At 43.7% G+C, this 72,089-nt stretch overlaps 4 protein-coding genes across 4 annotated transcripts in view; 2 read left to right on the forward strand and 2 right to left on the reverse strand.

Moving 5' to 3' along the window:
- Nucleotides 1-13,405: 13,405 nt before the first annotated feature.
- smc1b (structural maintenance of chromosomes 1B) lies at nucleotides 13,406-35,098 on the reverse strand (the record flags this gene model as incomplete). The annotated part of the gene is made up of 25 exons (XM_084168633.1): nucleotides 13,406-13,501; nucleotides 13,717-13,827; nucleotides 13,921-13,990; nucleotides 14,176-14,327; nucleotides 15,725-15,879; nucleotides 17,410-17,563; nucleotides 17,736-17,840; nucleotides 18,346-18,499; nucleotides 21,404-21,549; nucleotides 21,731-21,872; nucleotides 23,621-23,727; nucleotides 24,263-24,379; nucleotides 24,607-24,744; nucleotides 24,961-25,107; nucleotides 25,376-25,561; nucleotides 25,752-25,937; nucleotides 29,540-29,747; nucleotides 30,325-30,407; nucleotides 30,504-30,644; nucleotides 31,414-31,672; nucleotides 31,774-32,012; nucleotides 32,492-32,695; nucleotides 32,835-32,947; nucleotides 34,588-34,776; nucleotides 34,990-35,098. The coding sequence occupies 25 exons, from the start codon at nucleotides 35,096-35,098 to the stop codon at nucleotides 13,406-13,408; spliced, it is 3,711 nt and encodes a 1,236-aa protein (XP_084024759.1).
- Nucleotides 18,900-21,071, forward strand: LOC311134446 (E3 SUMO-protein ligase ZBED1-like). The gene is made up of 2 exons (XM_084168127.1): nucleotides 18,900-20,152; nucleotides 20,307-21,071. The coding sequence occupies exons 1-2, from the start codon at nucleotides 18,972-18,974 to the stop codon at nucleotides 20,971-20,973; spliced, it is 1,848 nt and encodes a 615-aa protein (XP_084024253.1). The 5' UTR covers nucleotides 18,900-18,971; the 3' UTR covers nucleotides 20,974-21,071.
- Nucleotides 35,099-35,869: 771 nt separating the features above from the next.
- On the forward strand, nucleotides 35,870-45,740 carry LOC311134496 (carboxypeptidase A2-like; the record flags this gene model as incomplete). The annotated part of the gene is made up of 11 exons (XM_084168195.1): nucleotides 35,870-36,000; nucleotides 36,530-36,611; nucleotides 36,744-36,878; nucleotides 42,586-42,684; nucleotides 43,289-43,390; nucleotides 43,563-43,664; nucleotides 43,801-43,911; nucleotides 44,569-44,659; nucleotides 44,926-45,125; nucleotides 45,214-45,298; nucleotides 45,484-45,740. 11 exons carry the CDS (start codon nucleotides 35,870-35,872, stop codon nucleotides 45,669-45,671), a joined length of 1,326 nt encoding a protein of 441 aa, XP_084024321.1. The 3' UTR covers nucleotides 45,672-45,740.
- A 17,107-nt stretch (nucleotides 45,741-62,847) lies between these two features.
- Nucleotides 62,848-72,089, reverse strand: part of LOC311134929 (copine-8-like) — a gene marked incomplete at both ends in the record, with an annotated part of 54,605 nt that continues 45,363 nt past the window's right edge. The window contains 8 exons of the mRNA XM_084168694.1: nucleotides 62,848-63,054; nucleotides 63,413-63,486; nucleotides 65,937-65,994; nucleotides 66,971-67,073; nucleotides 69,605-69,732; nucleotides 70,203-70,384; nucleotides 70,621-70,667; nucleotides 71,685-71,746. Coding sequence (XP_084024820.1) covers nucleotides 62,848-63,054; nucleotides 63,413-63,486; nucleotides 65,937-65,994; nucleotides 66,971-67,073; nucleotides 69,605-69,732; nucleotides 70,203-70,384; nucleotides 70,621-70,667; nucleotides 71,685-71,746 — 861 coding nt within the window. The remainder of the gene's footprint in view (nucleotides 63,055-63,412; nucleotides 63,487-65,936; nucleotides 65,995-66,970; nucleotides 67,074-69,604; nucleotides 69,733-70,202; nucleotides 70,385-70,620; nucleotides 70,668-71,684; nucleotides 71,747-72,089) is intronic.

Here is a 72,089-nt window from a genome sequence, read left to right on the forward strand (position 1 = left end):
CACAGAAATGTAATGATGTATTTCGTGAGTGTGTGTGCGTTGTTAACATCTGCCTAAGTTACTGCCCAGATCTACCCGCCTGGACGACCGGACGACGGGACCGCAACGATGACCCCCAACCCGGACATCTCCTTGCCTTTCTTGTGGTGGTCTGCAGCTTGCAGAATTCCTACCAGGGTAAACCACCAGAGAGGGGGGACTGTCATCACTCGAATGGGTGAGGGTCAAAGGCCTCAGATCAGCTTGGCAAATGGCTGACAACAACCAGACCCTCTCACCCACAGAAGAGGGGAAGGGGGGCTGGACCGGTTTTGACACCTCGTAAATCTAAGAGGAGGAGAATCTGTCTCTAGCCCTCTAGTATGGTGATTGGAATGTGCTTTGTCCCCCAGAATACTTTTGTGGCCAAAACTATAACATCCAAAAAGTAAACACTGGAACAATATCCTGTCACGCCCTGACCTAGAGAACTCTTGTTGGTTGGGTCAGGGTGTGAGTTCAGTTTGAGATCTATGTTATTGTATTTCTATATTGGATTCTAGTATTGGTATTTCTATGTTTGGCCGGGTGTGATTCCCAATCAGAGGCAGCTGTCGCTCGTTGTCTCTGATTGGGGATAATACTTAGGTAGCCAAGTTGCCTACCTTAGTTGTGGGATCTTGACTCGTGTTTGGCTTGTTGTGTGTAGCCACTGGTTTGAGCTTCACGTTTCGTTGTTTTGTTATTTTGTCTAGTGTTTATTCGTATTAATAAACATGTACGCATACCACGCTGCGCCTTGGTCTGACCCATCTCTCAACGATCGTGACAGAAGATCCCACCAAACAAGGACCAAGCAGCGTGCCAAGGAGCAGCAGACACCCTGGACACAGGTGGGAAAGACATTTTGGACTTGGGAGGAGATATTGGCTGGTAGAGGACCCTGGGCGAAGGAGGAAGCACAGGCAGGAGAGGAGAAACGGCGACTCAAAAGGACTCGTCACGAAGAAAGCCCGAGAAGCAGCCCCAAGAAAAAAAAATTGGGGGGCACACTGGGTGGGCGACGAGGCAGCAGGAGGCCGTGAAAGGGCTGACTGTAGAGGAGGAGGCCGCTATTTTAGAGGTCCTCCAAGACCTGCGGATCGACAGTTTAAGAGAGGAGGCCACCACATTACGGGGGCTGATAGGGAGAATAGAGCAGGAGAGCTCCCTTAAAGAGGAGGCGCTGCAGGAGGCCCGTAGGGAGAAGGAAGTAGTGGAGGCACGGAGAGAGGAGCTGGTCAGGCAACACAAGGAGCGTGTGTTCATTGAGGAACCTAGGTATGCGGCGATACGCACTGTGTCGCCAGCGCGCATTCACAGCCCAGTGCGTCCTGTGCCAGCGCCCCGCACATGTCGTGCAAAAGTGGGCATCAAGCCAGGACGGGTTGTGCGTGTTGCCAGCCCGGTACGCCCCGTACCTGCTCCCCGCACCAAACCAGTGGTGCGTGTATCCAGCCCGGTACGGCCTGTACCTGCTCCCTGCACCAAACCAGTGGTGCGTGTATCCAGTCCAGTGCGGCCCATACCTACTCCCCGCACCAAACCAGTGGTGCGTGTATCCAGTCCAGTACAGCCCATACCTGCTCCCCGCACCAAACCAGTGGTGCGTGTTGCCAGCCCGGTAGGCCCCGTACCTGCTCCCCACACCAAACCAGTGGTGCGTGTATCCAGTCCAGCACTGCCCGTACCTGCTCCCCGAACCAAACCAGTGGTGCGTGTCGCCAGCCCGGTACACCCCATACCTGCACCCCGCACCAAACCAGTGGTGCGTGTCTCCAATCCGGCACGACCCGTGCCTGCTCCTCGCACCAGACCAGTGGTGCGTGTTCCCAGTCCAGCTCCGGTCAGCGGCTCCATTCCAGTGCCAGGGAAGTCCGCTCCACCGGTGCCTAGTCCAGCTCCGGTCAGCAGCTCCTCTCCGGAGCCAGAGCAGTCCGCTCCACCGGTGCTCAGTTCAGCTCCGGTGTCACGAACCGGCTCAAAGTTCGTAACAAAAAAGGGAGACACCGTGGAGACAAGGAATACCAAAATATATATTTATTAACTAAAGTAAACAAGGACCCCGGAACAACGTACCAGCCTCTGCGTCCCAAACTGACAAATTGTTACATGTTCACACCTCCACTTGCCCCAGCCAACATCCTCCTGCCCAGACCTCAGCAACCTTTACACACAGGAAGCAACGTTTAAGAGGAAAGAAGAACACAAGACTAGGAGGGAACAGACAGGAAAGATAGAACATGACAAAACCAAACAATGGTCAGTCACATAAACATTCAGGTACAGGGCGCACGAGAGAGCGCATCAGCAATCACGTTATCAGTCCCCCGGATGTGCCGCACATCTAGATGGAAGGATTGTAAAAATAAACACCATCTCATTATCCTCTCATTAGGACACATCATGGACCTCAAAAAGGTGAGAGGGTTATGGTCGGTGTAGACCACAATAGGTACTACTCCCGACCCGACATACACTTCAAAGTGTTGCAGCGCCCATATGAGTGCTAACGCTTCTTTTTCAATGACCGAATAGTTCAACTGATAATGGTTAAACTTTTTGGAAAAGAAACTAACAGGCCTCTCAACCCCAGCCACATCTGCTTGCAGCAAAACTGCACCTGCCCCCACATGACTAGCATCCACCTGCAAGGTAAATTACAAATCCACACGAGGAGCAGCCAGTACTGGAGTAGAGGTAAGTCCTTTCGTGGTCCTTTGGATAAAAGTGTCTGCTAAATGGCATATTATATTATATTATTATAGGTAAGCAACCTCTTTGCATCTTCAAAAGCCTGTTGACAACGAGAAGACCATACGTACACAGCCTTAGCTTTCAGCAAATCTGTCAAGGGAGCGACCACAGTAGAGAAGTTCCTACAAAAACCACGATAATACCCAATCATTCCCAAGAAACGCATCAGTTCCTTTTTAGTAGTTGGTAGTGGAAAAGCATCAATAGCTACCACTTTAGCCCGAACAGGACACACTTCACCCTGCCCAACCACCTTTCCAAGGTATGTAACAGTCGCCTGAGCAAACTCACATTTAGCCAAATTTATCGTGAGGCGACCCGCAGCCAGACGTTCGAACAAAGCTTGAATACGGGACAGATGTTCCTCCCAAGTATCTGCATATATCACTACATCGTCCAGATAAACAGCGCACCCGGCCAGACCAGAGACAACCCTGTTCATAAGTCGCTGAAAAGTGGCAGGTGCATTACGCAGGCCGAAACTCATTACTGAATACAGACCAAAAGGTGTAATAAAGGCAGAGATTTCACGTGCCCTACTCGTCAGTGGCACCTGCCGAGTAGGGCACGTTAACAGGTCCTTTAACAGGTCAAATTTGCACGTTAACGCAGCCCTTTAACAGGTCAAATTTGCTCACAAACTTAGCTGCGCCGACTTGATCAACGCAGTCCTCCATCCGAGGAAGAGGAAATGAATCCGGCTTAGTGACATTGTTTACCTTATGATAGTCCGTACAAAATCTGTTTGTTCCATCCGATTTACTGACCAAGATACAGGGAGAAGCCCAACTGGAGAAAGAAGGCTCTGCTATTTTACTCTCCTGCATGTACCTGACCTCAGCATCCAGACAACGCAGTTTCTCTAAAGAAACTCTATAGATCCGTTGACGAATGGGGTCAGCATCTCCAATGTCAATATCATGTTCTATTAAGTTTGTACGTGTAGGTGTATCAGAAAACAAACCTGGAAATCTCTGAATCAAACCAACCATCTCTTTCCGCCCATCAACAGGTAGATGAGTAAGAAGGCTATCTAAAATCTCCAGTGTCTCTGAATTTTTCAATCTACCCTGCAGTATGCAATCGTCGGGACCAGAAACATCTTCCTCCTCCTGCACAGACCTAGCATGACCAGAACCCAGGGAAATAACAGTATCAGCCAAAAGAACAGCCTTACCGTCCTCTGTAGACTCCCACTGTTCAGTCTCAGAGGAACGTGCATAATAGGGTTTTAACAAATGTACATGGCACAGTTGGTATGCCTTCCTCCGTTCTGGAGTGGCAACTAGATAATTTTGCTCAGTGTACTGGCGCACCACTGTATATGGACCTTGAAACTTGGCTTGAAAAGGAGAACCAACAATTGGCAGCAGAGCCAGAACCTGATCACCTGGACTAAAGTGACGAGGCTCAGCTCGGCGATCATATATGCCCTTCATCCTGTCCTGTGAAGATGATAGCTTCTCTTTAGCCATTTCACCAGCGGCATACAAGCGTCGCCGAAAATCACACACATATGATAACAGGGACTGAGGAGGCTCGGGAGACTTCCAGTCATCCTGGAGAACAGATAAAAGCCCACGCACCCTATGTCCAAACACAAGGTCATTTGGGCTAAAACCCATGCTCTCCTGTGAAACCTCCCTAGCGGCTAACAGTAACCAAGGCAACCCCTCCTCCCAATCCTTATCCATCTCAGTACAATAAGCTCTCAACAAAGACTTAAGTGTTTGATGGAAACGTTCCAGTGCTCCTTGACTTTGCGCATGATAGGCGCTAGACAAGTGGTGTTTAATATGGAGCTGTTGGAGAACCTGACCAAAGAGATTAGAGGTGAAATTAGATCCTTGATCACTTTGAATGACCTTAGGGATTCCAAACAGTAAGAGAAACTGAGGCAAAGCTTTTAACAAAGACTTAGTCGTGATAGACCGGAGAGGATAGGCAGCAGGAAACCTAGTGGTCTGACACATCACTGTCAACAAATAATTACTACCCTTTTTAGAACGAGGAAGAGGACCAACACAGTCAATAATCAGATACTCAAAAGGTTTACTGAGTACAGGAATAGGAAACAGTGGTACCGCTTTAATAGCTTGATTAGGTTTACCAGTTAATTGACATCTGTGACAAGTTTTGATGAAATCAGAAACATCCCTCTTTAATCTTGGCCAAAATAAATTTCTTAATATGCGATTGTAGGTTTTCCTCACACCCATATGTCCAGCAACGTTGTTGTGAGAAGTTGTCAACACCAACTCACGAAGCTTAACTGGTACCACAACCTGACTAATCGCCTCCCCCAGAAAACAACTACCATGAGACATCCACTTTCTCATCAGGACCTCCTCTTGGAGAAAATAACCCTGTGCGACATCTCCCAACTGTTCCACAGGCACAATTTGGTCCCGCAACTCTTCTAATGTAGGGTCAGTCCGTTGCGCCTCGATTAAATCGGAGCGGGATACAGATAACGGGATAACAGGGAAAACAGTAACAGACTTCTTTGTGGTATTCTCGTTAGCCAGTTCCGTGACCAGGTCATCATGGATCATAGAACGCGTCACTGCACATGCAGAGAACACCTCTGGGAAATTCTGCGCACTCTCATCAGGAATCCCTACAATTGACGGCTTAGTGGAAACCACTAAAGATGGAAACACGATAGGCCACACACGCTCCCCAGCCAAGTTATTTCCAAGGATCACGTCAATACCCTCAATAGGCAATGAAGGACGCACCCCCACAACAACCTCACCTTTCACCAGTCCACAATCCAACATCAGTTTATGCAATGGAACTGACAGAGTGTTCAAACCTATTCCCCTAATTAGAACACTATTCCCCGAATCAGTCTCCGCAGAGAAGGGTAACAAAGATTCCAACACAAATGATTCAGAGGCACCTGTGTCTCTTAGGATCTTTACTGGCACTAGGTTCTTACTTCCTAACATACAGTGAGGGAAAACAGTATTTGATCCCCTGCTGATTTTGTACGTTTGCCCACTGACAAAGAAATGATCAGTCTATAATTTTAATGGTAGGTTTATTTGAACAGTGAGAGACAGAATAACAACAAAAAAATCCAGAAAAACGCATGTTATAAATGTATTTGCATTTTATTGACGAAATAAGTATTTGACCCCTCTGCAAAACATGACTTAGTACTTGGTGGCAAAACCCTTGTTGGCAATCAGAGAGGTCAGATGTTTATTGTAGTTGGCCACCAGGTTTGCACACATCTCAGGAAGGATTTTGTCCCACTCCTCTTTGCAGATCTTCTCCAAGTCATTAAGGTTGAGGCTGACGTTTGGCAACTCAAACCTTCAGCTCCCTCCACAGATTTTCTATGGGATTAAGGTCTGTAGATTGGCTAGGCCACTCCAGGACCTTAATGTGCTTCTTCTTGAGCCACTCCTTTGTTGCCTTGGTCGTGTGTTTTGGGTCATTGTCATGCTGGAATACCCATCCATGACCCATTTTCAATGCCCTGGCTGAGGGAAAGAGGTTCTCACCCAAGATTTGACGGTACATGGCCCCGTCCATCGTCCCTTTGATGCGGTGAAGTTGTCCTGTCCCCTTAGCAGAAAAACACCCCCAAAGCATAATGTTTCCACCTCCATGTTTGACGATGGGGATGGTGTTCTTGGGGTCATAGACAGCATTCCTCCTCCTCCAAACATGGCGAGTTGAGTTGATGCCAAAGAGCTCCATTTTGGTCTCATCTGACCACAACACTTTCACCCAGTTCTCCTCTGAATCAATAAGATGTTCATTGGCAAAACTTTGACAGGCATGTATATGTGCTTTCTTGAGCAAGGGGACCTTGTGGGCTCTGCAGGATTTCAGTCCTTCACGGCGTAGTGTGTTACCAATTGTTTTCTTGGTGACTATGGTCCCAGCTGCCTTGAGATCATTGACAAGATCCTCCCGTGTAGTTCTGGGCTGATTCCTCTCCGTTCTCATGATCATTGCAACTCCACGAGGTGAGATCTTGCATGGAGCCCCAGGCCGAGGGAGATTGACAGTTATTTTGTGTTTCTTCCATTTGCGAATAATCTCACCAACTGTTGTCACCTTTTCACCAAGCTGCTTGGTGATGGACCAATTTGTAACTCTGTAACACAGCCGTTTTAACCTTATCATAACTAACACTGTCGGCTACACTAAGAGCTGAATATGCTTATTGCGCTTTACCAGTCAGCACACACTGCAACATCAAAGTGCGGTCAGATCAGGCCAACTCCTAGCGTCAGCAACACGCTCAAACAACAAAAATAATGTCTCAGGGTCCTTTTCATTAAACTGAGGCAACAACCTTAAGTTCCCAACAATATCAAATGTGTCTGGGTTACGACCAAAAGAGGAACGACCCCTAGGTAACTCTGGATCACCTTCCCAGAGCAAACTCTCCCCTGAGAGCTTTCCTTCCCTAACCAACTCTAGTCGCTCTTGTTGCAGCTTGATTTTAGCACGCTCCATATCCTGTTTAAATTCCAATTCCTTTTCATATTTTACACGATCATGCTCCATTTTAGCTTTTTGTCCATGCTCTAGCTGTAACAGAAGCAGTTCTTTCTGCTGTTCAAAAAGAAGACTACTATGACTAACCGATGGAGCGGCCACTGTAACATATCGGGGAGACAACGTGTCCTCAGCAGAGGCTGCCCCAGTGGTAACTTCAAGAATACCACTCTCCATCAAATTGGCCTTCAATTTTAACCTAATAGAATTTTAGACGTTTCTCACTAATTTCAACCTTGTAGTGTTCAGCAACCTTCAACAGCTGTTCTTTAGTACATAATTCTAACGGTTCCTCTGATGGAAAGCGAATAAACTCGTCTACATTAGACGCCATAATCAGGAAAAAATATATGTATATATAATAATAATCTCGCTCAACCTCTCTGCTGATCACACCAGACACAACAAGAGAAATGACAATCACACCGAGCACCACAGAAGAGAGATGGGATATGGAGCTTCCCCAAAATCTACAATAACTCAACCCTAGTCTTCGTGCGGATTCGCGGTGGGTAATTACGCACTGTAGCCCGCTGGCAAGGAATTAAACCCCCCAGCACGCTGGTAGATTCCACCAAGCCACGGATGTGCCCCCGAGACAACTGCCCAGTCCACAGACACCACACAAAAATAACAAACATTTAACCATGCCCAACGTATTCCAAAACATAACACGTCACTAAGCCTATCAGGGGAAAAGGCTATAGCTCCGGGTAGCAAATGTCACTACCCTATCCAAATCTCCCACTGAGGTACACAGCCGATTGTACTCACCTCCTCAGACCGATGTCCCAACAGCGAGTAGAGCAAGAGTTTCCAGGCTGGGCAGGGCCTGGAAACTAACCAATGTCTCTCTCCAACGCAGTACACAACCCAAAAAAACAACATTAACTCCACGTTTTCTCCCAAACACAACACGTTCAAGATCCCAGACGAGCCCCCACTTGTCACGAACCGGCTCAAAGTTCGTAACAAAAAGGGAGACACCGTGGAGACAAGGAATACCAAAATATATATTTATTAACTAAAGTAAACTAAATATACTTATCAATGGTGTGTGTAATCAGTAATCAGTAGTGTAAGTGAGTGTTTTGCATGCATAAATGTAATAATGCAAGGTGTTGAAAGGTGCCAAAGCAAACAACCAAAAGCCACAAAAATACCACAACAAAAATCAATCAAGGTGACTGCATGGAGAGAGTCTCCCCAATGAATGTAGAAGAGGTCCATTTATCCTGGGACACACCCGGGCCCAGGTGTTTCTCATGTAGCTGACGACCCTCCCAACTCCTTCCCAATCAGAGGCAGCTGTCGCTCGTTGTCTCTGATTGGGGATCATACTTAGGTAGCCTGGTTGCCTACCTTAGTTGTGGGATCTTGACTCGTGTTTGGCTTGTTGTGTGTAGCCACTGTTTTGAGCTTCACGTTTCGTTGTTTTGTTATTTTGTCTAGTGTTTATTCGTATTAATAAACATGTACGCATACCACGCTGCGCCTTGGTCTGACCCGTCTCTCAACGATCGTGACATATTCCTAACATCCAAATGTTTGGAATGGTCAGTGGGGATCTAAAGACTAATCATGTCATATTGTTTATTATTTTGTGATGTCATTAAAAATGTTATAATGAAAATACTGTAATTTGGAAAGTATACACACTTTATCTGTCAAGTTTACATCCAATATGTTGTGTATATAATATGGAGAATTACGAGAGTATTTTTGTTAAGATAGGAATGTGATTTTAGTTTTCTAACGAGATCATAGGTTTTCATATAAGCTATGCACGGTGACTAGACATGCCCCGAGTGAGCTCAGAGACCGTGTCAGCAAGTAGGAACGCCCCTTTTACCAGAGTGCATAACCATTTTAAGCCTTGGTAACAACATTTATATTAGACCAGAAAGCGTGGAGCTGTACATGGCTTAAAATGGTTAGACCAGAAAGCGTGGAGACGGTAGTCCACACGTTTGAAATGGTTAGAACTTTGAATCTCAACCCGGGGTGAAGAAGATAAACTCACCAGACCAGAACGTTGCCAGTCTGCAGCTGTCCGTGTAAAGGGATCTAGAACTTTGACTAACCACAGGAGGTGGGAAGGAGAAAATCCCATCTCAGACAATCATTGGTGCATCTGAGTATCCGTTCTATTTGAACACTCCACTCCAAGCGAGGACAACTAAGAAGGACATTGTGACCTCTGGTGGACAAGCAGAGCCTTACACCGAAACGGGACACTAAAACCTACCCCTTCCCATAGAAGGATTGATTGGTTTCAACGGAGAGACGACGAACAAAGACATCTACACGTAAATACATTAATGACTTCTTACCCAAACGGGCGGTGGTTCGTGAGCAAAGTATTATGATTACTTTGAGGGTAGCTTCCAAATGTATCAACAATAAGTTTGACTCTCTCTTTGTCTCTCCCTATCTACTCCTCCCTCTTTTGATATCCAAGCAGTCATGCTGTTGTTAGTCCGCTAGGGACTTTTTCTCATGTTTTAAGTATGTATGTATTCTGTGTTATTATTTAGTTAGCTAGTAAATAAATAATTAAGCTAATTTGTGTAGTGCTGAATCATAAGTAAAGTTGGGGTTCTTGTGGATCCAAGAATTATGTGACCGTTCAGAATGAGACTGATAAGAGGTAATGATTGATACGTTGACTGTTTTATACATATTGATAGGTAAAGACCTTTTAGAGTTTAATTCGGGAGATGGTAACTCTATAAACAACTTATTCCGTGGTGCCCCAAATCCTAATGAGATAATTGTTACATGATTAATTTAAACCGAGTAACAATTAAACATAGTTGATTCAATAAATAACAGTCATCATATTAATGAAAGTCACGTCACGACATTTCCTACCTTGGCCCTCTTTATGCTTTCTTTACTAGACGCTCCACTGCTTTCTGTATCATGATCTCACTTCTTCCTATGTCTTTCCACTACCGACCATTGCAGTCCTTGACCCTCATCCTCCTTGGCCATCAGAACTGACACCCATATTGTTCGCATTCCAGCACAGCTGTTGCTTCACCAACTTTTTCTCCATTTCGTCCCCACTACTCGCCACCATTTCCGACTCACTCCTTCGCGCCCTCCCCTCCCACGTGCACTGTGCTGTTCATGCGTCTGTAAAATCAGTCTATCAAATCACATTTTATTTGTCACATGCGCCGAATAAAACTGGTGTAGACATGACCATGAAATGCTTGCTTAAGAGCCCTTCCCAATGATGCAGAGTTGAAAGAAAATGGTAACACAAGAGGAATAAAATACACAAGAATGAAGCTATATACAGCAGTGGTGGCTGGTGGCACTTTAAATGGGGAGGACAGGCTTATAATAATGGCTGGAACGGAATTAATGGAATGGTCTCAAACACAAACATCTGGTTTCCATGTGTTTAATACCATTCCATTTACTCCATTCCATTCATTATTATGAGCTGTCCTCCCTTCACCAGTCTCCTCTGATATACAGGGAGTACCAGTACAATCAATGTGCAGAGGTATGAGGTGCTGCAACCTGGTCTCAGAGCATTTCCTATTATTCTGTATTTAAATCCGGGACACGTTTAGTATGATATGTTACGTTTTGTATGGTATGGTATGTATTAATTTGTGGATGTTCATCACCCATTTCGTATGATATGTAAGAATTCTAGCTAGGTGGCTAACGTTAGCTAGGCTAGGGGTTAGGGGTTAAGGTTACATTTAGGAGTTAAGTTAAAGGGTTAAGGATAGGGGAAGGGTTAGCTAACATGCTAAGTAGTTACAAAGCAGCTAAAAAGTAGTAAGTAGTTGAAAAGTTGCTAATCAGCTAAACTTGTCCGTGATGAGATTCGAACTCGCAACCTTTGGGTTGCTAGACGTTCGTGTTATACATCCACCCCAACCAACCAGCCTATTTTCGTATTTGCCTTAAGTAACCATCTGTCTTATGTAACCATACCAAACGTAACATATCATACTGGTCCTCTGTAGCTCAATTGGTAGAGCATGGCGCTTGTAACGCCAGGGTAGTGGGTTCAATCCCCGGGACCACCCATGTGTAAAAATGTATGCGCACATGACTGTAAGTTGCTTTGGATAAAAGCATCTGCTAAATGGCATATTATATTATTATACTCATTTGAGTGTTCCAGATTTACTTTGACTATGTAACGTCTAGTCTATGAGACCAGGCTGGGTATTTGAGGTAGATATGTACATGAAGGCAGGATAAAGCGACTAGGCATCAGGATATATAATGATAAGAGTAAAATAAAGAACAGAGTAGCAGCAGCAAATTATGTGTAAAAGTTTGCGTGTGTGATGTATGTGTTTGTGTTGTGTCGGTATGCGTGTGTGTTTGTGTATGTAGTGTATGTGAATGTGTGTGGGAGTGTCAATGTAGTGTGTGTGAGTGAGTGTGTATATTACAGGAGGCTGTTGACAGCAAATAATAATGGCTGGAATGGAGTCAATGGAATGGTATCAAACACGTAAACCATGTGTTTGATACAATTCCATATATTCCGTTCCAGCCATTACTATGAGCCCGTCCTCCCCAATTAAGTGCCACCTGCTGCCTGTTGTGTATATGCTAACGTACTAGGTAGCACTCCTGTCAGGTAGCCAGCTACATTTACCCATAGCTGGCTAGCTAGTTAAAATATGTTTATGAAGCTAGCTACGTTTTATTGGCTTCACACTACGAGACTAAGCCAATTTGAGAGACACTCCCATTTGCCAACGCTAAAATCTAACGTTATATTGTTTTTAGCAAGCTAGCGCATCATACTTGTTTCTTACATGCCGAAAATGCAGCCGTGTTGATTAAATTTGACACTTCACCACCGGAGTTTGACACGTGACTGCAGTTTGCATTGAATTGTGGGTCATATCAACCCCACAAGCTATGAACGTTATTCACTCGCTCCCTCGAGCTAAGTCGAGGGCCGAGGTGGTAATGTTTGTGAATTGGACCTCCACTTAAGATGGCAATCAAACTGCATCCTGTTTCGACGGAGATTCCCCAGAGAAAGTGTCTAGAGCTAGGGCTGAGGGGGTAAAACTAACGTGTTTGGACTGCAGCCTACCTTTAAAATGTGATTTTAACCAGTGATGTATATAAACCCTGGATGAATGACAGGGGACACTGCAATTACGCCACCGCGCAGGCATCTTGGTACTCCTCCGTTGTAAAAAATATTTTGGAAGGTATAGAAATGCATTTGTTAATGTCTAGATTCATTTTTGACACGTTTGTTATGTAATAGATACTTTAAAATTATTATGTGAGCTAAACATACAAATAAAAAATATATAAACATTTTCCTTATCCAGGGTTTGTATACATAATTGTTTTAAACATAACCCTAACCTTAACCACACTGCTAACCTTATGCATAACCATAAATTAAGACCAAAAAGCACTGTTTTCATGAATTATTACCATATAGCCATTCTGACTGTGGCTGTTGTATTTAGTTGAAACCCAATTGCGGCTGAAAACAACTCAGTCGGGGCATGTGAAGGTTCAGCCAAACCACTTCTGCAGATTTAAAGCTGGCTGGTTTTTACCTAAAAAAATGTTGTTTTCAAAAGTCCTCATTGACCTGTAATTTGGTATATTTAAAAATCCTTGTTACAGCTCCTAAACTGACACACTGCTGCCACCTGTTATCCACTATTCACATTGCCCACTGCCTGTGTCATTTGATCTGTTATTACAGTGATTTAGGGTTGTAATGATTAATATATAATTCAGTCCAAAAGAACACACAAAGACAATATAAAGAGGCAACTATTTATATTAAATATAAAGTAAAACAGTAAACAGTGAAATCGAACCCTGGTATATTAAAATGCTTCAAGCTAAACAATGATAGAAAAATATTGAGTACAACATGCTCATAGTAGATTCAAACCTCTTGAATAAAAATCTACGTAATAATAATCAATATATTATCATTAATAAACAAACATTTTCAATGAATTTTAAGTGAATGCTTTTAGCGATCAATTGAAGATTGGTTTAGTACTATCCCAAGATAAACAGGAAATCAGCTGTCAGGGTCTATACAGTTTATCTTTGATTGTTCTTTCTTTCTTCACATCTCCTTCTCTCTCTCTGTTCCGTTCTCTTCGTTCAGCGGATAGGGACTTAGGTCCAGCGTCAGCATGCGGCTGAACATGCACTCGTTAAACTGAGAGAAAAGAAAGACAAGTCACAGGGACTGATATCCTCGCCTCCTTCTCAAGACGCATTGGAGGAAAGCAACCTAGGTTCTTCTTCTTCTCTGGTGATTTGAGAAGAAGGCAAGGAGAGACGATACGAGGAAAGAGGAACTGAGAAAGAGGCAGCAAAACCAGGGAGTGAGAGAAAGATGGTCTGGAATAAAGGTGTGTGTTGGTACTGTACCTCAGGGTAGACCCCCAGCAGAGCGTCAGCTCTAGAGTAGAACTCCTCCTTCAGAGAAATGACGATGATCTGGAGGCTCTCTCTGGACTGCTCCCTGATGAAGCTGGTCACCTGCAGACAGACAGACAGACAGACAGTTCAGCGTCCAACTGCCATATTCGTAGTTACAGCCCATATTTAATCACAATTAAAATGTCAACTTGCTTTGCCAATGTTGGTGTTATCCAGGGCTGCATCAACCTCATCCAGGACAAAGAACGGAGCAGGACGGAAGCTGATTGGAGAGAACAAACATCAGACAGAGGTTCAGTGCTGTATGCTGCTGTGATGGGCATATCTCATGTCTGCTGTGTGTGTTACCTATGTAAAGCCAACACCAGAGCAGCGATGGCCTTCTCTCCTCCAGACAGGTTGTCCACAGCCATGAACCTCTTCTCTCTCTCTCTCTCTCTCTCTCACCTGTGTATGGCAAACACCAGAGCCAGGGCAGCGATGGCCTTCTCTCCTCCAGACAGGTTGTCCATGGCCATGAAGCGTTTCCCAGGAGCAATACAGTTGTAATTGATGCCATCCAGGTAGGGCTCATCCGGGTTCTCAGCATTCAGGATGGCCTGGAGGGGGCAGCACACATTCAGGCGCACACACACACACACACACACACATTACACCAGGGCTTTTTCAAGCACCAATTTTTATTTTCAAGGACCATCAATTTGTAATAGTTCCTTTTATGCAATTGTTTCTAGTCACCACCAGATGGCAGTATATTGCCACCCACAACCTCATGAAAAATAAACAAACTTAGTACATTTACATTTTGCAGACGCTCTTATCCAGAGCAACTTACAGGAGCAATTAGGGTTAAGTGCCTTGCTCAAGGGCACATCGACAGATTTTTCACCTAGTCGGCTTGGGGATTAGAACCAGCGACCTTTCGGGTACTGGCACAACGCTCTTAACCACTAAGCTACCTGCCGCTGTAGTATTCATCACTACCTTACAAGTTCTACTAAATAATACGTGTTTCACTACTTATTTACTGCATACAGGAGCGGTAAGTCAGTACTGATGATGTTGTAATTTGAGTAGTGATGAGCAGAGTTTTGGGACATGCCTGCTGGTGAACATACATTTCCTATTCGCATTACTACACAATTCCAGCTTAACGACTGTTTTTATTGGGCATTTGCGTGATTCATTTGCAGTCTGGACGCGTAGGGGTGAACATCTCCTGCTCTGACTGCAGCTGGGAGGGACTGCTGCGCGAGGACTGGGCCGCCTGTGAGTGCTTTGGGACGGGGGTGGGGCCCACGGCAGCACCCGCTGCTCGTTGAGAAGAGTACAAACGATACGTGCTTTCACGTCAGTCTCCAAAAGTCTCCAATAACACCAGAAAAAGTTGCTAGATTTGTCGCTAGTCGCTTTTTTGAAAATGTGTCTCTAGAAGGGTCTGATGAGCGAGCTTGCCTCGCAACCACAGTGCGAAACACCTGAGGAAATAAAACTCTGTAGTCTGCCTGGAAATTAATTCATAAGACAAATACATTTTCCTAATATTTTTCATAAATGTATTTGATCATTTTCTCCTCTCATTTGAATTGAAGTACTTTTCAAGTACCAACTTGAGAAAATGCCTGATTTTCAAGGTATTCTAGTACTTTAATTTCAGAGTGCCAAATGCAAGTACTTTAAGCAACTTGTGTTACACACACACACACCAAAAACCTAACAAGTGTGTCTACATTTTACATTTCAGTCATTTAGCAGACGCTCTTATCCAGAGCGACTTACAGGAGCAATTAGGGTTAAGTGCCTCGCTCATGGGCACATCGACAGATTTTCACCTAGTCGGCTCGGGGATTAGAACCAGCGACCTTTCGGTTACTGGCACAACGCTCTTAACCACTAAGCTACCTGCCGCCTATTAAACAGTAGTATGAAGATTGCTTTCAAGTGTGTGTGTGTGTGTGTGTGTACAAGTGTTTCTATGTGAGTCAAGCCTTCACACCTGAGCACTGGTGTTCCTGCACAGTTGTTTGTAGATCTGGTCGATGACGACAGAGACGTGTTCAAAGCACTGACTGAAGAGTCTGAAGCGTTTGGCTTTAACCTGTTCAAACTCCTGGTTACTCCTTCTGGCTGCCTTGGTGCTGGCATCAAATGCTGGAGCACACAGAGGGAGATGGAGGCAATCAGATGAACAGCATTCAACCATACACACACAGAGATATGTATTGCACCATTAACTTTAAGGGACCACAACGGAAAAAAGTAATTGACTTTATTGTGTTATCCCTGTCAAGTTTTTAAAATGTACTGTCTCTGAATATGGCTTTTTTTTAACTAGCAAATAAAATCTATAAGTCAATCAAAGATCTCAAACAGTTGCAGGCACTAAAAGTTAGGTCCCGCCGTGGTATTGGGAGAACAAATGCTGCAATGCATTTGAAATATGCCGCTCTAGCATCTTAATAGTTTGTCACTAAAACCTCTTACCTCTGGGTTTTAAATACTTTTTAGTGCCTGCAATGGGTTCCCACAATACACTCACCAAGACAAGTTAAGCAACAGCGTTTGTGTATTGAGGTGTGTGTCTGCACTATTCAGTGTGTGTATTGAGGTGTGTGTCTGCACTATTCAGTGTGTGTATTGAGGTGTGTGTCTGCACTATTCAGTGTGTGTATTGAGGTGTGTGTCTGCACTATTCAGTGTGTGTATTGAGGTGTGTGTCTGCACTATACAGTGTGTGTATTGAGGTGTGTGTCTGCACTATTCAGTGTGTGTATTGAGGTGTGTGTCTGCACTATTCAGTGTGTGTATTGAGGTGTGTGTCTGCACTATACAGTGTGTGTATTGAGGTGTGGGTATGCACTATACAGTGTGTGTATTGAGGTGTGTGTCTGCACTATACAGTGTGTGTATTGAGGTGTGGGTATGCACTATTCAGTGTGTGTATTGAGGTGTGTGTCTGCACTATTCAGTGTGTGTATTGAGGTGTGTGTCTGCACTATTCAGTGTGTGTATTGAGGTGTGTGTCTGCACTATACAGTGTGTGTATTGAGGTGTGTGTCTGCTCTATTCAGTGTGTGTAGAGGTGTGTGTCTGCTCTATTCAGTGTGTGTATTGAGGTGTGTGTCTGCTCTATTCAGTGTGTGTATTGAGGTGTGTGTCTGCTCTATTCAGTGTGTGTATTGAGGTGTGTGTCTGCTCTATTCAGTGTGTGTATTGAGGTGTGTGTCTGCTCTATTCAGTGTGTGTATTGAGGTGTGTGTCTGCTCTATTCAGTGTGTGTATTGAGGTGTGTGTCTGCTCTATTCAGTGTGTGTATTGAGGTGTGTGTCTGGTCTATACAGTGTGTGTATTGAGGTGTGTGTCTGGTCTATACAGTGTGTGTATTGAGGTGTGTGTCTGCTCTATTCAGTGTGTGTATTGAGGTGTGTGTCTGCTCTATTCAGTGTGTGTATTGAGGTGTGTGTCTGCTCTATTCAGTGTGTGTATTGAGGTGTGTGTCTGCTCTATTCAGTGTGTGTATTGAGGTGTGTGTCTGCTCTATTCAGTGTGTGTATTGAGGTGTGTGTCTGCTCTATTCAGTGTGTGTATTGAGGTGTGTGTCTGGTCTATACAGTGTGTGTATTGAGGTGTGTGTCTGCTCTATTCAGTGTGTGTATTGAGGTGTGGGTCTGCTCTTTGTACCGTCCACCACCCCCTGGAATTTGTCCTTGACCTCCCTCATCTTCTCCAGGGCTTTAAGGTTGGGGGCTGTGGAGCGCTGTAGGACCCCCTCTAGAGAGGACACTGTCTCCTGAAGACGCTCTACCTGGGGGTCCACCTCGTCCCCCGCAAGTTCCTGTAGACATAAAGACAGACACACACACACACGTTAGGACAGCATAACGTAGGATACATAACTGTCCCTCTGAGATGAATACAGTACATTATCTGTATGATAGTGATCAGTTCGTAAAGCTAAGAGACTGAGAAGAGATGCTGTAGTTTGATGATTGATTAATGAGGTCTACCTTCAGCTCAGCTCCCAGGCCAGAGTAGTCGATGACAATCAGGGCCTCTCTCTCGTAGATATCCATAGTGGTGCAGGTGCTCTCTGTGAGTGACTCTGAGTCCAGCTGACAAAGCCAGAGCAGTCAATCAGACGGAAGAGAGATAGAACTTTATTCTCCCTCGAGCGTGAATTTGACTTACACATACATGAGAACATTGGCAATGTGGTACACAATACACATTCAGTATAAGAATGGAGAATGTGAACACAGCCCTGTCATCTGTGTCTGGTCTGTCCTAACTGCACCTCACTGATCTCATCCAAAGCTGCCAGACAGCAGAGTCATGGGCTGGCCCTGGACTTTACAGCCTTATTGCACACTACCCCCCCTCCCTCGCTCTCTCTCTCTCTCTCTCTCTCTCTCTCTCTCTCTCTCTCTCTGGTAGTGGAGGCTACTGAGGGGAGGACGGCTCATAATAATGGCTGGAACAGAGCAAATGGAATGGCATCAAACACATAGAAACCATGTGTTTGATACCATTCCACTTATTCCGCTCCAGTCATTACCACGAGCCCGTCCTCCTCAATTAAGGTGCCACCAATCTCCTGTGGTCTCTGGTCTGTCCTACCTGCACCTCACTGATCTCGTCCAAGCTGCCAGACAGCAGCGTGATGGGCAGGCCCTGGATCTTACAGCCCAGCAGCAGGTTGTGTTTCCAGATCCTCAACTGCTCCAGGGCTGTCTCAGCTGAGATAACCTCCCTCTGCAGCTTCACCAGTTCTCTGGGGGGGGAGAGGGGAGAAGGGAGGGACACAGAGAGGGGAGAGATAAAGGAAGAGGAGAAGGGGGAGGGAGATAAAGAGAAAAAAAAAAAACAGAGAGGGAGGGGGTAGAGAAGAGAAGATCAGCTTTTAGAGAGAGGGCGATCAGACCAGTGAAGTGTAGTGATGGGTCATGCGCACAAGCATCGGCTCTGAGAGCCGGCTCTTTGTAGTGAATCAGAAGAGCCGGCTCGCATCGAGTGAGAGCCGGCTCCCAGTTTTTTGCCCATTCGCTGCTTAGGTTTCACTTTCACAGAGGTCTGTTATGATTGGCCAGCATGGCGACCAGCATGCGGCATTCACGTGAGAATTAAGGATGTGTAAACAGAGAGGGGGCGGGGCAGACACACCACTTGACTCCACTGCAAGTGAAGAGAGAGACAGAGCGGACTGAGGAGCGTGTGTGCGTCTTGCATTGTCGTGTCGTTTAACTATGAGTGACACTAGAAAGCGAAGCAGCATCTGGCTGCAGTTTAAAGATATTGGGAACAAGAAAGCAGAGTGCCTTCACTGCAAAACGAAGGTCACTATAAGAGCAGGTTCCACCACAAACCTGCATAGACATACAAGAACTGTCCATCCTACAGTGCAGTTAGAGGAGAGAGGGCAAGCCAGCTCACCATCTACTGATCCTGGTGTGTCTCATACCAGAACAACAGCTGCTGTAACGTCTACTGCCATCCCCATGCGTGCAAGTATAACCTCTCCTACTGCAACTCAAAGCAAAATAAGTCAGTTTTTACCTAAACTGATGACCCCAGCCAAACAGCACAGTATTGATGATGAGTTGGCTAAAATGGTAGCTTCTGATTTTCAACCCTTTTCCATTGTGGAGGACAAAGGAATGAAAAACTTTGTCAAAGCCCTAAATCCCACATACACTCTACCCAGTAGAAAAACACTTTCCCAAACAATGATCCCAAAACTATATGACACAGAACGTGCATTATGGCAAGAAAGGGTGACAAAAGCTCCATCAGTTTGCCTGACAACTGACTGCTGGACCTCCAGAACAACCTGCTCTTTCATGTCTGTCACTTGCCACTTTATTGAAGATTACAAGATGACATCTTGCCTTCTGGACTGCTTCGAGTTCACCGACAGACACACTGCAGAAAACTTGGCAGTGGAGCTACTAAGAGTGGCAAAAGAGTGGCAAGTAGAGGACAAAGTGGTGTGCTGTGTGAGTGATAATGCTGCAAACATCACCAAAGCCATAAAAGTTTTGAAGTGGACCCATCACCCATGTCTGGCGCATACACTAAACCTGGTGGTTAGAGATGCTCTGAAGGTGATCAAAACAACCGTGGATAAGGTGAAGGCTGTTGTGGAGTTTTTCCACAAAAGCACAGTAGCAGCACAGAAGCTAAAGTCCACACAGCGCCAAATGGGGATTCCTGAACTGAGGCCCAAACAAGAGTGTGCCACCAGGTGGAACTCAACATTTGATATGTTGAAACGAATGCTTGAAATAAAAGATGCCATCATCTCCACCCTGGCCCTCATCAACGCATCTATTGAGCCATTAAGCCAAGAGGAATGGGAGCTGGTGAAAGAGGTCTGCGCCGTCCTGCAACCATTCCAGGAGGTGACTGTGGAGATAAGTGCAGACAGGTACCTAGAACCATTGAAGCATTGTTTTCTCTACTACTATTCAGTCACTATTATACATTGCAAACACAACACATACAGTATAATGCATCACGTATAATATGCCACATACTTTTAAAAAACTAAATTCTAAAAGTTGCTGTTTTCTCTCCTTCAGCTATGTCACAGCCTCGAAAATGCTCCTGCTTTGCAAAGGTCTGCAGCTGGTGACAGCCGAGAACCAATGGACAGTAACTGTGCAGAAAGTGAAGGAATTAGTTGCAGCTCTTTGTTCAGCCATGGACCGCAAATTTCTGCGGATGGAGTACAACACTGTCCTTTCAGAAACTACCTTATTGGATCCAAGGTTTAAAAAACTTGCCTTCAGTGATCGTAGAGCTGTTGATGAAGCTCTTCAGAGGATTAGTGCAGCAGCAGCAGCAAAATGCACCCCCAGCAGCCAGCCAGCTCCACCATTACAGGGCCAAGTGGAGGAGGAGCAGCAAACCTCTGCTGTTTGGAGGCTTTTTGATGACAGAGCTACAGGAGATGCTTCAAGGAGAAATCCGACAGCTGATGCTATAATGGAGGTGAGGAGCTACCTTGAGGAGCCCCTCATCCAGAGAGCAGAAGACCCACTGAGCTGGTGGCAGGCCAAGGCCTCAGTCTTTCCACTCCTGGTGAAGGTGATGGAGGGGAGACTATGTATTGTTGCCACATCAGTTCCTTCTGAGAGAATCTTCTCCAAAACAGGGCAGATACTCACGGAGAGGCGAAATCGTATCAGGCCTATCAGCCCATCCAAGCTGAGGCATCTGATCTTCCTGAATGCCAACCTGCCCTGAGGACTAATGCTGTTTGCTGGAGTTTGGTTCTGGTTTTGATTCTGTTCTGTGGATTTGTTTGAAGTTTATTGTTAATTTGTGCAATAAAAAAGTTTAATTGAAATAAACAAATGTAAGAGTGGTTTTGTCACAGAATAAATGCACAGAATTAGGCATTATAAGGTCTCTCATAAAAACACTGAAAGCAAAAGGGTTTTCAACACATAAACCATGATTTTTTTTCAAAGTTAAGGTAAAATATAGGCTACAAAAGATCCTAAATAAAGAGCCGTTCGGGAGTCGAAAGAGCCGGCTCTTCTTTGGGAGCCGAGTCAAAAGAGCCGGCTCTCAGAAAAGAGCCGAACTTCCCATCATTAGTGAAGTGACCTACAATCGATTTCATATACTGAACAAAATTAACTGACAGCAGAACAGCCACAGTCAGTAGTACCTGGAGCTCTCCTGAAGGCTCTTCATCATTTGGTCCACCTGGGCCTTGGAGTCAGAAGCCTGGGTCTTCTTCCCCAGTAGATGATTCTTCAGATCCAACACTTTAGATTGACTCTCTTCCACCGCCACCAGTAGCTTCTCCTCCTCCTGGCGGAGACACAAGAGAACAACACAACATTGGGATTACATTCAGTGTGGTTTTAGAGGAAGACTTGAGAAGCTGATGGGAAAAGGGAAGGGAGGTATGAAGCGACGAGAAAGGAGGATGAAAGGAGATAACATGAGAGGGAAGTCGAGAAAAGGAGAGGATGGAGGAGGTGTGTTTTGCCTTTTTCTGTTCTTCCACGCCGCTCTGCTCCTTGGCGATGGTCTCCTCTAGTTTCTTCATCTTCTTCCTCTGCTGCTCCAGCTGACCCTGTTCATACTCCAACTGGGCCTTCAGACAGGTCCGCTGAGACTCAAACTCCAACCTGGGAGAGGGGTGGGAAAAGAGAGGGGGTACGATTAGACTCAGGCAGTGACAGAAAAGACATGTGGGAGAGGGAATGGCAAGAAAAAAATAGAATAATATTTGTGAGAAATATACAGTGCATTCGGAAAGTATGTTACAGCCTTATTCTAAAATTGATTAAATTACCTTTTTCCTGATCAATCTACATACAAAAAACAGAAATACCTTATTTACATAAGTATTCAGACCCTTTGCTATGAGACTCGAAATTGAGCTCAGGTGCATCATGTTTCCATTGATCATCCTTGAGATGTTTCTACAACTTGATTGGAATCCACCTGTGGTAAATTCAAGTGATTGGACATGATTTGGAAAGGCACACACCTGTCTATATAACGTCCCACAGTTGACAGTGCATGTCAGAGCAAAAACCAAGTCATGAGGTCAATGGAATTGTCCGTAGAGCTCCGAGACAGGATTGTGTTGAGGCACAGATCTGGGGAAGGGTACCAAAAAATGTCTGCAGCATTGAAGGGCCCCAAGAACACAGTGGCCTCCATCATTCTTAAATTGAAGAAGTTTGGAACCACCAAGACTCTTCCTAGAGCTGGCCGCCCGGCCAAACTGAGCAATCGTGGGAGAAGGGCCTTGGTCAGGGAGGTGACCAAGAACCCAATGGTCACTCTGACAGAGCTCCAGAGTTCCTCTGTGGAGATGGGAGAACCTTCCAGAATGTCAACTATCTCTGCAGCACTCCACCAATCAGGTCTTTATGGTAGAGTGGCCAGATGGAAGCCACTCCTCAGTAAAAGTCACATGACAGCCCGCTTGGAGTTTGCAAGAAAGGCGTCTAAAGGACTCTCAGACCATGAGAAACAAGATTCTCTGGTCTGATGAAACCAAGATTGAACTCTTTGGCCTGAATGCCAAGCATCACATCTAGAGGAAACCTGGCACCATCCCTAGAGTGAAGCATGGTGGTGGCAGCATCATGCTGTGGGGATGTTTTTCAGCGGCAGGGACTGGGAGACTAGTCAGGATCGAGGGAAAGATGAACGGAGCAAAGTACAGAGAGATCCTTGATGAAAACCTGCTCCAGAGCGCTCAGGACCTCATAATGGGGTGAAGGTTCACCTTCCAACAGGACAACGACCCTAAGCACACAGCCAAGACAACGCAGGGGTGGCTTCGGGACAAGTCTCTGAATGTCCTTGAGTGGCCAAGCCAGATCCTGGACTTCAACTCGATCGAACGTCTCTGGAGAGACCTGTAAATAGCTGTGCAGCGACGCTCCCCATCCAACCTGACAGACCTTGAGAGGATCTGCAGAGAAAAATGGGAGTAACTCCCCAAATACAGGTGTGCCAAGCTTGTAGCGTCATACCCAAGAAGACTCAAGGCTGTAATCGCTGCCAAAGGGGCTTCAACAAAGTACTGAGTAAACAGTCTGAATACTTTTGTAAATGTGATATTTAAGTTTTTTATTTTTTATACATTTGCTAAAATATATAAAAACCTGTTTTTTCTTTGTCATTATGGGGTATTGTGTATAGATTGATGACGGAAAAAAAGTATTTAATCCATTATAGAATAAGGCTGTAACGTAACAAAATGGGGGAAAAGTCAAGGGGTCTGAATACTTTCCGAATGCACTGTACACCGTATAAGAACAAGCATACTGTACAATCAGACCATACAAACGTATTAACATCATCGTTCCATAGACCACATATACTGTATGTGATGTGGGGTGGTCCAGTCCAGTACCGTTTCCTGTCTACATCCTGCTGCTGTTTGAGATGCTCCTGTTCGTACTCCCTGATGTTGGCCACTCCTATCTCAGCACAGAAGTCTGAGAACACCACGTCCTCCATCTGAACACGGAACAATAACAACAACATTACCGCTAACCTGGTCCCCTAGACATAGTAGGCAGAACGTTCCTACTCTATGGCAGCGACATACTATAAATACTTGGGAGTGCGGCAGGTAGCCTAGCGGTTAGAGCGTTTGGCCAGGAACCGAAAGGTCACTGGTCCGAATCCCCGAGCCGACAAGGTGAAAATTCTGTTGTTGTGCTCTTGAGCCAGGGCACATTGCTCCTGTAAGTCTCTCTGGATAAGAGCGTCTGCTAAATTATGTAAAAACCTGGCGTTGTTTGTGTTAGCTATGCCACTAATAACAGGTGTCTGTCATTTAGCAGCCGCTCTTATCCAGAGGGACTTACAGTAGCAATTAGGGTTTAAGTACCTTGCTCAAGGGCATATCAACAGATTTTTTTCACTTAGTCGGCTCAGGGATTCAAACCAGCGACCTTTCGGTTACTGGCCCAACGCTCTTAACCGCTAGGCTACCTGCCACTTGATTTAAACATTATTCTAAATAGTCATGGTTGCTGTGCGTCCTGACCTGGTTGATCCTGTCTTGGAGCTTCTTCATCTCCAGCTCCTTGACCTCCATGTTCTCTTTCTGCATCTCCAGCTGAGACTCCACGTTGGCCAGCTCAGCTTCCAGGCGAGACATCTCCTGAAGGGAGAGACACGCAAGTTGTCAAGACATGAGATGTGCGCGACAGGCCACAGATTGAAAAAACATTGCCTAAGATATGCTGAAAAACTGTTGATGGCCTATGCTCTTGTTGGAGTAAAAGTAAGTAAGTAGACACACATGTTGAATTAAAGTATAAGTGGTGGTTTGCAGATGGTGTAGTCAGAGTAAGTTACAGCCACAGTAACAGTGTTAGTGTAGTTTACCGCGTGGCAGTTGGGAATGCTCTTCTTGCGGAGGGTGTCCAGTTCAGTGAGGGAGTACTTCATACGGGTCTGAACCCCCTGAGCCTGAGACTGGATCTGTTTCAGCTCAGACTCCTTACGCTTCAGCTTCACCAGACCCTGTCACATGACACAGGAAGTGGAAATAAAAGGACTGTCTCAGATGATCTTCCCATTCAGGTTGGTCAGAAAAACGACACTCCTTGAGGCATAGAGAATAAGTTAGCGGTTTAGCAGTGCATATTCTAGAATCCCCTGACTTACAATAATAACAAATGTATTCGATTTCCAGACTCAAAATCTAGATTCTGGACGTGTGCAAAGACCCAGACTCACTCGTAGCTCTGCAGTCAGCTGTTCTTTGAGCTCCTTCAGCTTGGTCATGTCCTTCTCGTCCCAGCGCCGGGCCTTGCTCCGCAGGTGGCTGGAGCCCCCAGAGATCACCCCTGATTTGGAGAACATGGTACCGTCCAGAGCCACCGTCTAAGGGAAATATCAAGGTAACCATGACTACCAGTAGCAGTGGGTGCTACCACAGTGAAGTGGATGGGGGGGAACTCTGGCTGGCTGGCTGGCTGACTGACTAATTGTGAACGTTTGAGATTGTCTACTGTACATTGCAGTTGGACTGCACAGAATTACTGATCTACATATCACCTTGAATCCCATATAACTTTTTATTATGTGATCAAGATTCGCTCAAACTGAAGTCCTCAAACAAGCTGAACGACTGGCTGACTGACTAACTCACCTTGAGTCTCTCAGGCCCGTCGAAGGCGATGGCTCTGGCCTCTTTGAGTGTCTCACAGACCAGAGCGTTGCCACACACAAACTGGATGACTTTCTTCAGCTGAGGAGCGGTGGGGGAACACTGCACCACGTCCACCATCATCTTAGCTCCACGCACCTCACGCAGCCTCTCATTCAGAGGATTCACCTGGGGAGGGACAGGGAGGGGGGACATACTCAGTGAGGTTTGTGTGTTGGGTGTGTTAATCAAAGCCTCTGTTGTTAGTTTTAGGTAGTTCTGGTTGCATTTCTCCATCCCCCATCCCTCAGCTTTATAGCAAACGTAGCGGAGTGGGCCTTTAAACAATCTCGCTCTCCTTCTGTGTCCACTAACTCACGTCCAGGTAGTCTATGGGTAGGAAGGTTTCTGGCTCGGCCCTCTCCTCCTTGACAAAGCGGATGCAGTCCCGAGCCACCTTCTCTGACGACACCACTATGGCGTTCATGTAGCGCCCAAACATCTTGGTGACGGCCAGCTGATACTTCTTATGGATGGGGCTGCAAAGATCCACCAGACGACCAAACTGGGAAGGAGAGGAACAAACACACCCTGGCAGAAATCTTACTCAGGATGCTGACAAAGATCTTGGAAGATCCTACAAGACCCTTAGAGAGATCTTGCTGGATACTAGCACCAGGATCTTAAAATATCTCAAGATTCTACGAGATCCTAAACAAGATTGCTACCAAGGCAATCCCTCAAAGCTCACACAGGAGAGCCATTTGAAGTAAACTCTTTTAAAAAAAAATCTAAATGCTTTTTTTTGGCAGAAATGCCTTATGAAAATGTGAACTTTCATGTGCCTTAATAACAAATTTGTATGCCATCTGTAAATACGAATAAAATGGTTAAATTACGAGCCTAGTTGGTTAAGCCACAGAAAAAGACAGCAACCTTCCCACTACCCATGATTGGCTGAGATAATGAGTGGGCTGGACATGCCGAGAGAGAAGTTTGGATTGGTCTGCCATATAGAAGGCTTCTGTCTATTTGAGCTGGTCAGTATGTGTAGGTAATCCTGTCTTACGCTGCTTTTAAAAAATTATATTGTGTAGTGGAGCTGCATAAGTGTTGCTCTCCACTTTCTGGAGGTTTGAGTTTTGAAATCAGTGGAATTAGAGTATGAGACTAAAGAGAAAACACCTGTTTCCAGATTACATCTTCAAACTAAGGGGCAACCATGGCATCCGTGACAGGGAGACGCGTCCATCATGCATGATGATGTATACGGGTAAGATAGTCTAACTAACTACATTTTCAGATATTACACGTTTCTAATTTTGACAGAAAGTGGTTTCATTTCAAGTTAAAGTGTACTGTTAGCTAGCTAGCTAACGTTAGCTGGCTGGCTCCCGAGCTAACGTCAAGTGTATGATGTTATTATTCGTATCTCAGAGCCGTTTGCTTGGCTAGTTAGAGCCTAATGTTAGCTAGCTGGCTGGCTGGCTCGCTAGCTAACGTTACGTGTATGATGTTATTATTCGTATCTCAGAGACGTTTGCTTGGCTAGTTAGAGCCTAATGTTAGCTAGCTGGCTGGCTGGCTCGCTAGCTAACGTTACATGTATGATGTTATTATTCGTATCTCAGAGCCGTTTGCTTGGCTAGTTAGAGCCTAATGTTAGCTAGCTAACATTGAACCTGGTCGGTTAGCTACCACTACCAGCAGATTCATACAAGGGTAGTGTAGTAACAACATGAGTTGGCACTATTGTTCATTGTTTAACTAGCTAACGTTAGCTGGCTGGCTCGCTAGCTAACGTTAGGTGTATGATCTTACACATTGTTTACCTAGCTAGGTTCGTTGTTTACCTTGCTATCTAGCTACATGTCTTAACAAAAGACTCCACTATGCAAGTAACCATTTCGGGTGCGTTCGTAATTTCAGTCTGAGTATGCCAGAGCGCAGAATAACCGATGAATTTACAAACGCACAACACTCGTTGAATATGGCTGGTGTCAGTAAACGTTGGCAGAAAAGTGTAATGAAATTGTTGCTAGCAGAGCTGGTTAGGCTGTTTTCATGTTATCCAGAGGTAAACAATGAACCATAATCCCAATTTTGTGTCTGAAAGTAAATAGCAAGCTAGCCAATGTTAGCCAGTTAACTTGGGTGCTTTACTGCCGTTGTGAGGTCAGAATGCTCGGAGCAACCCTACTCATCGGCCAGAGCATCAAGTGTGCGCTCTGAACGCTTCGAGAGCAAAACGAGATGGCTGGGGCTAAAGTTTAAGAGGGTGTGAACGATGCTGAATGGGTGTAGACAAAGAAGAGCTCTTCGTTAGGTACCAAAACATTCAAAGGCCATTTTCTCAAAAGTGAGATTACAAGTTTACTTTCCCATTGTTCCCTTAAATGAAGTGTATGATATACAGTGGAGAAAAAAAGTATTTAGTCAGCCACCAATTGTGCAAGTTCTCCCACTTAAAAAGATGAGAGGCCTGTCATTTTCATCATAGGTACACGTCAACTATGACAGACAAATTGAGGAAAAAAAATCCAGAAAATCACATTGTAGGATTTTTAATGAAATTATTTGCAAATTATGGTGGAAAATAAGTATTTGGTCACCTACAAACAAGCAAGATTTCTGGCTCTCACAGACCTGTAACTTCTTCTTTAAGAGGCTCCTCTGTCCTCCACTCGTTACCTGTATTAATGGCACCTGTTTGAACTTGTTATCAGTATAAAAGACACCTGTCCACAACCTCAAACAGTCACACTCCAAACTCCACTATGGCCAAGACCAAAGAGCTGTCAAAGGACACCAGAAACAAAATTGTAGACCTGCACCAGGCTGGGAAGACTGAATCTGCAATAGGTAAGCAGCTTGGTTTGAAGAAATCAACTGTGGGAGCAATTATTAGGAAATGGAAGACATACAAGACCACTGATAATCTCCCTCGATCTGGGGCTCCATGCAAGATCTCACCCCGTGGGGTCAAAATGATCACAAGAACGGTGAGCAAAAATCCCAGAACCACACAGGGGGACATAGTGAATGACCTGCAGAGAGCTGGGACCAAAGTAACAAAGCCTACCATTAGTAACACACTACGCCGCCAGGGACTCAAATCCTGCAGTGCCAGACGTGTCCCCCTGCTTAAGCCAGTACATGTCCAGGCCCGTCTGAAGCTTGCTAGAGTACATTTGGATGATCCAGAAGAGGATTGGGAGAATGTCATATGGTCAGATGAAACCAAAATAGAACTTTTTGGTAAAAACTCAACTCGTCGTGTTTGGAGGACAAAGAATGCTGAGTTGCATCCAAAGAACACCATACCCATTGTGAAGCACGGGGGTGGAAACATCATGCTTTGGGGCAGTTTTTCTGCAAAGGGACCAGGACGACTGATCCGTGTAAAGGAAAGAATGAATGGGGCCATGTATCGTGAGATTTTGAGTGAAAACCTCCTTCCATCAGCAAGGGCATTGAAGATGAAACGTGGCTGGGTCTTTCAGCATGACAATGATCCCAAACACACCGCCCGGGCAACGAAGGAGTGGCTTCGTAAGAAGCATTTCAAGGTCCTGGAGTGGCCTAGCCAGTCTCCAGATCTCAACCCCATAGAAAATCTTTGGAGGGAGTTGAAAGTCCCTGTTGCCCAGCGACAGCCCCAAAACATCACTGCTCTAGAGGAGATCTGCATGGAGGAATGGGCCAAAATACCAGCAACAGTGTGTGAAAACCTTGTGAAGACTTACAGAAAACGTTTGACCTGTGTCATTGCCAACAAAGGGTATATAACAAAGTATTGAGAAACTTTTGTTATTGACCAAATACGTATTTTCCACCATAATTTGCAAATAAATTCATTAAAAATCCTACAATGTGATTTTCTGGATTTCTTTTCCTCATTTTGTCTGTCATAGTTGACGTGTACCTATGATGAAAATGACAGGCCTCTCTCATCTTTTTAAGTGGGAGAACTTGCACAATTGGTGGCTGACTAAATACCTTTTTTCCCCACTGTACCATTTTGTAGATCTGTGTCTCAGCTTTTATCCAATGTAAAAAAAACACCATTTCAAATTTTGCTACATAAGACCGAATCAAGGCGGTCGGTCATATATACCAAATTTGATCTAATGAGATGTTGGTGGCAGTGAGACAGGGATGTCTCACCAGTGTGTCATGGTAGAGTCTGCGTAGGTTTTCTAGGACCTCGTTGCGTTGCTGCTGCCTCTTACTCTCCTGGCTGTCCAGCCTGGCGTTCTGCAGCTCTCCCAGTACCTCCCCTAACTCCTGGTTCACTTCCTCCCCCCTCACCCTCCCCCTCTGCAGTTCCGCAGACAGCACCTCCTCCTGCTGACGAGACTCCTCCAGGGAGCTCCTGAACAGAAGAAAAACACATGCAGCCAACAGTAGATGTATAATGAATGGGGTGCTTAACCCTGACAAAAATATTGAAGTAGTGTTCTCCTTTTTTTTTTTTTTTTTAAGAACAGCAACACACACATACAATAGGGGCGGGAATTGCCAGGGACCTGGCAATATGATATTAGTACGATATTTAGGTGCCTATACAATATGTATTGTGATTCTATGTATTGTGATTCATTACTGCGATTTTATTGCAATTTGATATTCCAAACATATTGCACACCATGTCTGCTGCAGAGAGACAAGAGAGCATTAGAAAATGAGTTTTGATCAGTCATGGTAATAAAAGTGCTGAAAACATGTTGGCTCACTATTTTAAAAAGAAAATGGAGAACAAGCTATAGGATAAATAATACAGGAGTTTTGGCGCAGGTACAGCCGACTAGCGCTAGCCAACGCTACCTAGCAAAAATCAATAAAAAAATTAGAGTCAAAGTATCTATATAATATCGTCCAAAATAATTTTGTGATATGTAACTATCGATTTCCCCCCTCATCAGTAACATACACCACAACACATGACCTACTTGCAGGTGTTGGTGTACTCTTCCAGTTTGTCTGCTCTCCTGGTGAAGTCCTCCAGCTGAGTCTGGCTGTGCTTAATGCTCACCTATATCCACAGAGAAAGTCAATACCAATTTCGGTTCACACACACACACACACACAGACACACACACACACACACACACACGAATCTAGTACCTACCTCCACTTCTTTCTTCCTCTGCTGGTCAAACTCGATTTTCTGGTGGTCAGCCTTGACCTCCCAGTGCATCTTCTCAGCCTGCTGGGACAGGAGGGCCCCCTGCTTCCTGGCCAGCTCCTTCAGCTCCTTATAGCGCTCCAACTAGACACACAGAGCACACACACACACACACACACACACACACAGTACATGGGCCTGAACTACACTGAACAAAAATATTAACGCAACATGTAAAGTGTTGGTCCCCTGTTTCATAAACTGAAATTAAAGATCCCAGAAATATTCAATACACACAAAAAGCTTATTTCTCTAAAACTTTGTGCACAAATTTGTTTACATCCCTGTTAGTGAGCATTTTCTCCTTTGCCAAGATAATCCATCCACCTGACAGGTGTGGCATATCAAGAAGCTGATTAAACAGCATGATCATTACACAGGTGAAGCTTGTAATGGGGACAATAAAAAGCCACTCTAAAATGTGCAGTTTTGTCACACAACACAATGCCACAGATGTCTCAAGTTATGAGGGAGCGTTCAATTGGCATGCTGACTACAGTAATGTCCACAAGAGCTGTTGCCAGATAATTTAATGTTCATTTCTCTACCATAAGTAACTGTAACTCAGTCAAATCGTTGAAATTGTTGCATGTTGCATTTATATTTTTGTTCAGTGTATTTTTTATAAAGAATAGCTGTTGGCTGCTTGATTTGTCGCTAGCTGATGTGATGATGTTGATTCAATGACCTCATGGCACCTACTGTATTTGCGTTGCTGCGGTCCCTGTTGTAGCATTTCCACGCCCTCAACCCCCCAATCCTCTTGTGCTTCTCTCCTAGCACAATGTATGCTGTTGCTGTCACAGGCAGCTTCTCACACAAACACCTCTTACTGCCCTCTGCCCCCCATCACCTGTTCCTCCTCCAGCTGTATGTCAGTCCCCCGGTTGGCCCACTCCTCCTGGGCATGTCTCTCATAGTCCCTCCAGGCCCTCTCCAGCTCCCGGAGCTCCTGATGGAACTCAGCCAGCTCCTCCTTTTTCTTGGCCCTCATCCTCTGGCCCTTCTGCAGGGCCCCACCGGCATCATCTACCTTCTTTAGGTGGTGGGCCGTATTCACCTTGGCCTTGATGTACTGGGACCGACGCAGGGACAGGGTCTGCTCCTGCCCACTGGAGGAGAAAGGGAGTTTAGTTTAGTTAGTAATAAACACACACACACACCTCTCTATCTTTCTACACACACACACTTCTCCCTCCTCACTCCAACCCACCGGATCTCCTTCTCAATCTGCTGCAGCTCTCTGGTAAAACGTCCATGTTCTTTCTTCTGGGCCTTGACGGTCTGCTCCCACCCCTCCAGGCCTGTCTTCTGGCCAGCCACAGCCTCCTGTCTCTTCCTCAGTGTCTGTGACAGGGCACTCAGGCCCTGCTGGTTGTGGTACAGCTGGAACAGGTTTAGCTGCAGCCTCCCCTGGTTCAGGTCATCCACCAACTCCTGGTACTTCTGGGCCTGGGGGATGAGGAAGAAGAGAGGGACAGGGTTCATAAACATTGTGAATTGAAATTCCAAAACTTTTCCATGACTTTTAACCACAATGTGACTGGGTAAAAAGCAAGTTGTCATTTACTTAAGCAGTAAGGCCCGAGGGGGTGTGTTATATATGCCCAAATTACCACGGCCAAGGGCTGTTCTTATGCACGATGCAACGCGGAGTGCCTGGATACAGCCCTTAGCCGTGGTATATTGGCCATATACCACAAACCCCCGAGGTGCATTATTGTTATTATAAACTGGTTACCAACCTAATTAGACCAGTAAAAATAAATGTTTTGCCATACCCATGGTATACGGTCTGATATACCACGGCTGTCAGCCAATTAGCATTCAGGGCTCGAACCATCCAGTTTATAATAACTGTTATGACATTGTTATGTTAAGTCTTATGACAGATAAATGGAGAATCTCCTCTCTCTGTCTTCTTATCCTACCTCGACTTTCTCTGAGGAGACCTGCTTCTTCTCTGCGGTGGCGGTCCTCTTCTTGTTGAAGTGGAACTGCGTGTCTTCTTTAGCCTTCTGCAGAGCCTCCTTCTTCCTGTCATAGTCATCAGACAGCTCCAGAGACTGGCTGATGCGCTCAAACATCTTGGTCCGCTCCTTGGGGTTCTTCATGGCGATGGACTCCACCGCCCCCTGTATGGAGTCACAGGAAATATAAAACAGAGGTCACTATTAAACTGTCTCTGAATTTCTTATGTACTTTAATGAATGGCACTGTAATTAGCCACATTATGAATTATGATAAAATACTGGAAGTTGTGTGTTTGCTTACCTGGAATACCAGACAGTTTCTAGCTTTGGTCACAATGCCTATCTTCTCCAGTTCGTCTGTGTACTTGGCAAGGGTGATTTGTCTGCCATTGATGCGATACTCAGAGGAGTCCCCTGGAAGATACAAAACATTAGTCCATACAGTACAGTAAAGTAGATACAATCATTAGTTGAGCTAGTGTTTGCATACACTACTGGACAAAATGTGTGCTAAATATTTGCTGAATAAGACAAGACCAGGTCAGAATGAAAAACGACTTTGAAAAGACGTCTCAAATACGTATTTTCCAGACGTTGAAGTTAAGTTCAATTTACGCTCTTAATGAAAGGTGAAAATACGTATTTTCCGGATATTTAAAATACATATTTTCCAGGACGTTGCAAAGGCATCTTTTCTGGACGTTGAAAAATATGTATTTTCCGGATGTTGAAATCCGGCTCATTTTTGGTTCTGAATGAAAGTTGAAAATATGTAATTTATAGACGTTTATGTTTGGGCCAAATTAAGGCTGGTCCGGACCAAAATTCAATGTCCATGGACGTTGACGTCAAGGCCGGTCTGCACCGCACCAAATCTGAACCAAACATAGACGTCTATGATTGGTTCAGATTTGGTCTGGACCGGACCAAAAACCAATGTCAGTGGATGTGGAAATCAAGGCCGTTCCGGACTACACCAAAAAAAGACGACGTCCAAAAGGTCGGCGTCGGTCCGTGCTTACTGAGGTGCCTGAAATTGAATTTTATGAATGCCCATCTATGTGGTAAGCCTACCGTTTGTAAAGCACAAAAAAAAAAACGGCCAAAATATGTCGGCTCATGCTTATTGGGGTGTAGCCTACCATGTCAGCCTGCAATGGAATTTTATGAATGCCTATCCATGTGGTACGCCCACCATTTGTAAAACAGGCCGTTACATTGGCTTTATTAGTCCTGATCCTGTGACTAATCAATTTGGCTATTTAAGCTCTGAATATCAGCTACCCAACTTTATCAGGAGTTACTGTGAGCTTATTTGCAATGTGTTTCCACAACAGTAAATGCAGAAGTATTTTATTTTTCGCTATGATCAGCTTGTCAAAAAAATTGATGGATACAAACTTGAAACCACTGATCATGACAATGAGGTGAAACTCCTGGACAACATTTGTGATTGTCCATTCCATATTGTCCATTTTACTTTGACCTGTTGAGTTTTTAGGATATGTTGCTTTAACATGACAGCGCATTTTTTATTTGATTGGGTGCCATTTAGGTTAAGCTATTTTATCAGAGAAACCTGCATGATGTAAAAAAGTGTCTGTCATCACACTGTCATACATTTTATCTCCTGCCTGTAGGCTACAGAATAGACCACATACTCTTTCTGTTATATCCTATATCTGCTGCATGATTTATGTTAGATGAATTGTTTGATGGAATGTTGGTGGTGTGCTGCAGCAATGCCTCTCTCCAACAAGCAAAATATTTTGCGCCCCTGCATTTCACAAAGTGGGCACTGCTTATCAAGGGGCGGCATCAGCGCTCACATAAAAAGACTCATATGCCACTGGTTGAGAGAAATTGTCATTGTTTTGGGGCAGAATTAGGTGAGGTTTTATGTGTTGTTGTTGGAGAGTTTACCTCAGAAAATGCCGTCCTCATCGTTCCTGCCTAATGAGCGGGCCGGCCCTGGTATGAGTCCACTTGATAACACTGTTTTCTCATATGAAAAAAGTATATAGTCGCTAGCCCTTAGATGCAATCCAACTCACCCGATATGCTCCGACAGAAGTTGAGCTCCTCTCCGTTGTCGTCGCAGTAGCGCATGGTGACGCTGGCTGTGGTGGACACGGGCCTGCCAATGTGGGCTCCGTGGATGAGGTCCCTGGTGTGCTTCACCCGGAGAGTCGCTGCCCGTTCCCCCATCACGAAGCTCAGGGCATCCATCACATTCGACTTACCTATGGAGAGATGTTGCAAACTGAAATGCCAGCTAGGTATGTATGAAACTTGTTATCAGAAAGATCATTAACAGTCTTTGGTATTGCCAGTGAGTAACGTTACACACCATGCTAAAACGCAGACAGATTAGCAAGCAACATTTGTTCCTTGCAAGCTAACGTTAGCTAGCAAGCAAGTTGATCAAGACAAAACAAAAGTTCAAGAAAACTTACCGGATCCATTTGTTCCAATAATGCAGTTAAACCTTTTAAAAGGTCCAATTACTTGCTTCCCTCGCCATGACTTAAAATTGTCCACATCCAACTGCTTTAGAAAACCCATTTTGGGTAGCTAGGTAGTCAAACACAATTTTAGTCAAGTTTTTCCTCAGAAGAGCACCGCTGCCTCGAAGCTTTCTCCCTTGGCGGGAAACACTAAAACAAAGATGGTCACATGATAAAAAAAGAGAACGTTGGTAAATGTTGGTAAATCTATATTAGAATAGATCTAGATTAGAATATATAATTTCATTTTATTACATTATATTTAATTTACATTTTCTGTATTTTATTTACTTTCACCATTTCTTGGCTATGCTGTAACTGTTGCCCCCTTGCCTTGGGGCAACACGGTTGCAAGCAGTGACTCAAGAGGCAAAGCAGATCAACTTGGTTGCAAGTCAATGGCGCTGGCCACTTGGAGCACATGACTTTGGTAATTTGAAATGGCCATGGGCAGATTTCCCTTCCCTGCTTAGACTTGTTTTGTATTTTATTTTATTTTATTCTATTCAATTTTATTGTATTACTTTAGTCTTGACCATAAGGCCTATATTCTGGATGCCTTTCAATTGAGCTGAGTAGGCTCACTTATCCTACACTGAAATGTCTGGGAGAAGGACTGCTACTATCTACAGCTGGTACTGAGGGAGTGGGGCAATGGCACCAGGGACCATGCTATGGAAAGAACAAATAGAGCTATGACATCATGTCCATTCCCCAAAATAACTCTAGCACCTAGACCTATTGAATTGCACCACGTTCATTGGAAAAAGGCAGTACCCCATAGATTGTGAAGCAAAGTAGATTGTGAAGCAATACTGTCATGGGAACAATGCACCTGTTGCTTAGTATAAAGGCAGGTGCTTTGAGAGTTGGCAGTACTGGACAGGACACCGGAAGGATGAAGGTTCTGTTACTCTTTGCGCTGCTTGCAGCCGCCCACTGTGAGAAGGTCTTCATTGGGTAAGTTCATCTGTTTAAGCTTTGTAAATAAATATACCTACATAAATTATGTTTCCCTTTGCAGATTAGTACATGAAATCCAAGAGATTCTGCAGTTAGTTGTACACTGCAGAACATCAATGGGCCATCACATTTTTGTATCAGGATCGCAAAAAGATTACTTTTGCAATGACATGGGATTATTTAGTCACTCTTGCCTCTAACCTATGAGAAACTTGAGTCTATACTAGCAATTCACCATAACCACCATGTGACTTCAAATGTATGGGGCGACAGGTAGCTTAGTGGTTAAGAGCGTTGTGCCAGTAACCGAAAGGTCGCTGTTTCTAATCCCCAAGCCGACTAGGTGTCTGTCGATGTGTCCTTGAGCAAGGCACTTAACCCTAATTGCTCCTGTAAATCGCTCTGGATAAGAGCGTCTGCTAAATGACTGAAATGTAAATATTGTTTCCCTGATTAACTGAAAGATTAATTCAACATTTGACAAGATTGATATAATTTTGTAATGCCTTCCTTCCTTCCCACACAGAGACCAGGTCATCAGGGTCAATGTGGAGTCTGAGGAGCAGATTAGACTTCTGCGTGCTCTGGAGCAGGACACATACTGGGATGTAAGTATAATAAAAATAAGAGTATAATATACTTGGTTTAGACCATTTAACAATCATGTTTCCTGCTGCTAATCATGGCGTCCTTCCCTATTCCCTCACTACGTAACTTAACACCCCCTTCTCCTCTTTCAGCTGGACTTCTGGCTCCACCCTGTGAACACTGGGATCCCTGTGGACATCCGCGTGCCCTACTCCAGCCTGTACGCTGTCAAGGACTACCTCCGTGCCCATAACATCCAGTTCTCTGTCATGATCAGCAACCTGCAGGTCAGTCACTGCAAAACACAGGAGGCTGCTGAGGGGAGGACGGCTCATAATAATGTCCGGAACGGAGCAAATGGAAAGGCATCAAACACCTGGAGACCATGTGTTGGATGTATTTGATACCATTCCACTGATTCCGCTCCAATCATTACCACGAGCCCGTTCTCCCCAATTAAGGTGCCACCAACCTCCTGTGCTGCAAAGTGTCTTCCCACAGCCACTGGTGGCCATGAGTCTGGCAAGTGAGACTAGTCACTGCTCAGCTCACTGACGCCATCTACTGGGAGATCTGAACATTTACGTTTTATTTGGATAAAGTAATATTGTAATATTCAAGTTCCTCGGTGTCCACATCACTAAGGATCTATCATGGCCCACAAATACCAACATAGTCTTGAAGAGGACACAACAGCGCCTCTTTTCCCACAGGTGGCTGAAAAGATTTGTCATGGGCCCTCAGATCCTCAATACATTCTACAACTGCACAATGAAAAGATTTGTCATGGGCCCTCAGATCCTCAATACATTCTACAACTGCACAATTGAGAGCATCTTGACTGGCTGCATCACCGCTTGGTATGGCAACTGCTTGGCATCCGACCGCAAGGCGCTACAGAGGGTAGTGCGTACGGCCCAGTACATCACTGAGGCCAAGCTCCCTGCCATCCAGGACTTCCGGAACAGCTTCTACCCCCAAGCCATAAGACTGCTAAATAGTTAGTTAAATAGTTAACCAAATAGCTACCCGGACTATCTGCATTGACCGTTTTTTCACTAACTTTTTTTGACTCATCACATTCGTTGCTTTACTGTTTATTGTCTGTCACTTTCTTCCTAGTTATATGTACATATCTACCTCAATTACCTCGTACCCCTACACATCGACTCGGTACTGGTACTCCGTGTATATAGCTACGTTGTCGTTACTAATTGTGTATTTATTATAACTTTTATTATATGTTTTACTTTTCTATTATTTCGCTATTTTTTTCTTTCTCTCTGCATTGTTGGGAAGGGCCCGTGAGTAAGCATTTCACTGTCAGTCTACACCTGTTGCTTACGAAGCATGTGTGGCTGGAGTTGCTGATCTACCGCCATTGACTGGTCTTTGTCAGTACAAACAGTCATTCAAACGACATTTAGAGATAATAATTGTCTCATCCACTGTTTGAGATAGTTGTATTCTGATTATATTGTTTAAAGATAAATAACATGCTGATTAACAGATTTGAAGATGTACACTCTTAGAAAAAAAGGTTATATCTAGAACCTAAAATGATTATTCGCCTGTTCCCATAGGAGAACCCTTTAAGGAACCCTTTTTGGTTCCAGGTAGAACCCGTTCCACAGACATGGAACCAATAAGGGTTCTACCTGGAACCAGTGTTGTAGTACATTAATAACTTAACAGCCTTTATATATATATTATAGACATGTTTGCGCAGTGGCGAACCTATAGGCCTTCAGCGTGTGACAGGTTCATGATTCTGAAAATACTTCAACCGTAATACCAGCGCACTCATGTAGGAGAGTGCACTTTTTTGTAAAACACAAAGGGCCAGTGGTGGGTATACGCAGGTATAAACCGTATTTGTTTTCAGTGGGCATTGAGTATACTCACTTCTTAATCCCTACTGATGCGTATCAAAGTAGTGTAGTGGAGGTATGCGATTTATCAATTATGTAGTACAATAGAGAAATCATCCACAAAGTAGCCTACACAATTGCTAAGCACGTGAAATATATGCACTTGCGCGCTGTACACAGCCTAGTTTCAGCGGAATATCATCTGCAGGCAGCAATAGTGTGCAGCTCACAGAAGAATGACATCGGTAGCCGGTAGGGTAGGATTTACAGGGGCGGTGTGTTCAATAGGGCGATATGGGCGACGCACTGCCAAACGGGAAAACATTTTTACATTTTTACATTTTAGTCATTTAGCAGACGCTCTTATCCAGAGCGACTTACAGTTAGTGAATACATATTTTTATATATATACTGGCCCCCCGTGGGAATCGAACCCACAACCCTGGCGTTGCAAACACCATGCTCTATCAACTGAGCTACATCCCTGCCGGCCATTCCCTCCCCTACCCTGGACGACACTGGGCCAATTGTGCGCCGCCCATGAGTCTCCCGGTCGCGGCCGGCTGCGACAGAGCCTGGATTCGAACCAGGATCTCTAGTGGCACAGTTAGCACTGCGATGCAGTGCCTTAGACCACTGCGCCACTCAGGAGTACTCAGGAGTACTCTAAAGGAAGGGATTTTTTTTCTAATCAATTATATCACGGCAACAGTAGTTATCAGTGTTGTAATCTAGACGTCTGATCTGCCACAGTGCCACTAAATGTCCAATCAGGCTAAAGTCGTGCTTCAAATGCCCCCCCCCCCCCCCCCCCTTTTGGGGCGATTTCAGTCAGGTTGAAAATCGCCCAGAAGTCTGTCATAGACTCCCATGTAAAATCTATTTTTTTCAAATATCAGAGCTTTCAATACAATCTCTATGGGTTTCTGAGGGCTTGCACTTACGCGCTTTCGTCATACGTAACATAACCATGAACGTAACTAAGAAAAGAGCGGGTAGCCTCGTCAATCAATTCACTACTACTATCAAAATGGCTAGGCTTCAGTGCAACTCGATTGTGTCTTTGAAAGAAGTTCCTTTTTGTCGGCGAACAAATGAAGATAAATTGGCAACGAAACAATTAGGACCTCCCAGACCAAATTTAATAATTCAACAGGTTTCTACTAAAGGGGGGAAGTCCTACACCCGAGGATTTTCCAAAAATTGGTACGAACGAAAAACCTGGCTAGCAGGCTGCGATGTAGCTAATGCAGTCTTCTGCTACCCCCTGCTTACTCTTTCACCCTGAAGGCGGCACGGCAGACAGCACCGCTTGGACAGCGACTGGTGTGTAACGGACATGCACCATCTTTCAGGAAAGATTAAGAAACATGAGCTGTCAAAGACCCACATGGATAGCTGTTTGAGATTGTCTGCTTTGGGGAGAGTGAACATTCCCACTCAACTGGATGAGGGATACAGGCTAGCTGTCCGCCGCCACAACGATGAGGTTAGTGTTGATAATCACAAGTTTACTGGAGAACTGAAACTGACAAGGCTGACAAGATAGGACCCTTTTGTCCATTGTTATTGGATAGGAACAGAACTTATAACCAGCTCCTGACCTAAATAGATCTTAGCACAACATTTTACTCAACATATCATATTCCATATTCACTATAACAAATATATTTACTACGACATTAGCAAGAACCGCCACATCCTCAGCCGGCTAATCCAGTGTGTGAAGTTTTGCGGAGTGTTTGAGTTAGCTTTGCGAGGCAAAGATGAAACTGAGGGCTCCACCAACCCTGGTAAGCCAACACTTTTGAGATCAGTCAATAAATGCTTCTGGTATTGACTTATATGCTGCCCCTGTCTTCATGTTGTTGCTGGACATATCTTTTTTAAAATGTGTGTAGGTCACCTAAATCATCAGAAAAATTGCCCCCCCTGAGAATTTTTTCAGGAGCCGCCACTGGGTAGCTAATACGTTTCAATGTATGATGTCTACCTGTAAATCCTAACAAAGGCAACAATGGGTATGCAAACAAAGTATTGAAAAAGTTTAGTCCGAAGTGTTGGTTAGTAGGCTATTTGTGAGGGGCGTAGACATGGATGGGCCTGGGTGGACAGAGGCCCACCCACTGGGGAGCCAGGCCCTGACAGGCCCACCCAATCAGATTGATGTGGTTTAAGCATTGTTGTCGACTTAGATCATCACATGTATTTTTTCTATAAAAACAAAGTGGGATTTTGAGAGTGAAAATCTGAAAAATCTATAGGAAAACTCACAAAAAAACATAGGAATTTTCACACCGAGTGCCTTTCCTTCGCTGGGCGAGCCATTTGGGATTTTGTTAGCAAATTTAGAGTATACCCAGTTCTCCAGGCACCACTACACCACTGCATAGGGCCGATGGAAAGACTGCAATCACACACAGCATGATGTTAAAGGATAAGCAGTCCATAAACTCTGACATAATAAGCCAGTAGGTCCCAATCATAAGAATACAAAAACACAACCATTAAGCATTTCCCAATCGAAATGTACAATTATTACTTCCTATTGCAAAAAAAAAACATTTCACATTTAGCACACAAAGTAACCAGTGACCTAAAGTTTAAAGTGGAAACGACAGCGTTTTAACTACTTTGCAGATATGAAACAAACAGACAATCAAAAAGTCTAAAATATGAAATTCCCAGTTTATGCTACAAAACCAACTTTATAAGTGGTTTTGAAAATAGGTTATATTTGACTCAACGTACACTAATGTACACCATGATGCAGACTAAGCCATTGTTGGCAGAATAGATAGATGCAGTTCAATGCATGATTAATATAACTCACCAATACATTTCTTGGTAGTCCAAAAAATATTGCTATCAAGTTGTAAATCACAGCTGGCCTGGTACATTGTTTGCTGCCGCCATTCGGGATGCACTGTTTCAGTTCAATGACTCAATATTCTGGACAAAAACAGACTAATGTAACTAACGCTGGGAATGTCAATACAATCAAACTAGCAAGGGCAATGATTACAAGTCAGTCATAACGTGGCTAATAGGCTAGCATATCTGTTTATGTAGCAAGCTAAAAACACAGAACCTAATGTAAACTAGATATCTAGCTAGCTAGCTGCTAGGAGGATGTCATGTCATGCCATTGGGGGAGTGGGTGAGTGACTGACTTTTTCTCCTCATATAGTTTTTCGGTGGCTATACACAGCTAGAGATTACAATCATGGTCTTGAATTGGACTCGCATTTTTATGGTCTCGGTCTTGACTCGGTCTCGGACCCCTTGTCCCCCTCCCAGTCTCGGTCTTGACTCGGTCTCACCCCCCCTCCGGTCTTGGTCTTGACTCGACTCGCTACAGTCTTGGTCTTGAATTGGTCTCGCTTTAGGTCGTCTCGAACACAACACTGCCTGGAACCAGAAAGGGTTATTTTACGGGGGACAGCCGGAGAACCCTTTTGGAACCCTGTTTTCTAAGTGTGTAGCTAATAATGATGAATGCCAGGTTTTAGAATGTAGCAATGACTGTAAAATGCACTTTTATATAGTGAGTGATACTGTTTGGGCACCACAGTAATAAATAACTCAGTTGGTTGCTGTGTTGGGGAGTAGTGAACTAAATGTAGTTCAACTAGTAATTGAACTACATTTTGCAGTAGTTTGGTGGTAGCTGAACTAAATTCAAATCTTTTTAATTACTTTTTTTTGCCATGTAGCAGTGTAGCTAACTACTGGAACTACACAATACTTTTTTTGCAAAAATAAAGTATGGGTGAAGTAGTCATCAGACCTGCCTAATTCTCACTTGAAACATAGTTTTTGTTGTTTAATAGGCTAAATTACACATTCTGTTCAAATCTGACTCCAGACTGATCTGTTCTTGCAATTTGTAGTCTGACAAAGTAGTTTTGATGTAGTGAACTAACTTTAGTTAAGTAAACTATATTTTTCTTAAGGGTCGCTTTAGTGTAGGTTAACTTCTTACAGTGAGGAGTAATTGGTAGTTTGGTAAACGATATTTTCAGAATAGCTTCCCCAACACTGGTTGGTTATAATAACTTACTGTAATAACTCACAGTAATAACTGGTAGTAATAACTTGATTGGTATTGTCATTGTTTCAGGAACTCCTGGATGAGGAGAAGGCAGAGATGGAGGAGAACAACATGATGGAGCGCAGCTCCAAAAGCTTCAACTTTGGAGCCTATCACCCTCTGGAGACGGTACACACACACATACACGCTCACACAAACAAACAAACACACACACATACACGCTCACACAAACACACACACACACACTCACACACACACACACACACACACACACACACACATACACACTCACACACACATACACGCTCACACAAACAAACAAACACACACATACACGCTCACACAAACAAACAAACACACACACACACGCTCACACAAACAAACACACACACACACACTCACTCATGTAAACAAACAAACACACACACACACACTCACTCATGTAAACAAACAAACACACACACACACACTCACTCATGTAAACAAACAAACACACACACACACACTCACTCATGTAAACATGCAAAAATGTGAACACCCACTCACTCACATATTGTAGCTTCAAACTTGCATGAATTCCAAATTGCACCCCTCATCAATTTGACATATGCATTATTCTAATTGCAGAGTTGATATTGTACTGAGGATGTAAAATACAATAATAATGTGTTGCATTACATATAATCTATACTATATACATCATATATCATACTTATGTTGCATAGCATACATTATGTTGACACTATCCTGATGTTGTTTCTTTTCTCTCCAGATCTACAGCTGGATGGATGACCTGGTGGCTGCTCACCCTAACCTGGTCACCAAGGAACAGATCGGAACCTCCTATGAAGGCAGGCCCATGTATGTCCTGAAGGTACGTAGAGGATTAAATGGAAAAACAATAATTTTTTTAGAGAGAGAGAGAGAGAGTGAGAGAGCTGTAATGTTATATACTTGCATTTGTTGGTGTGTATGTACCATAACGCGTCACTGCTCCCTAAGAGCTGAATGAAACAAGACCATAACACCTCTGTCCTCTGTTGTAGTTCAGCACGGGTGGCGACAAGCGTCCTGCCATCTGGGTTGACTCTGGCATCCACTCCAGAGAGTGGGTGTCTCAGGCCACTGGAGTGTGGACCGCCAACAAGGTGAGAGAACACCTGCTCTCATTCCAAGAGCAAAACCAGACTTCTATTGTATTCAGAATTAACACGAACACATTATACAGAAAAACAACATTCCAACACTGTATGTGTCTCACAAATGAATGTTATTGTTCTTCAGATTGCCAGTGACTATGGTACTGATGCCTCCCTGACCTCCCTCCTGAAAACCATGGACATCTACCTGCTGATTCTGGCCAACCCTGATGGATACGTCCACAGCCACACCAGTGTAGGTGTCATACCATATACAGTGCTATAATACAACTATACTGCTGGCTACGTCCACTCCCACACCAGTGTAGGTACCTCCTATAGATGTAACATATAGGCCTATACATAACTAAATACAATTCTACATTAAGGCTATACTGTGGTGGGATTTAGAGTGAAGTGTAAAGTGTGACCTTTCATCTGTTCACCTCAGTGTGTCTCAACGTAGAGTAATATGAGGACAATCCTGGTTGTGCTACATGGTATACCAGTATAATGTTACTGAGTTAGAGTATTGTGTCCTCATGGTATACCAGTATAATGTTACTGAGTTAGAGTCTTGTGTCCTCATGGTATACCAGTATAATGTTACTGAGTTAGAGTCTTGTGTCCTCATGGTATACCAGTATAATGTTACTGAGTTAGAGTCTTGTGTCCTCATGGTATACCAGTATAATGTTACTGAGTTAGAGTCTTGTGTCCTCATGGTATACCAGTATAATGTTACTGAGTTAGAGTCTTGTGTCCTCATGGTATACCAGTATAATGTTACTGAGTTAGAGTCTTGTGTCCTCATGGTATACCAGTATAATGTTACTGAGTTAGAGTCTTGTGTCCTCATGGTATACCAGTATAATGTTACTGAGTTAGAGTCTTGTGTCCTCATGGTTCACAGAACCGTATGTGGCGCAAGACTCGCTCCCAGAACTCTGGCTCCACGTGCCGTGGTGTCGACCCCAACAGGAACTGGGATGCCGGTTTTGGAGGTGGGTATCACGCCTCATTTTGAGCACCAAAACTATGTAAGGTTACAGTCCCATACCAGCTTTGGTGGTGGGTGTCACAGGTTGACAATGGCATAGATTTCCACAACCTGTCCATAAGATGAAATGAGTGAAAAGCATAGTCTTATGAGAAACACTTTATGGTGTGAAGACAATGCTTTCCTTCTTTAACATGACAAACCTTTTTGTTGTATGCAGAATAACCTGTGTTTATCCATGTGTCTTTATGTGTGTTTGTGTTTCTCCAGGCCCCGGTGCCAGTACCAACCCCTGTTCTGACTCCTACCACGGCCCGTCTCCCCACTCTGAGATAGAGGTGAAGAACGTTGTGAACCTGGTGAAGAACCACGGCAACTTCAAGTCCTTCATCTCCATCCACGCCTACTCCCAGCTGCTCATGTACCCCTACGGATACACCTGCAAAGATGCGTTCCACGCGGCTGAACTGGTAACATAACACACACCACACACACACACACACACACACACACACACACTAATCCACTGATTCTCCTGTCTCTGCTGCTTTCTGGTAGGACTCTGTGGGCAGGTCTGCAGTCCAGAAGCTCAGCTCTCTCCATGGAACCACATACAAGGTTGGCAGCATCTGCAAGATCATCTGTGAGTATTCAATATTTCAGAATTGTTGTACTATTAGTGTTTCAATGAAGTTGGTTTGTCATTAGATGCGACCCACCCGCCAGAACTGGAAAGCACAGTATGGTAGTTCAATCTAATACTTTCAACTTAAACTAATGATTTGAAAATAAGAATCCCTTATTAATATGTGATGTCTCCCCCTCCAGACCAAGCCAGCGGAGGCAGCATCGATTGGTCCTACAACCTGGGCATCAAATACTCCTTTGCCTTCGAGCTGAGGGACACCGGTCGCTATGGTTTCATCCTGCCAGCCAATCAGATCATCCCCACTGCCTCTGAGACCTGGCTGGCCCTGAAGGACATCATGGAGTATGTCCATGACCACTCCTATTAAGTCCCAAACCCACCCTACACACACACCTTTCCTTCCAAGGCCTGAACTCAGTTAAATAAAGAATTCTAGGTCTGGAAAAAGTGTCTGTGTTTGTTGAACTTTTGGTGAAAATGATAGAATAGACTATTGATAGAATACACTATTGAAAGAATAGACTAGTAGCTTAATCATCGTGAAGAAAAGAAAACTGATGTGCCAGGTGCCGTCCATGGTGCTGGGTGCCGTCCATGGTGCTGGGTGCTGTCCATGGTGCCGGGTGCCGTCCATGGTGCTGGGTGCTGTCCATGGTGCCAGGTGACCTCCATGGTGCTGGGTGCCGTCCATGGTGCTGGGTGCTGTCCATGGTGCTGATCAGTACAGAGGAGCAGTAGGAGCTGTACAAGGCACTGGATCAGTAGGCAACACTAGATGGCACTGTAATACAATATGGCAAATACATTATGTACCTCCACACTCTCCATGTTAAATATATACTCCTTGATTGCTACATCCACTTTTGGACTGATATATACCCATTGATTCTTGAAGAATATAACTCATAAATGCCTCATGAGCATAGTTAAACTGTCGTACCCCATCAGAAACCATAATATAAGCTCGTTTTACCCCAATCTTTGTAAATAATGTAAATATAAACAAACGCCGTAGATTCAATCGGATCAAGCGTTAACCGACACCCACATAGCTGATGTTTTGATGGTGTCGGAGGTGGAACTGTGTTGGAGCTGTCAAATCGGTGAGCAGCTGCTCTTGTGATCATTGTCATGAAGCCACACCCTTCCCATTCATGTTAGAAGTTCATAACGAGAAAGTGTAGGCTATATAGAAATAATTACGCTCAAATTGTAAATCATTAAACAAAATATTGAAGATTTGGTGTAGATTGCATCTCGCATTCCAGTGAGATTTCTCTTAATGCGACTCTGTGCAGCCAATGGCAATGTCCGCTTTAGGTATAATTCCAGGATCCGTTTGTGGATTTTACAGCTCTAAAGCAGTTTCATCTCCGACACCGCCAAAACAACCACTATGCGGATGTCGGCTAAAGTGGATCTGATTGAACATAGCCCTAGGTCTTGAGTAGAGACTCGAGGGAGGAAATGTGAGGAGTTAGGACTAGTCTTGTAATGCTTTTCTGTGTGCTCAATAGAATATTAACATCCATAGAACGGAATTGGAACATATCCAAGCCGTAAGGCACAGTAGATTGCTGGATTATTCCTCAAAAACCTTCCAGGAAAAGAGGCAGATGGCTGATCTGTCATCTCCCTTCAGGTGTTCATCTGACCAACGGAGTGGACAGAGGTCAGGTGTTCATCTGACCAATGGAGTGGACAGAGGTCAGGTGTTCATCTGACCAACGGAGTGGACAGAGGTTAGGTGTTCATCTGACCAACGGAGTGGACAGAGGTCAGGTGTTCATCTGACCAACGGAGTGGACAGAGGTCAGGTGTTCATCTGACCAACGGAGTGGACAGAGGTTAGGTGTTCATCTGACCAACGGAGTGGACAGAGGTCAGGTGTTCATCTGACCAACGGAGTGGACAGAGGTCAGGTGTTCATCTGACCAACGGAGTGGACAGAGGTCAGGTGTTCATCTGACCAACGGAGTGGACAGAGGTCAGGTGTTCATCTGACCAACGGAGTGGACAGAGGTCAGGTGTTCATCTGACCAACGGAGTGGACAGAGGTCAGGAGCACTGGAGCGAAACACTCAAACACACTCACTCAGGTGACCCACATGTGAGACTACGTTAGCAACACACAGGATACGTTAGCAACACACAGGATACGTTAGCAACACACAGGATACGTTAGCAACACACAGGATACGTTAGCAACACACAGGATACGTTAGCAACACACAGGATACGTTAGCAACACACAGGATACGTTAGCAACACATAGGATACGTCCCAAATGGCACCTTATTATCTATGTAGCGTGCCTCTTTCGACTACGGCCCATAGGGCTCTGATCAAAAGTAGTGCACTATATAGGGGAAAAGGGTGACATTTGGAACCAAAGCACAGTGTTCAGGCAGGGTCGTGTTTATTAGGGCACATATTGGACAAGTCCTGTTTCAGTTAGTCTCCTTCGATCTGGTGCCAATGAACACCTTTATCACATACCTCACTGAGGTCCAATCATTTATATAAGGTTTTTATATAACGAAATCTGTGCCATCTGATCTACCGGTACACAAGGTGAAGCATATGAATAATTTAAAGATCGAAGAGGTAAAGCACTGATTCCATAGATAGAGTCCAGTCAGTATGGAATGTGTATGCTTTGTATCCTTGTGCAAAATGAAATGAACAAGTAAAGTTTATAAATTATTAATAGTCAATTTACTAGTGGGTCCCTGAAATATTGAGCGAGAGCTCAGCCATGAAATGCAATGTAAATGGATCTATTTATAGGCTAGCAGGGCAGAGTTAAGCCATGTGGAACAAGCTACTCCAGGGTGCCTAGTTCATATAGCTTTTAGAGGAAAATGACAGGGGAGAAGAAGAAGAAGAAGAAGAAGAAGAAGAAGAAGAAGAAGAAGAAGAAACACCAAACCCACATTTGCATGTAAAGCCACTTTGGTGGGTGACATTAAACTTTTAGAGAATGCAGCAGGACTGCAATAAATAATTTCCACATCCAAAAGTGAAAAGCCCCATGCTTGACATGAAAACTCCCACCACTGTTTTAAAATAGTGCTTTGTCTGATGGAATTGTTTTAGAGAGCAAGAAGAATAACTGACATCTGAAGCTGACAGTAAAACCCTCTTTTATGAATTCTTAAAACCAGAAGGGGGGGGGGCTGTTGGTATGAGTTGTGCCTCATATGGGGCTACACTTCAGTCAGGTATTAGTATGAATAGCTAACTATTCTGAACAACTATTCTGGGCATTAACAAAGTGTAGTTGTACCTCATATGTACTTCTGATGAAAACATTTGTAAGACCTGCATGTAATATTTTATTATTATTATTATTAATACCTTTGGATACCTGCATACCTTGAAACCCCACCTAAAAAGTTGAGGGATGGGCCTGGAGAAATGCAACCACTCTCAAGAAATAGAGCTATGGATGCAAGGACTGACCATCCATGATATCAAACTAGTTTTAGGGCCCGATTCAATCAGATCCGCTTGAACCAAAATCCACATTACATTTTAGCAGACGTTCTTCTCCAGAGTGACTTACAGGAGCAATTAGGGTTAAGTGCCTTGCTCAATGGCATGTCGACAGATCTTTCACCTAGTTGGCTCGGGGATTCAAACCAGCGACCTTTCGGTTACGGGCCCAACGCTCTTAACCGCTGAGCTAGGGCTCAATTCAATCTGTAACGCTGAAGCATTACAGATTCCGCGATAGAAACTTAAATTTCCGATTGAGCCAACATAGGCAGTGTTTACCATGAATGCAGTCTCCACTAAAGCGTGAACATTGCCTTTATATTTCAATCACGCTGTAAAGCTGAAATTCCGCAATATGAATTGAATAGAGCCCCTAAACTTGAACATGTGTTGTTGATTATCGAGTGAACTAGGCTATACCATGTCAAGTCTACGTTATTTCAGAATATTTAGGACAGCTAACTCATTGATCCTGCTTTCTGGAACAGCCTCCTGGACACTGTACTTCAACAACACAGAAATATACATACACATTTATCAAATAGCCAGCCAAGCTTATCAAACAGTCAGCCATGCTTTTCAGTAGCTATTACAGTGAACAAATACAATGTTATTGTTTGAGGAGAGTGCACAACAACAAAAAACTTATCATGGCAACTGGTTTGATACATTCACCTCTGAAGGTAAATAATGTACTTACATTCAGTAATCTTGCTCTGATTTGTCATCCTAAGGGTCCCAGATATAAAATGTAGCATAGTTTTGTTTAATAAAATCAATTTTTATATTCAAATGTAGGAACTGGGTTCTACAGTTTGAACCCCTGCTGTCACTGGCTCCACACCCACCCCGCCCGGCCATCTAGATGTGTGAAAGTTAGTGTATAAGCTAATGATCCATCATGTATGACATTCCTAGGAGTGTGTAAACTTACATTTTGTATTACCATATCATTTTTGATGCTCTCTATAGTTATGTACTTGAAAATGTATCAATTGACCAATTCAGTTCGTTTGGGCAGACTTTGATACAAAATAGTCCAGTATTGCAATGCTTCACTGGAACAATCTGAAACTTTGCAAACACTGCTTCCATCTAGTGGTCGAAATCTAAACTGCGCCTAAATTGCAATATTATATTGTGGCCTTTCTCTTGCATTTCAAACATGATGAAAAAAAAACAACCCCAAAAAAACTACCAGTTTTTTTGTTTGTATTATCTTTTACCAGATCTAATGTGTTATATTCTCTTACATTAATTTCACATTTCTACAAACTTCAAAGTGTTTCCTTTCAAATGGTATCAAGAATATGCATATCCTTGCTTCAGGTCCTGAGCTACAGGCAGTTAGATTTGGGTATGTCATTTTAGGCAAAAATTGAAAAAAATATGTTAACAGTACATTGGAAAGAATAAGGCCTCCACTGGCCCTCACTTGGAACATAAGTGAGTTGGGCCCACATAACCTACACATGTAGATAGCACAGTTAAAGTGAGGAAGACCTAACTCACAAAAACCAAACATCTTAGATCCATCCAAACATGTAATAAATGTGTTTGCAGCATTTTCCCAAGGTTGACATGCAACATTCTTTCTTGAGCAAAAAGGAGCACTTTGTATTCAACAGAAAGAAAACCCACACTCGATGACGCAACTTTGATAAGATTATTTGTTTATGTAACACAGTCTAAGAAAATACATCTACATGCCAGAATCGTACAGCCTGGGTCTAAAAATAGAAAAAGAGAAAGCAAGCACAAAAGCCCTGTTTATACCTGGTGTTAACATGGGTCCTTTGTTCTGATCTTATCTACATTCTGATTGTGTCCACATTTCCAGAAATATGTCTACAACACATGGTATTAAGATGTGTCTGTTATCCGTCCACTGTGTCGGCATTGTCACCAGATATCCTGGTCCTTTCCTTTATGCTAATTATTTCACAGCTATTCTTTCAAAATAATATTTATTTATTGTAAGACGCATATGTAATCAGTCAATGGTGCCACCTGTCAATGATTTTAGAGGGCGGAATAATCATGATTTAGATGGTTTCTCTGTCCATATCTGTTTACACTTGTAAGATATCCAGACACAATGTGTGTCTGACTACATCCGGAGGTGGGCAGGATGATCTGATCACGATTGGATCACAATGTGTCTTTTGATTGTCTACACCGGTCTAAAAATGAGGTCACAATCAGAATGTGGACAAGATCAGGACAAAGGACGCAAGTTAAAACCAGGTATAAACGGGGCTAGAGAGCCCATGCTAAATTTAGCACCATCACATTGTTCCCTTTCTAAGAATAGCAACGGGAATGTTTCATTCTCAATCATAGATGATGCCCACTATGCGCTGCTGGATGCCAATATGCTTCTCCTGACTGTTCTGTGTAATGGGGACAGCGACGGGCATACAGGAACTTACTGTTGGTTTAGCCGTGGGAAAGGGTATATAATTACATATATAAACACATTTCTATAGGGATGGGGTTACATCAAGGCCCTGTTCGAATACTTTAGAAAATACATACGTTGTTTCCTTGAGATATGCACAGATCTATAAGTGACTGGAAAGGTGTAAGCAAGGTTACTATCCTGTTACTTTCACCATTACAACCAATTTAGAGCCTGATTTTCTTCAAGGAAGGAACGAAGGAAGGATGCATTCTTAAAGTGTTGGGACAGGACCACAGACTGTGCCTTGTTTTATTAATCACCACCTATCTCAGCATGGCTTCATCTTTCATTTGCTGGTTAATAACAGCGGTAACGTTCGTGTGGGGAAATAACATGGACATACTGTAAAACAACAACGCTTTCAAGATGCTCAGGTTGGCTGTTACTGTTATATTGGGTTCCAGCTGAGGTTGTTTAAACCGTCTTTATTGCTTTTGAATCTCTATTCTTCAGAGCATTCACTACTTAACTAAGATATGAGCTCCTTTGAGAGCTTCCTTATTGAATTTCTAGTTTATTTGTTCCCTCTCCAAATAGACACTCAGCAAGCTGAGGTAAAATGTATAAGTAGAGGGTGAGTCTGTGAATGCCTATATACAGTACATAAATGTGTGTGTGTGTGTGTGTTAGGTTTTACTATCTTCGTGGGGACCAGTAGTCCTCACAAGGATAGTAAAACAAGGAAAATTCGGATAAGTGGGGACATTTCGCCAGTCTCCACAAGGAAAAAGGCTATTTTGGACTTAGGGTTTAGGTTTATAATTAGGGTTATGGTTAGAATTAGGGTTAGGGGTTAGGGTTAGGAATTAGGTTTAGGGTTATGGGTCTGGGGTTAAGGTTAGGGTTAAGGGTTAGGTTTAAGGTTTAGGGAAAATAGGATTTTGAATGAGGATCAATTGTTTGGTCCCCACAAGGATAGTAAAACAAACGTGTGTGTGTGTAGGCAACAACACCTCCGCCACGCTGACCCTCAACACGGGGGCCCCTCAGAGGTGCGTGCTCAGCCCTCTCCTGTACTCCCTGTTCACCCACGACTGCGTGGCTGCACACAATTCCAACACCATCATTAAGTTTGCTTACAACACGACGGTGGTAGGCCTGATCACCGACGGCGATGAGACAGCCTATAGGGAGGAGACTGGGCAGTGTGGTGCCAGGACAACAGGAGCTGATCGTGGACTACAGGAAACAGAAGAGGACCGAGCACGCCCCCATTCTCATCAACGGGGTTCCTCGGTGTCCACATCACTAAGGACCTATCATAGTCCAAACACACCAACACAGTTGTGAAGAGGGCACGACAATGCCTCTTCCCCCTCAGGAGGCTGATAAGATTTGGCATGGGCCCTCAGATCCTCAAAAATATATACAGCTGCACCACTGAGAGCATCTTGACTGGCTGCATCACCGCTTGGTATGACAACTGCTCTGCATCCGACCACAAGGCGCTACAGAGGGTAGTGCGTATGGCCTAGTACATCACTGGGGCCGAGCTCCATGCCATCCAGGATCTCTATACCAGGGGGTGTCAGAGGAAGCCCTAAAAATTGTCAAAGACTCCCGCCACCCAAGTCAAAGTCTGTTCTTTCTGCTACCGCACGGCAAGCGGTACCGGAGCGCCAAGTCTGGGACCAAAAGGCTCCTGAACAACTTCTACCCCAAAGCCATAATACTGCTGAACAGTTAATTAAATGGCTACCTGGACTTTCTGCTTTCCACCCCCTACCTACATGTACATAGTACTTCAATCAATCAATCACCCCAACTACCTCGTTCCCCAGTGCACTGACTCAGTACCGGTACTCCTTGTATATAGCCTACAGTGAGGGAAAAAAGTATTTGATCCCCTGCTGATTTTGTACGTTTGCCCACTGACAAAGAAATGATCAGTCTATAATTTTAATGGTAGGTTTATTTGAACAGCGAGAGACAGAATAACAACAAAAAAATCCAGAAAAACGCATGTCAAAAAGATTATAAATTGATTTGCATTTTAATGAGGGAAATAAGTATTTGACCCCTCTGCAAAACATGACTTAGTACTTGGTGGCAAAACCCTTGTTGGCAATCACAGAGGTCAGACCTTTCTTGTAGTTGGCCACCTGGTTTGCACACATCTCAGGAGGGATTTTGTCCCACTCCTCTTTGCAGATCTTCTCCAAGTCATTAAGGTTTTGAGGCTGACGTTTGGCAACTCGAACCGTCAGCTCCCTCCACAGATTTTCTATGGGATTAAGGTCTGGAGACTGGCTAGGCCACTCCAGAACCTTAATGTGCTTCTTCTTGAGCCACTCCTTTGTTGCCTTGGCCGTGTGTTTTGGGTCATTGTCATGCTGGAATACCCATCCACAACCCATTTTCAATGCCCTGGCTGAGGGAAGGAGGTTCTCACCCAAGATTTGACGGTACATGGCCCCGTCCATCGTCCCTTTGATGCGGTGAAATTGTCCTGTCCCCTTAGCAGAAAAACACCCCCAAAGCATAATGTTTCCACCTCCATGTTTGACGGTGGGGATGGTGTTCTTGGGGTCATAGGCAGCATTCCTCCTCCTCCAAACACAGTGAGTTGAGTTGATGCCAAAGAGCTCCATTTTGGTCTCATCTGACCACAACACTTTCACCCAGTTCTCCTCTGAATCATTCAGATGTTCACTGACAAACTTCAGACGGGCATGTACAGTGGGGAGAACAAGTATTTGATACACTGCCGATTTTGCAGGTTTTCCTACTTACAAAGCATGTAAAGGTCTGTAATTGTTATCATAGGTACACTTCAACTGTGAGAGATGGAATCTAAAACAAAAATCCAGAAAATCACATTGTATGATTTTTAAGTAATTAATTTGCATTTTATTGCATGACATAAGTATTTGATCACCTACCAACCAGTAAGAATTCCGGCTCTCACAGACCTGTTAGTTTTTCTTTAAGAAGCCCTCCTGTTCTCCACTCATTACCTGTATTAACTGCACCTGTTTGAACTCGTTACCTGTATAAAAGACACCTGTCCACACACTCAATCAAACAGACTCCAACCTCTCCACAATGGCCAAGACCAGAGAGCTGTGTAAGGACATCAGGGATAAAATTGTAGACCTGCACAAGGCTGGGATGGGCTACAGGACAATAGGCCAGCAGCTTGGTGAGAAGGCAACAACTGTTGGCACAATTATTAGAAAATGGAAGAAGTTCAAGATGACAGTCAATCACCCTCGGTCTGGGGCTCCATGCAAGATCTCACCTTGTGGGGCATCAATGATTATGAGGAAGGTGAGGGATCAGCCCAGAACTACACGGCAGGACCTGGTCAATGACCTGAAGAGAGCTGGGACCACAGTCTCAAAGAAAACCATTAGTAACACACTACGCCGTCATGGATTAAAATCCTGCAGCGCACCCAAGGTCCCCCTGCTCAAGCAAGCGCATGTCCAGGCCCGTCTGAAGTTTGCCAATGACCATCTGGATGATCCAGAGGAGGAATGGGAGAAGGTCATGTGGTCTGATGAGACAAAAATAGAGCTTTTTGGTCTAAACTCCACTCGCCGTGTTTGGAGGAAGAAGAAGGATGAGTACAACCCCAAGAACACCATCCCAACCGTGAAGCATGGAGGTGGAAACATCATTCATTGGGGATGCTTTTCTGCAAAGGGGACAGGACGACTGCACCGTATTGAGGGGAGGATGGATGGGGCCATGTATCGCGAGATCTTGGCCAACAACCTCCTTCCCTCAGTAAGAGCATTGGAGATGGGTCGTGGCTGGGTCTTCCAGCATGACAACGACCCGAAACACACAGCCAGGGCAACTAAGGAGTGGCTCCGTAAGAAGCATCTCAAGGTCCTGGAGAGGCCTAGCCAGTCTCCAGACCTGAACCCAATAGAACATCTTTGGAGGGAGCTGAAAGTCCGTATTGCCCAGCGACAGCCCCGAAACCTGAAGGATCTGGAGAAGGTCTGTATGGAGGAGTGGGCCAAAATCCCTGCTGCAGTGTGTGCAAACCTGGTCAAGACCTACAGGAAACGTATGATCTCTGTAATTGCAAACAAAGGTTTCTGTACCAAATATTAAGTTCTGCTTTTCTGATGTATCAAATACTTATGTCATGCAATAAAATGAGAATTAATTACTTAAAAATCATACAATGTGATTTTCTGGATTTTAGTTTTAGATTCCGTCTCTCGCAGTTGAAGTGTACCTATGATAAAAATTACAGACCTCTACATACTTTGTAAGTAGGAAAACCTGCAAAATCGACAGTGTATCAAATACTTGTTCTCTCCACTGTATATGTGCTTTCTTGAGCAGGGGGACCTTGCGGGCGCTGCAGGATTTCAGTCCTTCACGGCGTAGTGTGTTACCAATTGTTTTCTTGGTGACTATGGTCCCAGCTGCCTTGAGATCATTGACAAGATCCTCCCATGTAGTTCTGGGCTGATTCCTCACCGTTCTCATGATCATTGCAACTCCACGAGGTGAGATCTTGCATGGAGCCCCAGGCCGAGGGAGATTGACAGTTATTTTGTGTTTCTTCCATTTGCGAATAATCGCACCAACTGTTGTCACCTTCTCACCAAGCTGCTTGGCGATGGTCTTGTAGCCCATTCCAGCCTTGTGTAGGTCTACAATCTTGTCCCTGACATCCTTGGAGAGCTCTTTGGTCTTGGCCATGGTGGAGAGTTTGGAATCTGATTGATTGATTGCTTCTGTGGACAGGTGTCTTTTATACAGGTAACAAGCTGAGATTAGGAGCACTCCCTTTAAGAGTGTGCTCCTAATCTCAGCTCGTTACCTGTATAAAAGACACCTGGGAGCCAGAAATCTGTCTGATTGAGAGGGGGTCAAATACTTATTTCCCTCATTAAAATGCAAATCAATTTATAACATTTTTGACATGCGTTTTTCTGGATTTCTTTGTTGTTATTCTGTCTCTCACTGTTCAAATAAACCTACCATTAAAATTATAGACTGATCATTTCTTTGTCAGTGGGCAAACGTACAAAATCAGCAGGGGATCAAATACTTTTTTCCCTCACTGTATATATAGCCTTGTTATTGTTATTTTATTGTGTTACTATTTTATTTTTATGTTTTTGTAAATGTTCTTACATTTTAACTGCATTGTCGGGAATGGGCTCATAAGTAAGCATTTCACAATAAAGTCTACACTTGTTGTATTCGGCGCATGTAACAAATAAGATTTTATTTTGATTTGTGTGTGTGCGTGTGTGATATGTCATCATTAAACTTGGGCCTTATTCAAAGGAGTCCACTTTCAGAATGTAGGCTGAATGTATAAAAAAAAAACTCTGCGTCATACCTTGCATTGTAAGTGATATGAAGTCTTTTACACAGGATTTGTTAATGTCTTTGATATTGTGTTTCATAGGATTTTGAGGATGAGGACATTCCATGTATTTATTTCTGTCACTGGTGGGTGCCAGAAGGTATGCGTGCCAAGGATGACTGGGGGGCCACTGGTGCTAATCTTAGAAGGAGTACGTGAGGGAATGTCCTGACTAGGGTGCAAGATGATACCATCTAGGGTGATACACTCAATAATTGTTGGCAACTGTTGGATGGAATTAGCTTGCAAAGCAGTATATAAACTGAGAGGTTTTCTATGTAATTCATTCAAATAGTGAGATGCAACCCACGTGTATCTTGCTATGTTGAATCCGGTGGGGAGTTCAAATGACAATAGGCCACTCACGTGCAGCTTGTCATGTTGAACCCGGTAATGTAATATTAAATACATGTATCAGCTCTCCATCTAAGTGTTTAACTATTCTCTTGCATCCTGAATTACTTGATACCAGAGAAACTCATCATAACAGTAAGCATAAACAACAGTGATCTGATTCTGAAACTCCACTTAATAGGCCAATGTTCAGAGCTGAATGATTGTTAAAAAATTAAAACTGTGTTTGATATGAATATTTATTTAAATATTGAAAATTCATACAGAAATAGTCATTTTTATTATTTCCAGTGGTATTCTTCTCTACTCTGAACAGTCAAAGCTGTAAGATGCCTGTCATCCTCAGGGCTTCATCCTGAACTCAGATGATAATACATTTTTCAGACCAACTGAAACGGTTTCAAATACGGATTGCATTTCTACTATTACTTCTGGGAGCCTTGAAACAAGCCAGTATCAAGACAAGCAATTATAAGATGGATTTTGAGAGGTATTGAATAATTAGTAATGCGACATGGGAGAAATTATACTGTAAATGTCAAAGTCTCTGACTCATTGCAGGCCTGGGGCCACTCAATTGTACTAATGTAATGATTAAGCAACATTGATACAACAATACGCAATCAGTAAGGGAGATCAGATTGACGTAATTGATATAAGATTGATTTAAAAACACAGGCTGGGCTGTACTAGGCTGCTGGACAACACTGGTCAAATGTAGTGCACTACATAGGGAATAGGGTGCCATTTGGAACGTATTCACAGATTTGACTGTTCAGCTCATAACCCCTCTTATTAAGATCATTCCAACCATAGAAATAGAATGTCATTCTAGTTCTATGATTCCAACCGCTGCTTCTGAAAGAACAATAGAAGACTGACATGGGAGTGGCTGTGCATTAATATACAAAAACAACTGAGCACTGACACATATTGAGAATCAGTCGTTATACACGTTATCTGAAGGCATTGCACAATTCCAAGAATTCAGTGACATTTTAAGGCAAAGTTTCCATAGTATTTCTGAAAACACATAATAATGTCATAATAATATACAATATACCGGTGCATCTCCATTATAGAAAATGATCCATGCAAAACATGATGCATGCTATTATATAAAAACACTAGGGTATTAGTGTTATCACAAGCATTCAATAATAAATCACTTGATTATCACAGGTAAACAATGATCATGTCACGTGTAGAAGAATACATGGGCTTTCTGAGGCGTTCAGATACAGTTAGTCAGCTAACAAATATTGGTTCCCAGAACGTTGTGGAATAAGCAAAGGAGAACGTTTGGGGAACGTTCTGTTTTAGCTGTGCAGTCACTGGATCGGCCCCATCAAGCTCACGTTATCATCTTGGCAAAGTGACACGGACGCACATCACATCATTGTCTGTGGGATGAGGCAGTGACATGTATTTTTCATTAAAGCTGTTTTTTGTGTGGGGCTTGTTTGTTTGTGTGGGGCTTACTTGTTTGCTGTATGAACACTTTCAGGGTTCTGTTCCAATAAATGCTCTATATAATTTTTTATACTCCTACATTTTCATAGACTCGAAGAGACAGTCTGTTTGCTTTCACACATCTAGCAGTATGCAAGTGCATGTGACAAACCAGACTGGTCTCATAGACTAGACGTAACATATTAAACGTAAATCCAGGACACTGAAATTAGTATGATATGTTACGTTTGGTATGGTTACATAAGATAGAAGGTTACTTAAGGCAAAAACAAAAAGAGGGTGCTTCGTTGGGGTGGATGGGTAGACGTAGAGCACAAACGAAGGTTGCGTTTTCGAATCTCATCACAGACAACTTTAGCATTTTAGCAACTTTGCAACTACTTACTACTTTTTAGCTACTTTGCAACTAATTAGCATGTTAGCTAACCCTTCCCCTAACCCTAACCTTAACCCTTTTAGCTAACCACAACCCTCTTAGCTAACCCGTCCCCTAACCCTAACCATTTAGCATAACTCCTAACCTTAACCCTAACTCCTAGTGCTAGCTAACGTTAGCATTAGCCACCTAGCTAAGGTTAGCCACAACAAATTGGAATTTATTGTACGAATTGCAATTCGTAACATATCATACGAAATGGATGATGGATATCCACAAATTAACCCATACCATACGAAACGTAACATATCATTACTAAATGGAGTGTCCCAGATTTACGTACAGAATAATACGAAATGCTCTGAGACTACATCGGAAAAACCCACAGTCACCCTCCCAAAGCCTACTTTGAAATCATGCTATTGTTCACTCACTGTTTGTTAAATGAGATTCCCCACTCGACGATAGACCATACTCTGAGATAAGCTTTTATTTACCTTTCCTAGGGGCAAACACATGGAAATGAGCCTGAAATTAGTTTATTTCCCTAATTTCATATCTGCATCATGAATATAGATCTATAGTTGACTGAAATTGATGGTAAACCAAGTGGGAGTGAAGTGATATTTCAATATAAAGCAGAGAACTGGCTAATAGTGTTGTTTATCTTCGAATGTTTCATAGAATGTTCCATAACATTTTCTGTAGAATGTTCCATAGACTGTTCTATAGAATGTTCCATAGACTGTTCCATAATGTGAGAATAAAATACATTTTGACTGTTAGTGTACCCTCTTCTCTAGATGTTATGCAAGTTTTTAATGCATGTTTCATACAGAAATACATATACAGTATGTACTGTACGTATATGTGAGTGTGTGGGTGTGAGATGAAGTTGACATCTTGTCGTGATAAATAATAAAATGCCCTAGCCTTCTGTTTGGGAGCAAGAGACAGCCAGAGTCCCAGTCCTTGGCAGATGATGTTCAACTCTCCAGTGTGAAGCTGAAAAAATGGAAGGTCCTGGTCTTGTCTGGTCTGATCTAGTCTAGGCTGGTTTGGTCCAGTTCCATAGCAATATAATTATAATTCTATGGTTACAGTCCGGTTTGGGACCTGGTCAAAAGTAGTGCACCATATAGGGAATAGGGTGCCATTTGGGATGCAGGCAATGTTTTTTGGCGCTTTGACTTCTTACCGCTACACTGTCATATAGAGCTGGGTAAAAATGGGTCGCTTCACTTGCTATACTGTTGAATCGGGTTGAAATGTGACATTTACCTGATTGAGTTTGAGTAATTCAACCCAACGAGAGAGAAATATGAACGCAAATAAAAATTATTCACTCAGGTGTAACTAAGGCAGGGGCGTCAGTTGGGTATGGCAGGATATGGCAGTAGGCAACAACAAAAGTAGTAAAATGTTTAGTGTACTGGATGGCTAGATTTAGGACCATGCGGATCATCGCTCAGAGAGCAGCTGCCAGCTTGTGTGCCTTTTGTCTCCCTTTTAGAAAAGCAGAGAGCAGTGACAGTGGCCGCATTCAATCAGATCACTTTTGTCAAGTCCCTTTCAAAGTGTGTTGCATTATTGGGATAAAAAAAATCTGATTTATATGTCGACTGCATGAACATTACAACAACCATGTGATCAAAGGTCATGAAGTTTCGATTGCAGTAGACTTTCATCTTCTGCAGTTGCTCCTCACCAGCTGCAACTCTCAGCCATCGCCTGCATTGTGGGAGGCACTAATTGTCAGCCAATCATTAGAGTGTTTTTGTTTGACCCACGCGAACAGGACCAAAGACGTGACTGAAACAGGAAGCAATTTTGCCGCAATTCATATGTATACAGTGGATATGTACAAATTAATGTGATATTTACGGCTTTCTCCCACCAATTGATAGTACAATGTACACACATATTTACATTTGTGTGTGATACGGCGGTTGGAGACATGTTTATTTCGTCATTACAAAGAAAAACTTTTATAAACAATGGCAACACAGCCATGTTGCACTGAACCCTGCTGTTACAAAACAACATCAGTGTCCGACCTTCGGCTGTAGCAGATGCACTTCCGCTGACTTTACTTCTCGACTTTCGTCTGAAGTCGGCTGCTTCAGCCTTACCACTCAAAGAAACCCAGTGCCAGTTTGCTTTGCCAGTCAGCCATTTAGGCAGTGCGCGATTGCTTTGAATTTGATGTGGGCATTTGAACTCGGCCTTGTAAACCTTTTTGTAATCTGATAGCCAAGGGTTAATTGAATTGGGAGGTGGGGGAGAGCCCTCCTTTTTGATGACCATTCGAAACCAAAAGCTATTTTATTGCTATTAAAATATAGGTTGTGAGCTGTCATGGCTAATTGGTATTTTCATTAATCCGCCCAGTAGGCTAGTGCAATTTTGGTTTCATGTTTTGGTATGAAAATAAACAACGTTCGTTGATACAATGTTTCAATATTCGTTGATACAATGTTTCAATATTCTCAGAACGTTTTCCCTTCCCTCCTTGGAGGGGGGAGGGGCTTTGAAATCACCCCCGCCCCACCCCACTTTGCCATACCCTAGATTTAGCTGAACGCCACTGAACTAAGGGTTGTTGCTATGAGGAATGGCGCTCTTAAATAATGTTGAAATTGCAGGAAATAACCAGAGGATCTAATTTCTTGGTCAACTGCCAGGTTTTCTGAGTATATTGAGAGTGGAAACTGGAATGAATCTACAAACTGACTAGTAAAATGTTGAACGTAAATGTAAAACATTTTCACTCAGTGAGAGACAAAGGCGATGTTGTGAACCAAAAGGTAGACTGAAACATTACTAGATATTACTGCTGAACATCCTACCTTTCCAAAACATACATACATCGACGGGGTTTAGCGACATGATGTGAAGCGAGAGGTAGAAAGAAAAGAGAGAATGCTTCTGAAAATACAAAAACAACATTTTCTCACTGAGCTCCAAAGTAAGAGGAGTCAGAGGACACACATGGAAGTGGTGGTGTAACTAACTGGTAAGTGTGTTTTTGACTCACAGGCATGGATGGAGATTCCACTATTCCAGAGTCCTTATGAGCATGGCGACTGTGAATGTATCCAACAGATAGAAGCCGCGTCCCAAATGGCACCCTATTCTCTATCTAGTGCACTACTTTAGACCAGGCTCCATAGGGCTCTGGTCAAACGTAACGCACTATGTAGGGAATAGGGTGCCATTTGGGACGCAGAAAGAGTAAGGCTGGTTTAGTCCCTGCTGTATTTGATAGGACCAGACTCCTTTGAGTCAAGGCAGGCGGACAACAGAGCGTAAGACAGTGGGAAGATTATAGGTGGTGAAGGTATTGTCTTAAAGGTGGTAGTTGGAAAATAAATGAACGACTAGGAGGCCCTGAGTGCAGGACTTAAACTGCAAGCTTCTCTACTAGGACTACAACATGCTCTGTAAAAAAAAATAAACACCACACATGGGATGTGGCTCCTCGGCATGATCATCTTCACCATCATCATCTTCATCATTGCTACCACCAGTCTCTGGGGCAAAAAAAAAGGAGAGCCAGAGAGCATCTGGAGTACAAATCAGAGAGAAATAAAAATGTGTCCACGAGTACGAATCCTCCTCGTCATCCTCAACTTTTGTAAACATTTAGAAAGAGACTGTTGGTGAAAGAGAAGTGAAGTTGAGAGGAAGAGTAGGACGTAGAAATAACAGATCAGAAATGCGCTTCTGAAAGGTTCTTCACAGATTGGATGCTGCTCCTGGCTCGTCAATTCCAGTCACTCACCCACTTCCTGGGTCAGACCAGTAAACTGCGTCCTCTGACCTCTAACTTCTGACCTCTCAGGGGAAGGTCTTCTTGAGGGACGATAGCGGTCTGTCCTCTCCGCAGAAAGGGCTGACCAACGCCACGGACGATGGAATCCCAGAGTCCACAAAAGTGTAACATGAGCATGGAAACGACTCCAGTGAGGAAGAAGAAGAACCAAAAGAGGAAGAGGCCGAGGGGAGGGGGGTCGTGGGGGTCTTACCCTTCAGATTCGGCTGACCCGTCGGGTGAGGAGGGGGTGCGCGGCGGGGGTGGGGGTGTAGGCAGGGGGGAAAGGGCCTGGTTTGATGCCCCTGGTCCTCATGTAGGAGAGGAACTGGTCAGGGATCTCAGCCAGGACCTCTTTGGCCAAACGGGCCATACTCAGAATGTGGTTCCCCCTGCGGTCCACGTAGTCACGGAACGGAACAAACTGGATGGAGAGAAGGGGTGGGAGGGGGGGTAGGAAGAGAGAAGGAACGGAGGAGGAGGAGGAGGAGGGGAGACAGTAAGAGAAAGATCACAGTGGTTCCATTAGAAAATAACAATGATAGAGAGGTGGTGTAGGGGAGGAGAAGGACAGAAAACACATGAAGATATGGGGAGAAAGACAGTGGATCAGAAAGAGGGAGGGAGAGAATGAAAGACGCAGAGATGGTGATTGAGTGAGGGAGAGAGAGAGAAGCCGTTCACATAGGTCATTTACATTTCCAGAGACACTGTAACTCTGCGTTAGTGTATGCTTTAATTCTATAGGCATGCAGTGAAGCACAGAGAAAGCCCCATAATACCTGAACAATGTCTCTCTCTGCGAACCTCCCTTGGGATGAGATCCTCTCTTCGTCGCCATCAAGCTCAATCATTTCTGAGAAGGGGGGAAAGAGAGAGAGAGAGAGAGAGAGAGCGAGAGACGCACATCAGTCAGCCATGCCATGTCAGAACAAAGCCCACATCAATATGTCAACATCATCAGTGCCACAGAGCATGACACATGGTTGACTACACATGCTGTACTGTTACCCGTGTGCATTAACAACACACACTACATTACCACAGAGAGCCAGTGTTCCATTGCCTGCCATGCAATGTTGTTTGAGTACAGAAAATATGTGTAGAGCTGTGAAATCCTTGGTTGTAAGTTAATATCTCTCTTTCAATTTGTAAGTCGCTCTGGATAAGAGCGTCTGCTAAATGACGAAAATGTAAATGTAATATTGCACACTACTGGGTGAGTGATGAGCCAGCCTGGTCTCAGAGCAAAATGTATTATATTTTACTAAAATCTGTGCCACTCCATTTAGTATTACATTTACATTTTACATTTTAGTCATTTAGCAGACGCTCTTATCCAGAGCGACTTACAGGAGCAATTAGGGTTAAGTGCCTTGCTCAAGGGCACATTTACGTCATTTAGCAGACGCTCTTATCCAGAGCGACTTACAAATAGGTGCATTCACCCTCTAGCCAGTGGGATAAGCACTTTCCAAATATATAGTGCAGTATGATATGTTACTTTACATTACTTTGACTAGATGTAAAATAGTAAACATATATCCGGGACACTCAAATCAGCATGATATGTTACATTTGGTATGGACAGTAGATTACTTAAGGCAAAAATGAAAGGAGAGTGGTTGGTCGGAGTGTATCGGTGGGCGTGTAATACAAACGTTTAGCAACCCAAAGGTTGCGTGTTCGAATCTCATCACGGACAACTTGAGCTAATTAGCAACTACTTACTACTTTTTAGCTACTTTGAAACTACTTAGCATGTTAGCTAACCCTTCCCCTAACCTTAACCCTTTAACCTAACCCTAACTCCAAACCTAACGTAGAATATCATACTAAAGCAGTCGAACGTAATATATCATACTAAACGGGTAAAATGCGATCAAGACGTAGGATACTGTATGTCCTACAATTTTTATTATATTGTATGACCGCTATTACATTGCTAGGCCAATGTAATGTAACCTAGCGTAAAGTAACATATCAAAATAAATGGGGTGGCACGGATTTTAGTAAAATATCATATGTTTTGCTCTGAGACCAGGTTGCAGCCCAGCCATGGGTGGTGAAGTATGTGCTGGGCTATGTACAGCACAGGAGATTGGTGGCACCTTAATTGGGGAGAATGGGCTTGTGGTAATAACTGGAGTGGAATCAGTGGAATGGTATCAAATACATCAAACACATGGTTTCCAGGTGTTCTATGCCATTCCATTTGCGCCGTTTCTGACATTATTATGAGCCGTTCTCCCCTCAGCAGCCTCCACTGATCTAGGATCTTAATTTAAGCCTGTTTGCTAAAGCAGGAAAATAATCCTGCAGCAACAAGAAATGTGAATTATTATGTGGATTATAATAAATTGACATTTTTGTAGGGGTTGATATATTTTTCGTAAGGGAAAATCAAGTCTGAAATTTCTAAGTGGAAATTCAGAAGCCTTTTAAAACCTAAAATACACTACAAGTTTTAAATGTCCTTCATTGCAAGAAAGTTCTCCTGCAACAGGGTGATCAAATTAAGATCCTAGCTACATGTGTATAAGGGAAAGCAACCATGTGTAGTGGAACAGGGAGGGACTTCATGCTACTGTGCACATTGACTTTATAAGCGTGATAATCTTTAAGGCCCGTTGACTTTAAAAGGCTAATTGCTCATAAAGAATGAATGTGTTTATTATGGATCTGGAGTGTTTTATGAATTGTAAACATCTCTTTCCAATGATAAGAGAGGAAAGGTGAGGACTCGGTCTGTCCCTGCATAAAGGTGAATGGAAATGATGATACATTTTTGTAGAACGTTGGGTCAAATGAGCATTGACCTTTAGAAAGCCAAACAGTGTGGGGGATGGGAAGCAAAGGAGAGCGAGATGAAAGAGTGAGAGAGAAAGGAGAAGAGAGTGATAGCCGGGTAGGGAGAGGGAGGGGAAAGAGTGAGAGAGAAAGGAGAAGAGAGTGATAGCCGGGTAGGGAGAGGGAGGGGAAAGAGTGAGAGAGAAAGGAGAAGAGAGTGATAGCCGGGTAGGGAGAGGGAGGGGAAAGAGTGAGAGAGAAAGGAGAAGAGAGTGATAGCCGGGTAGGGAGAGGGAGGGGAAAGAGTGAGAGAGAAAGGAGAAGAGAGTGATAGCCGGGTAGGGAGAGGGAGGGGAAAGAAAGAAAGAGAGAAAATAGGGAAGGTGAGAAGCAGAAGAGAGGGAGAACTGCGTGAGGGGCGTGATAATGGATTTAACGCAGGGAAGAGATTAGAGAATAGAATAGAAACACAAATGCATGCACACACACACACACATTCCATTATTCCTTTCTTACCATTAAATTCCGCTGGTCCAACCCCAACAATTATAATTGACATGGGCAGAGTAGCCGCCTTTGGAGGTGGAGAGAGAGAGAGAGAGAGAGAGAGAGAGAGAGAGAGAGAGAGAGAGAGAGAGAGAGAGAGGTGTCAACCAAAATGCCAATGTCAATAACCATCGTTATCTAAAACGCCACAGGAGAAATACACCCAATTATTGACAATACTGTAAATACTGTAATAGCCTGTCTCCTTCTCAGAGAAAAATGGTAGAAACTGCCTGTCAATTCTGCTCCTTCATGTGGTTTGGCTCCACATTCTGCCAAGGCATTGTAGGATTATCACCTCTCTCATTTCACGCATGTACAACTTGTGTTTAAACCCCAGCCAGCCTAACAGCTTCTAAATTAACCTTATTTCCATCTCCTCCCTCAGCGGACGCCTATTGCGTTGCAATTTTGTTTATCAAATCTCACTTGAGTGGATAGCCATTTGCCAAAGGCTGGTGAGAAAGAATGATAGATGAACACATCACTATGTTTCATAACTTTGTATTGCCAGGTGGACATTAAATTGGCAGAGATATGAGGAACATCTATTTCTGGGGTTGCTTCAAACTCATTGTTCTCATTCTTACCCCACAATCACATTACAGTACGTAGGGAAAGTTGTGTAACGAAAAGCAGCGATTCTATTTCTATGTAACACAATTTGAGTCAGGGCATTCCAAACAGCATTACATCAACGTAGCCAGACAGACATTAAACACTATCAACGTTGGTCCACCCACCAAGAATGACTGAGTAAGTGGTACCGTGAGTGGTGGTGGAGTTGAGTGTTTAAGGTTTACTTCTTAATTTGAAAAACAACAAAATGCAGACCATCCACTTGGTTTGCTATAAAACTGAGGGATGGGGCTGGAGAAATGTAACCACTCTAACTCATGAAGATGTGTAGGCTATAGCATCAATTTTACATGTATAAAAAAACGGCTGAAAAGATTGTAAGAGTGGGCCTTTAAAAGGTTAACAGTAAGAGTGAGAGGTCTTACATTTACGATAGACTCCTTGGTCTGAGCCATGTCGGTGATGACGCCGTCTGAGATGATAAGGAGGATGAAGTACTGCGAGCCGTCTTTCACCGACTGTGCATACCTGGAGGGGGGAGAGAGAGAGAGCGAGAGGGGAGAGGAGGGGGGAGAGAGAGAGCGAGAGGGGAGAGGAGGGGGGAGAGAGAGCGGAGAGGAGACGAGAGGAGAGAGAGAGAACGGAGTGGAGACGAGAGTAGAGAGAGAACGAGAGGAGAATAAGAGAGGTTGGTGGGAGGAGAGCAGTATGAGTTGCAGCGTGTAATCAATAATCCTGTAATCAATAATCCTGTAATCAATAATCCTGTAATCAATAATCCTGTAATCAATAATCCTGTAAGCAATAATCCTGTAATCAATCATACTGTAATCAATCATCATGTAATCAATCATCATGTAATCAATAATACTGTAAACAATAATCCTGTAATCAATCATACTGTAATCAATCATACTGTAATCAATAATACTCTAATCAATAATCCTGTAATCGAAAATGTATGCACTCACTACTGTAAGTCGCTGTGGATAAGAGCATGCCCTAAATGACTAAAATGTCAAATGTAATAACTCAATCAATGAAATGTATCTATGAAGCAGGGGTTGGAACCGATTCAGGGAACAGAACCGAAAACCGAAAAAGATCTATACAGTTCTGGAAACAGAACCGTTATTTTAAAAGCATAGGAACCGGGCAATAATGTTATTTTACGTTCCGGCATTTCTTTCAGTCCCACAAAAAATGCAACAAAGTGCCTATGCAAAGCCCTCACTCTGTCACTCAGAAACCTATTGAAGTGTCGGCCTGCTAGTTGGAAATCTGCAAGCTGCCCCTCCCCCTCATCATGCCGGGGGGGGGGGGGGGGGTGGGGAGGGTGTTCCTCTGGGTTTAATAATGTCACCATTTACTTAGTCAGAGCTTGGGCCCATGCAACACACACTGCACACCATCTGAGTGGAAAATAAATACAGCAACACGTATTGGGAGTATGACGGTCTCGTTGGACACTAGAGACACTAATTTGGGTGAAAATGGTTTCCCTCAGTGTGTTTTGGTCACACTGAGAATAAATGAGCTATGAACGGCAAGGCTATTCTTAGGCCATGTGGGCGGTCTGACCACACCGGGAAATAGATGGGAGTTGAGGAGCGAAGAGGGATGGGGGAGATAGCTTGTTACAGTCAATCTTGTGTGTGTGTTTATAGATGACTGGGTAAGATTTCCCAAGAGTGAATATCAAGTAGAGCATGTGTGGTACAGGAACACGCTATGGAGAGACAGCGAGGCACCGAGTCCAGTTCTCTTCTGCTATGGAGAGACAGCGAGGCACCGAGTCCAGCTCTCTTCTGCTATGGAGAGACAGCGAGGCACCAAGTCCAGTTCTCTTCTGCTATGGAGAGACAGCGAGGCACCGAGTCCAGTTCTCTTCTGCTATGGAGAGACAGCGAGGCACCGAGTCCAGTTCTCTTCTGCTATGGAGAGACAGCGAGGCACCGAGTCCAGTTCTCTTCTGCTATGGAGAGACAGCGAGGCACCGAGTCCAGTTCTCTTCTGCTATGGAGAGACAGCGAGGCACCGAGTCCAGTTCTCTTCTGCTATGGAGAGACAGCGAGGCACCGAGTCCAGTTCCCATGGGGACAAAGCCATGCTCTCTCCGTCTCCGATAGTGTCTATCCACTGGTCGATCGTGCAAAGCCTTATTTGTTTTCAACAACCAACAACCATTCTCTCTGCATGCAACTTTGAATGACTATTTTTGAACAACAATTTAATTAAATGTGTCCCTATTCAAGATAAATTTCAATTCAATGTGTCCCTATTCAAATTAAACTAATTTGGACCAGAGCCTATGGGGCCAATTGGGATGCACACTTAAAGCTGAAATCCAATAAAGGGAGAAACAGCGCCCCTGTTATTGTTTTGGTTGTGTTGATGAAACGGAGGAGAGGGGCATCGTGGGAAAAAAAAGCTGTAGTACATGTTCCGCTGCTCCGTCGCGCATGCAACGATGTCAGACAAGAAAAAAAACAGCGTAAAACAGTAACTTCTTTGTTGTTGTAATATCATAAACGGACGTGGCAGTTTCACCAATCACAGCTTAAGCTAATGCTTTCATGTGTGGTTACTTACTGGGTGTGAAAAGAGTGTTCCTTTCTGATCACCGTCTGGCAGGCAGACCTATGTCGCTCTTTGATCTCCACGGTATGCTCAGCGGTTACACACAAAGCACAAACGATTTTCTCAAACTGAGAAGACCAGACGTGTGTGTGTGTGTTTGTGCATGTGTGCGTGCGTGCATGGGTGTGCGTGGGTGTGTGTCCCCATGCCACCAAAGTTAGTATCGATTTCAGTGGGACAGCTGAGCTATTACAGCATTTATTTTCATCTGGTCTTTCCCTGTGGGGTCACAGGTCACTGCGGAACACACTGAGACTATCTATTGATCAGAGCAGGTTATTGTACCACACAGAAGGACCACAGTAGGAGTTCAATGGAATCGCACTGTGTATGCTCTTTGTAGATGGTGGTTGGTTCTGGTGTGTGTGTGTGTGTGTGTGTGTGTGTGTGTGTGTGTGTGTGTGTGTGACCTACAGTACCTGGCCACGTGGTTGATAACAGGGGAGAAGTGTGTGGGTCCGTAGAGGCGGACAGACTTTAGGCTCTGGTAGTAAGCCTCCATCACTCCCTCAATCCCACTGCAGTACGGGTTCTGAGGGTTCCCATTCTGTACAGGAACACACAGAACAAACATCAGGAACATGAGTGAGACAACATAGCAAATATCTCTCTCTCGCTCTCTCTTTCTCTCTCTCTCTCTCTCTCTCTCTCTTGCGCTGTCTCCACATTCAGTCCATTGTTAAAAGGCTGACTCAGTAAATCCTTAATGCTTAGATTAATGCATATGGGGCCTGTCGTGGTCTCAGGCTGGGCCCCTCTGGGGAGAGTGTTCCCCAACTGAGCAGCTGGAATGTCTGCCAGCCCACCGGGCGGCATGGGCACTACATCTGGATCGGAAGGGTTAGGACAGGAACTATTAGTTCACTACTTATGACCAGAGCCTAAGGGGCTATTTGTCAATTCTCCCTCCACCAGCCTCCACTGGTCCAGAACTGGGACTGATGAGAGAGTGGCAGGTAAGAAGGAGGAGGGATAGGTGGATGTAAGGATGGATGGAGGTGTCTCCTGTCTCCTCACCAGAGCGAACTCGTGCGAGACGCGTCCGTCCGGGGGCAGCTTGGCTCCGAAGCCCAGAGCAGGGAACATCTTGTCACTGTCGTAGTCCTGGATGATCTCCCCCACGGCCCTGAGAGCCATGGCATAGGCATTCAACTGGTACGGACTCATGTAGTGAAGGGAGGTGGGCTGGGACGGGTTGCCTGGACACAAACCCAATACAATAGTACTAAGGTCCACACTATTGTGTAGTTTGAAAGAGGGGATGCTGTCCATACATTGCAAAAGATTAAGCAGCTTTCTACCATTGAGACTTGTCTTGTAACTGAAACATTGGTGGTACAAATTGTTCCTTCTTACCCTTTGTCTTGGGTTTTCTGACACCAACATTCAAACTCAAGCGCTGACAAGATCTAAAAGCAGATTCCGACACACTCACCATTTGATGCCGTGAAATCAATTGCCACCGTGAAATTAATCTGAGTCCTACAAGACACAAAATCAAATAGTGAATATATTGAAACATCAGTCATACTACATTAAATTACATCACAATTCAAAGCGATCCGACTAACTTAATTCATTGACCAGGGGGATATAACTTATCAGTAACTGCTGTCCCCTGCAAAATGAACATAGGCCTAAGGGCCGATTAGTAATCCACTCAGCTAGGAGTTTGTTCCTCCCTTCAATTACCACTAGTGATGTAAGTGAGCCTAGCGCTAGATAAAGAGGTTACCATGGAAATTGTTTCAGTCAAATTAGCATAACCTATTGCAGTAATATATTATGTACTTTACTGTAACTGCTTGGAAAGAAAAATGAGCAAGTTGGATGGGGTACAGTCAAAATGCACAATACAACATGGAAAGCTAGTACCAAACATTTTAATGCTAATCTAGGGACAAGCAATGGAAAATAGGCGTAAGCTAAAGAGTGATGTTGCAATGCATTTGACTGTTAAACTTCAATTCAATGGGTCCCTATTCAAATTTAAATAAATGTGTCTCTATTCAAATAAAACATTAATTCAATGTGTCCCTAATCAAATTAAACTTTAATCCAATGTGTCCCTAATCAAATCAAACTGTAATTCAATGTGTCCCTATTCAAATAAAACATTAATTCAATGTGTCCCTATTCAAATTAAACTTTTATTCAATGTGTCCCTATTCAAATTAAACTTTAAATAAATGTGTCTCTATTCAAATAAAACGTTAATTCAATGTGTCCCTAATCAAATGAAACTGTAATTCAATGTGTCCCTATTCAAATAAAACTTAAATTCAATGTGTTCCTATTCAAATAAAACTTAAATTCAATGTGTCCCTATTCAAATAAAACTTAAATTCAATGTGTCCCTATTTAAATAAAACTTAAATTCAATGTGTCCCTATTCAAATAAAACTTAAATTCAATGTGTCCCTATTCAAATAAAACTTAAATTCAATGTGTCCCTATTGAAATGAGACGTTAAATAAAAAACAAAACTTTGTAACGTACCCTCCTTTGATGTAGTCCAGGAAGGTGAGCTCCATGTCCACCAGGCAGGACAGCAGGGTTACCTGGCAACATGTTCGGAGGTTAAAGGGATACTTTTTGAAGTTTTAGCTTATTTCCGACTTTATAATAAGCCTAAAACTTTATAAAAGTGAACTATCCCTTTAAAACACATTGGGATTTCAGTGGAACTACAGTATTACTACACCTATTTCAACAGTACATAGAGTACACCATATAGTACACCTATTTCAACAGTACATAGAGTACACCATATAGTACACATATTTCAACCGTACATAGAGTACACCATATAGTACACCTATTTCAACAGTACATAGAGTACACCATAGAGTACACCTATTTCAACAGTACATAGAGTACACCACAGAGTACACCTATTTCAAC

Source organism: Coregonus lavaretus, assembly GCF_964263955.1.
Source record: "Coregonus lavaretus genome assembly, chromosome: 9".
NCBI lineage: Eukaryota > Metazoa > Chordata > Actinopteri > Salmoniformes > Salmonidae > Coregonus > Coregonus lavaretus.

Coding starts and splice junctions, on each gene's coding strand:
- LOC311134446 (XM_084168127.1), top strand. CDS start 18,972: ATGAGTGACACTAGAAAGCGAAGCAGCATCTGGCTGCAGTTTAAAGAT. Junction 20,153..20,306: donor GTGGAGATAAGTGCAGACAG/GTACCTAGAACC, acceptor TCTCTCCTTCAG/CTATGTCACAGCCTCGAAAA.